We start from the raw sequence: 72089 nt of genomic DNA, 5'->3' as shown, positions 1-72089 counted from the left end.
GTGTCTCTCAAACCAGGCATTGGTTCTCTATGCAAACTGGGTTACCCACTGTCTTAATTGACCTTTGCAGAATAAGGAATAAATATTCATGTTCCATTCAGACTCCTAATAGGACTATGCGCTTTCTAAATAGTCTTGTTGTTGGCAGGAGGGGGACCAGTAGTCATACAACAGATGGCAGGGCAGGGTTAAATTGGGGAGGTGTGCCCCAACCTTTTTCTCTTCAAGATTTCTCTGTTCTGCCACTTGGTGGCACCCACATCCTCCCCATGTGTCTTTCCACTTCTCAGGCCCAGTCTGAAGTAAAAAGAGAAGCTTGTACATCCATAGGAAAAGGGGTATTTGCATGGAGCCAGCCCACACTTAAGACACACAAGGATGAATAAAAAGGGTGCCCAGTTATAGTGAGTCCACTGGACTCAGGAAGACAAATCTGGGTGTCTTCACCATGACTTGGGCTCCACTACTCTTCATCTTCCTTCATCATTTAACAGGTGGGGAGATTTAAGGTATCCTGGGAGAGTAACTGTTTGCTGTTGGGATCTTTAGCCCATAGTCTTCCCGGTGAATGAGGCTTTCTTTTCCTTACTATATTTTATTATCTTCTTTGTACAGGATCATGTGCTCAGGTTGTGCTAACTCAGCCAAACTCTGTGTCTGGGTCTCTTGGGAGCACAGTCAGCATCTCCTGCAAGCTCAGCGGTGGTAACATTGGAAGCTACTATGTGCACTGGTACCAGCAGCACGTTGGAAGTCCACCTACCAATGTGATCTATAAGGACAATCAAAGACCATCTGGGATTCCTGATCGGTTCTCTGGCTCCATTGACAGCTCCTCCAACTCAGCCTCGCTGACCATCACTGCTCTGCAGATTGAGGATGAGGCTGACTACTTCTGCCAGTGTTCTGGTAGTGACACAGTGCTGAGAATCATGGAGGAAGTAAGACAAGAACTCCCCAGAGCACCAGCTGTGAAATCATTTGTAAAAAGGAGTACTTTTAGTTCATGTCTCCTATAAAACTACTGCTATTGGGATTTCCAAGTCATAATTGCTTCTAGGTTCACTGCAAGATTCCAGTTTCTCCTCTCACATGTGGATGACTGCACTCTACACATTTAAGTTCAATCCATTGAGTAGAAATAGTTAAAAACAGGAATTCTGGAGGGCAATATTACTGACATTTTGTGTCAGAGACTTCATTACATATATAAGTAGTTTAACATAATCTCTGACCGTGTCACTTGCATATTTTCATGTTTCCCTCCATTATGACATCACCAACTCTCTGTATTGCCAAATTTATCTGTAATATGGGAAAGACACACTTGAGCAAGGCCAGTATTTCAAGAAGTCAAAGCCCCTAGCTTTGACTCTCTCTTAAGTCACCAAGGCATAAGGATGAAGTTTTACCTCCCCGAGATTCTGTCCCTAACTGCTAAGCAATACAATAGCACTGAATTTAAGAGATGATTATAATGAGGTCATATTCTAGTGAGGACAAAACCTGGGTTATCCAACTCTGTAGAAGACCTAACCAAGGTCTATACTATAATATTAAAGGAAAACATAGTTTACAAATGAATGTTGAAACCTATGCATAGTGGATATGCAAATGTAATACAGCTCTCCCATCTCACGAACTATCCTGTGTCTGTAAAGCTCTGAAGATCATGGTACTGAAATAATGAAAGCTGAAAAAGTATGCTCTGTGAAAGAACCAAGGAAAACCATAAATCTTGTATATCTATAATATCATGTAGAAGATCTAGGTTCTCATAAGAAAGTGATCAAAATTAAGTTACATCACATTTGTGCATGAATTGAGTGACATTGAGAAGGGAAACATATTTGGAAAGCAAAACTAAGCAAACTTTGCATATCCTCTCAATTATTTTACTTACAGAATAAAAACAACAACTGACTGGGACAGATAGATTACTCACTCACCCAAATTCTTTCTTATATTTTTTCAGTTTTATATAATTTTCCATTTTCTGGATTTTTTAAACATTATAACATGCATTTCCCATTTCAATATCTTTCCCATTTCTCTGCTATAGATCATTAACTCCTCATGGGAAGAGTGAGGAAAACACTAAGAATAAACTGAGGCAATAAGGAATGTAACTAGTTAAGCAAAACATGTAATTAATTATGTAAAATATGTCTTCTAATGTGATCATGACAGTGAAGAATAAGGAAAGAGATCAGTTTAGGGTCATCATGGAGGGGGCATAGGAAAACTTGGAGAAGAACTTTTATGCTAATAGAGGAAAGGGATGAAGCTAACGTGACTACACCGTTTGGTCAGGGACTTGAATCAGTTATCACAGGGCATCGTGCATGGGCACTGGAACACTGGTTTGGTTAATACTTTAGACCCAATTTGATGATTACATAAAACGTCAAAAATATTATGAGGACATTCCAAAAAATTGAAAATGTTAAAAAATATAAAACAATGTTTTGCTTTGTCCATGTTAGACGTGTAGATTGCAGACGTGTTTGTGGTATGCAGGATTGGCAGGTAGATGATATTCCTGGAATGCTGGAGTCTCAGGAGAATAAACGACACATTTTGGAATGCAGTTGTTTTCTCAGGTGAGCAACTGTGGAAGATATCCAGTAGAAGAGACAGTAGAGATATAGAGAAGGAGCTGGGAACGGAAGGGAACGTTGTGGAGAGAAGAAAAGAATTTAAAACTAAAACTGAGTGGTAGAAGACTTAGCTATGAGTGTGGAATGAGTCTAGCTGCAAAAAGCAGGAACTGAGGGAACTTAAGAAAGTACCTCCAGGCAGCAGTAGAATTTATTTTAGAGAGACAAAGGGCCTTCCCTGCATTTTCCAGTCTGATAAAAAGTGTGGCAAATAATGTATGCTAAGAAATGGTCTGCAGATTTTGGCTGGAGGGGGAGATTATTTTGAGTCAGCACTGTGAAGAGTTCTACGTAGTGGGAAACCTGTCTGAAGTGGGCCATTTCCACAGTCAGGCTTCCCACAAAGTACGGGAGAGTATGCTGTTGGTGTATGGTATATAGTGGAATGAAGGGCATAGCTGCAGCATCCTATACTACAAACCCAGAAAATGGAACTATACTTTGTGAAGTTCTGAGATACAGGAAGGCCAGAGGAAATAATAAGGACTTCCCCTGGTCCACAAACTACTTCCCCTGGTTTCAGGAACGCTACACAAGTATATACAGAAGAATCTAGATCACAGAAAAGCACTTCTTTTTGGGTTGTGTCAACCTAAATAAAAGAAGGAAAGGTCTAGTAGCATCCAGCAGAGTTCTATGTACCTGCTCACACAAATGAACGACTGGTGGCTGAAAAATAACATACTTTATTTGATACAATGCAAATTCAAAAAACCTTCTATACAGCTAGAGTAGGCATTTTGGACAAAATCTGTGGCATTTCATGATATATTTTACACTTTTAATTCCATATTTATTTTATATAGTTATCTACCACCCAAACCAAAATTTTCATTACCGAAAAGGACTAGAAAAACAATTAGCCTTCTGCCCTATTTCTTTATTTATTTTCACTCCTGCACTCAGTTCTCAATATCCCCTTATATTTAGCCTTTCCTTTTCTCTTTTCTTCATGTTATACTGTACCCACATCCATGCTTTCTTACACATATACATACATTATTGGCTAGATTCCATAAATGAGAAGAAGACGAGGTTGTATAAATTTACCAACTATTGTACATTCTAATTCCACATATTATCCTGCAAGATTTTAGACTTCATTTTTCTTTAGACCTAACTAATATATATTGTTTGCATGTTTGTGTGTGTATGTGTGTGTGTACCAGAGTCTTATTATCCATTCTGCTATTGATGAACAATTACATTGATTCCAAATGTTTTCTGTAGGGACTAAAACAGCATTAAGCACGAAATGTAAATATCTCCATGATAGATCATAGAGTTCTCTGGGTATTTGCTCAGGAGTGAAAGATATAGGTCATATTGTAGTTCTGCTTCTATTTATTTGTAGTTTTTTTTGAGAAATCTCCCAACTTATTTCTGAAATGTCTCAATTAATTTGTATACCCAACAGTGAATAAGGGTTCTTTTCTCCTAATATCCTCCCCAACATTCTTTGTCAGATTTGTTGATGGCATTCATCCTGACTGGATGAGGTGGTGTCTTAAGGCAGTTTTATATTTAATTTCCCAATGACTAAGAATATTGAACATTTTAAAAAATAGTTATTGGCCATTAGTGTTTCGGTGTCTCAATACTGTCCACCTACCTCCTTTGTGTGCTTGCTGATTGGCAGGTTGATCTCTTTGTAATTTAATGTCCACAAGTCTTTGCCCTTTGAATATTAGCTCACTGTCTAGGTTGTAGCTGGTAATGATTTCCCTCACATTACTCTGCTGACTGTTTTCCTTGTTGCACAGATATTTTTGTTTTTATGTGTTCATCTGATGATAATTGGGGTTAATTACTGTGCTGTTGATGTTTTATAGAAAAAGTTCTTGCAAACTCCAATATTTTGAAGAGAACCACCTATGTTTTCTCCTAAAATATTTTATCATTTAAATTTATGTTTTTGATTCATTTTGAATTGACTTTTTCACAAGGTGAAAGATATAAATCAAGTTTCATCTTTTACAAGTAGAAATCCAATTTTGTCAGCACCATTTGTTGAATAGGCCTTTTACGTTCCAAATGTGTTTTTGCTTTGTTTGTGAAAATTAAATGAGCATGTCTTTGCCATTTTATTTTTGGTTCCTCTATTCTTTCCCTTTAGTTCACCAATCTCTGTATAATGCCAGTACCAGGTTGTTTTATAATATAATTTGAGGCAATTCTCATACTGTTTTTTTCTTAACCCATGAAATAGAATATGAGAATTTTAGTAGTTATTGTATTAATTCTGTAAATTAATTTAGATACTGTAGTTATTTTTATAATCTTGTGTATGCCATTCCATGATTATGGGGTATTTTTCCATACTCTAGGATCTTCTTCCAGTATTGAGAAATTTTCATTGTAGAAGCTTTCTTTACATTTGTTAGATATTTTCCTAAATACTGAATTTTGAAGAAAGTTGGTTTTGATGGAATGTTTTTCTGAATTTATTCTCTGTGAATAGGCTGCTAATATAAACAAAAGCTGCTTTTTGTAGCATTTATTTTGTGTGGTCAATTTTAATGTATTTATTAAGCACATAAATTTTCTAGTAGAATCAATAAGGACTTTTAAGTAGATATCCATGTTGTTACAATGGAATAATATTCAACTGTATATATAAACTGCATTTTTCTTATCCATTCATCTACTTAATCACATTTAGGGCATTTCCATTTATGGCTATTGTAAATAGGACAGTAATGAACATCACTGAGCAAGTATCTGTGGAGTGGGATTTCCATTCTTTGGGGAATATATCTAGGAATGGTATAACTGAATCATAGGGCATATTTATTTTAGTTGTATATAGCTGGCAAAGATTCTCACTCTCTGGTTTTCCTCATTACTCAATTGATTATTTCCTCAGCTGTTTAGAAACGTTTTTAGTTTTAGAAGGTTTCAATTGTCAACAACTCCATTATCAGTCGGTTACTCCATACCAAGTGCTCAGCCCCAGAAACATATACATGCAGGCAACACTGGACAGACTAAACAGGCTGTTTTTATGCATTGATCACTTATATGTATTTGTAATTATGATGATTAAAAAAGGACAAGCTGTGAGTCTGGGAGCTAAAAGACATGGAAAATTAGGAGGGAGGGGGAAGAGAGTAGATTTAAAAAAAACCTCCCTGATGTATGGTAGAGGAGTAATTTGAAACAGGGCATAATTTAGCAGAATGATAATGGGCCTATGAGCTGTTAGCTCAAAGGTTCTTTTTTCCTTTTTTTAAATTGATTTTATTGAGCTATACATATACTCTCCTTCAGTCCACTCCCATGGTTCCTATGCTCCCAATTTACTCAGGAGATCTTGTCTTTTTCTACTTTCCATGTAGATTAGATCCATGTATGTCTCTCTTAGGGTCCTCATTGTTGTCTAGGTTCTCTGGGATTGTAAGTTGTAGGCAGATTTTCTTTGCTTTATGTTTAAAAAACCACTTATAAGTAAAGAGATATGATATTTGTCTTTCTGAGTCTGGGTTACGTCACTCAACATGATGTTTTCTCTAGCTCCATCCATTTTTCTGAAAATTTCAAGATGTCATTATTTTTTTCTGCTGTGTAGTACTCCATGGTGTAAATATACCACATTTTCCTTATGGTGCTACACACATTAATGGAGGTGGGTTGATAAGGATGTGAGAGTTGTCCAGTAGGAGGCTGGAGCTAATGGGCCAAGCAGTGTTTATTTGAATACAGTTTGTGTGTTTTTATTTCGGGGCATAAGCTAGCCAGGTGGCTGGGAGCTGGGTGGCAGGAACGCAGCCCGTAGCTCCCTACTACATGTAAATATTTTAGAAAGCTTCTACAGTATTAGGTTTCCATATGCCCTTTTTAAAAATGACTTTATTGCTATGCATCCCTCTTTCTATTCCCTTCTCTTTACTGCCTTTCTACTCCCAACACTAATTTAGCCATCCCTTTTTATTATTCTCCTTTAACCTTTTATACCACTGAGTTCCATCTTGTTTCCTTTGAAATTCTTTATTACAGCTCTTTACTAATTTCCAGACCTATATGAATTTTCTACATAAATATACATATCTGAAGCTTGGAAGCTAATGTTCACCTAGGAGAGAAGCATGTTTCTCGCTTGGTGTTTCTATTGCAGTTAATAGATATCAAGACCACAGCAACACTTATAAATGAAAACCATTTAATTGGGGTGGTTTACAATTTCAGAGCTTCAGTTCATTATCTTGGAGGAACATGGCAGCATACAGTCAAACACGGTGCTGGAGAAGGAGCTGAGAGTTCTACATCTTGATCTTCAGGCAACAGGATGTGAACTGAGACACTGGGCATAGCTTTACCATAGGAGACCTCAAAAGTCTGCCCCCTCAGTGAAACAATTTCTCTACCAAGACCACACCTACTCCAAGAAATCCATGCCTCCTAATACAGCCACACATATGAGTTTACTGGGGCAAATTATATTCAAACTATCACAACACACAATGTTTATCTAGCTGGCTCTGTTTTACCTCATTCAGAGTGATTGTTCTCAGAGTCCCACAAACTGCCCTTTCTATGCAATTAAGGATCTAAGAAATGAAGTGGGAAATATCTGTGGGGTTAATATCTTCCCAGATATCATATAGGGATACCGTGTCCCTGAATGTTCCTCAAGTTTCCTATTCAGTTAAATGCAGATCATTTTTCCAATAACATATAATCTATATTCTCTCTTCCTCTTGGATGTAATTGCCTCATTTTAGCAGCTTGTTTGGTGCATCTTTTGGAGGAGGTAGACTTTTTCAATTCCACCATCTTCAGATATTCTGCCTTCTAGTGCAGTGGGTTGAGAGTAGAGTTCATGTTCTTTCTGAGGCTTGCCATTCACAATAACAAAAGCAGATCCAGAATATTAGAAGGAGTAACTCTTGGTGCCTCTGGATAGATATTATGGTGTACTTCTATAGAAAGCACTGGGTTTTTGTGCTGAACCACCAGGGCTAGTGATTGTAAAAGTCAGAGGTATTTTCTTTTTATTGTTTTTACTTAATTTATTTATTAGATTTAAAAAAATAGTACCAATCCAAATTCCCACTCCCTTCTCTCCTCACATTCCAGCCACACACTCTCCCACCCCACTCCCATCTAATCCTAAGAGAGGGTAATGCATATTGTTTTGTGGAAGGTCTAAGGCCCTCCCTATTACATGTAGGCTGAGCAAGGTATATATCCAAAGAGAATAGGATCCAAAAAAAGCCAGTATATGCAATAGAGATATAAATCCCAGTGCTACTGCCAGTGTCCCTTCAGTCTGCTCCAGTCATACAACTGTCAACCACAGAGGGACTAGTTTGGTCCTATGCTTGTTCTTTCCCAGTCCAGCTGGAGTTGGTGAGCTCCCATTATCTCAGGTAAACTGTTTCAGTTGGTGTCCTCATCATGGTCTTGATCTCTTTGTTCATATTCTCATTCCTTCCAGTCTTCAACTGGACCTTGGGGGCTCAGTCCAGTGCTCTGATGTGGGTCTCTGCCTCTGTTTCCATCTGTTGTTGGACGAAGGTACTATGGCGATATTTAAGATAATCATCAGTCTGACTACAGCGCAAGGCCAGTTTGGGAATCCTGCCTTTATTGCTTAGGGTCTTAGCTGGGGTCATCATTGTGGATTCCTGTGAATTTCTCTATAACCAGGTTTCTTGCTAACCTCATAATGGCTCCCTCAATCAAGATATCTCTTTCCTTGCTCTCATCTCTGTCAGAGGTATTTTAAAGATGGCAGAAACCTTAAGCACTGGCAGCTGCCCTGAATCAATGTCTCATCCAGCCACCAGAGGGCATTACCAACACAGAGTTGCTTTGTTTTGCCAGGATCTCAGCTGATTTCTCCTTGCCCAGCAGCATTTTCTGTACATGAAAAAGTAAGTTTTCTCTAATTTTTTTTTTCTTAACTGGAGCCTAGGCTAATGTGGAAGGAGGAGCTTTCACAGCCTCCAGGACAGGAGATATTTGCATAGAGATCATCCCCTCTGAGGACAGTCACAGATAAGAAGTGACTGCCTCTCAATAGGTTGTGTCGATCCAGGAGAACTTTCAAGTGTCTCCACCATGACCTGGATTCCAGTTTTCCTCGCTTTCCTTGCTCACTGCACAGGTGGCTGTTTGCATGGAAATCTGGGAGTGTGAACAAGAGAATGATAGTCTCTTCCCAGATACCTAGGAATTGGCCTTGCCTGGTTCTCACTAATACTCTGTTTCACTCTACTCTTCTAGAATCTTGGGCTGAGGTTGTGTTCACCCAGCCCCAATCTGTGTCCGGATCCTTGGGGCAGAAGATCACCATCTCCTGCACCCGCAGCACTGGGAACATTGGAAGCAATTATGTATACTGGTACCAGCAGCATTCAGCAAGTGCACCCCGTCTGCTCATCTACAAGTATGATCAAAGACCCTCTGGGGTTCCAGATAGGTTCTCTGGATCCAAGGACAGCTCCTCCAACTCTGGCACCTTAACTATTTCTGGGTTACAAGCTGAGGATGAAGCTGACTACTACTGTCTGTCTGGCTATGACAGCTATTTCACACAGAGCCTCAGACTTACGGGGAACTGAGACAAAAACTCTCTAGAGCATCACTACCCTGCCTTACATTCAACCTTGGAAAATCGAGCTTTTCTGTCTTATTTTGTAAATTTTTGTTATAGTCTCTTTATTTCCTACAATGCAACTCATTATCTATCTATCTATCTATCTATCTATCTATCTATCTATCTATCTATCTATCTATATCTATCTATCTATCTATCTATCTAACTATCCATCAATCTTCTATTTATCTATTGTCTATCTGTCCATGCATCTGTCCATCCATCCTTTTATCTGTCCATAAATTCATCCATCCATCCATCCATCCATCCATCCATCCATCCATCCATCCATTTATCTTCTCTCTGTGTCTCTGTCTCTGTCTCTGTCTCTGTCTCTCTCTCTGTGTGTGTGTCTGTTTGTCTGTGTTGTTTTGCTGTTTCAGCTTTAAGAAGGGAGATCTTTAATATCTTTGGAATGAATTCCTTCCACTTGGGAGAATGCTAGGTCCTGTCTTTTATTAGTTAAATTTATTCTTGATATTTTTTATAGATGTATAGAATGTATTCTCATTATTCTTACATCCTATCTTGTCAGTCTGCCCCCACTACAAATATCATTCCCATAATTGTATATTTTTGTTTTATTTTGTGACCAACTGAGTTTAAACAGAACCTTTTGTGTGACGGGCAGTTGGAACCGTCCATTGGAGCTTAGTGGGCACACCAGTGGGCACACAACTGAAGACAATCACTGACCCTTCCCAGAGTCTTTCAGTAACAAATAGTTTGACTAGCAGAAATAGGGGTGGAGGCATGTCTACAGACATACTGACTGATGACAGGTTCAATCTTGTGAAGGTTTAGTTAAGTAAGTACAGCTGTTGTGAGTTCAAAAAATTGCAAAGATGGTGTTTCACCCAGAAGTGGCATTATGCAGCTCCTCTCCTAATTTTATAATCTCTCTACCCATCCTCCATAGTTCCCTAAGCTCAGAGAACAAACTTTTTTATTAAGGCTGACAGTAGGATTTGTAATTGGGTATCAATATAGATATTTAGAAGGAATTTTGGTGCTATGTCCATTTTACTAAACAATAGTATTGAGCTCTCCACTAGGGCCTATGACTTCCCCAAACTACACTTCTGACCAGGTTTATGGAACCATACATGCATTCTCTTCTGTGGAGCAGGAATCAAATGTAATCAGAGAGTAGATGGTTGCTCCCACAACAGTTTGTCACTGTAGCAAAAAGTACACATCTAGCCGAAGAGTTTCACAGCTAGGTAAGCCTACTGGAAACTTTCTCCTCTGGTAGCTTGTGTAGCATCTTCTGGCACTGTGAGAACTGGTCAGCATGGAAAAATATTTAAGCTTATTTTCTTTATATCTTCCAACCAAAATTGGTGATGTTTTCACTCGTATGTTCTTATCAACTAGTTCTGGACTGGGGGAACCAAAAGCTTGACAACTCTTCCTCTATAGCAAAGGTGGATTCATTCCTGTGATGGTTTCTATCATTCTGACACACCTTGAATTTATATTTCAATTTCAATTTTGTTGGCCAATTGAGTCAAATAGACCCCCAAGTTATTTCAGGCTGTTGCCAAATTCTCTGTTACCTTACAGAACTTTATGCTAATAACCCATTGCTTAAGACCTAACTTGAGGCATAAAACATAAAGAAATCAATCTGATAAATCATTTGGAAGCTTCATCATTACTAGATAGTGTTAATGGTGGTGGAAAGTCCTATCTACACTGCTAGAGGAGAAAGACAAGCTTCAACATGATCTGGGAAGCTATGTAACATATAGCAATGATATCCTGGTATGATTTGTAACTTGGTGCCAATTATTTTGTCATGAACATCATTGGAGTAACCAACCATTTTCTGTGTTTTTCTAAGGCCTGTTCCATGAGATGAATCTTCATTTGAAACTATTAAAGGGACAAAGAAACTGTGGAAAGATTGGTCACAGAGCAAACAATACAAGGGCATAAACAACTTCTAGTGACTTATTGCTTGTGATACTAAGGCTCAAACCTACGGCCATGTGCATAGACAAATGATATGCCACAGCTCTATGTCTATCTTTTTTAGATTACTTATTATGGAGGTTTGAATAGGAATGCCCCCCATAAACTCATGCGTTTGAAATGCTTGGCCCATAGGGAGTGGGACTATTAGGAATCATGGTTCTGTTGGAGTTGATGTGGTCTTGTTGGAGGAAGTGTGTTACTGTGGAGGCAAGCTTTGAGACATTACATGCTCAAGCTATACCCAGCGAGGCACAGAGTCGTGTGCTGTTGCCTGTGGATCAAGATGAAGAACTCTCAGCACTTTTTTCAGCCCCATGTCTGTCTGTATTCTGCCATGATGATAATAGATTAAACTTCTGAAGTGTAAACGAGCCTCAATTAAATGTTTTTCTTTGTAAGTGTTGTCATGGTCATGGTGTCTTTTCAAAGCAATTAAACCCCAAGGCACTTGTTGTAATTAATGTAATATAAATACCAGACAAACAGTTGCTCTAATGAGCTATTTAGTAAATAATGACAAAAGTCTGAGTGTATTCAGTTATACTGTAAGTGTGACTAATCAACCTATAAAGATCTCAGTAGTTAAAGCAGTGTTTCTCAATCTTCCTGATGTGCATTGTTATTCTTTATGGTATAAATATATAATATGTGTTGTTTTACTTGGTTAATGAATAAACTTTCTTTGGCCTAAGGCAGGGCTAGGTGGGAAAACCAAACTGAATGCAGGGAGAAAGAAGGTGAAGTCGAGAGATGCCAGCAGCCAATGGAGGAGTAAGATGCCAGAGCATTACTCCTAAACCACAGGCCAAATTGTGATATACGAATTAATAAAAATGAGTTAAATTGTATATAAAAACTTGTTAATAGTAAGCCTGAGCCATTAACCAAACAATTATAGTTAATATTAAGGCTCTGAGTGATTATTTTACAAGCACTAAAGGAACAGGCAAGATGCAGAAAAGCCTATGATTATATTTGGCACCCAAGGCGAGGCACAAATTTCCACATAACACCTAAGAAGTTTATAAAAAGGTTTTAGAACGCGTAAATGGAGCCCAAACAACTTCCTAATTGTGTCCTCATTTGGGGCCATGGTATAGATGCTACAGCATTCAGACTTGAACACAGCAAGTATGGTGAGTCCACAAGTAATATACAGTAAATGTGTAGCTCATAAAACAAATGACAGATCCACGGGAAGTGTATTTGTACATCCTTTCAAAATGGGACTCATTCTGGAAATGTGTCAGCAGTATAATTTCCTTTCCTCCTGCACATGTGATGGACTGACCTTCCCACATTCTAGAAAACAGGACACCATTCTCAAAAATGATGGTGGCTGAACTGAATGGCTACATGTAGAAAAAAACAAAACTGTTCCAGGTGATAAATATGATCATTTGCCTCAAAAGAGGGCCATATGCACTGGATAGGATAGATGAGAAAGTGGGGAATATATTTAAAGTCATTGGCAGAGGACAATATTTTCTGAACAGAACACCAGTCTCACTGGTGGCAAAAACAATTAATAAGTGAGACCTCATAAAACTGAAGAGCTTCTGTATAGCCAAGAACAGCATCATCTGGACAAAGTGACAGACTACAAAATATGAGAAGATTTTTATTAATTCCACATCTAGTGGATGACCAATAGTAAAAATATTTAAAGAACTCAAGGAACCGGACATCAGGCAAGCAAATAACCCAATTCAAAATGGGATACAGATGTAAAGAGTGAATTCTCAAAAGAGTAACTTGAATTTCTAGGAAACCTTTAAGTGTTTAACATTCATAACCTTCACAGAAATGAAAATCAAAACTACTTTGAGATTTCATCATACATATGTCAGATGGCTGAAATCAATGAAACAAATAATGGCTCATGCTGCTGAGAAACTGGGTGAGGAGAACACCTATTTTCTTTGTGAAGGCATGCTAACTTCTATGACCATTATGGAAATTGGTAAGGCAGTTCCTTATAAAGATGTACATAAAACTATCTCAAGAGCTGCCTAAACAACTTTTGGTCATAAACTTAGAAATTAACACTATATCTTACAACAGAGACACTTGGCCAACCATATTCATTGATGCTCTATTATGATTTTTTTTTGAGATAGGCTTTATCTGTAGCTGTTATAGCCTGTCCCGGAATTAGCTCCTTTAGACCAGACTGCCTTAAACCCATAGAAATCCCTCTGCCTCTGTCTCCCGAGTGCTGGGATTAAAGGTGTGCACCATCATCGCCTAGCAATGCTCTATTCTTAATAGACATAAATCAGAAGCAAATTACCAAGCAGTCAACAGAAGAAAAAAGAAAATGTAATACCTTTATACAATGGAATATGCCTTTAAAAAAGATATGTTGAAATTAACAGGTAAATGGATGAACTGGGAAAAATCATACTGTGAGGGGTAATTCAGACCCAGTAAGATAAAATTGTGATCTAATTACTTATATGTGGCTGGGTCATGGATGTTAATTCATGGATAAATAAGCTAAAATACATAAAATCAGAGATTAAGTATAGAGTAAGGAACATGAGGAGAAGGATCTTTCTAGGAAGGGAAAGTACAATGGATAGTCACAGATGGATGTAAGTGATGGGGGCTAGATTGAGACAATTAAGCAGGAAGAAAAGGGAAGAGTAGGCAGAGCAAGGGACTATGTATAAGGAGTAGCTAAAACCAAGGTATATTGGAGCAGTCCTATAGGAATCTAATGCAGTAATAGATACTCCCTAAGTTTTTTACATATGTGAAAGTGATTTAAATAAAATTGCCATAAATGTAGGAGACAAAACCCCAACTGGACAGCTCTATCAAATGTATTAAGAGATAATCAGTTTGATGAAAAATCAATGGTAGATTGCCTGCCCATACATCTACAGGCACAAGACAGAAGAAATCTAAATTTCTGGGTAGCACTGAACCATCTAGATATCTATTCACAAAGCAAAATCTCTAGAATTTTCTTTCTGGTTGACATTCCTTTGACAGGCCTTTGATAGCTATCTATAAGATTGTCTAGTTCATTCTATGTAACTGACAAAGAATTGAGTGCCTGAGAAAAACATATTCCTAGCCACAGAGAAAGAGAAATTAGCATCCCTGAACAGAAGAATAGAAACCTAAAGGTAGAAGTTAAACAGATGCTAACTTGGGTATTTGACAGGGAGGAATCTTTGAGTCAGGTTTTACCATCTGCAATGAGCTGGAGACTGAGAAGGGGAGTTTGAAATTTTGGGGAAGGATTACCCATTTCCTATCCTCACCCCTTAATTCCCTTTGATTAAGTCTGGATATTTAGTCTTCCAACAGGGAGCAGCTATTTCATTCTGGTCTGTGGTGGAAAAGGCAGTGTAACTATTGAAATTTCCATGCCTTAAGCATGGCTCAGACCTTTGTCATCTCCCCATTTCCTCCTTTACTATTTTATATATGGTCACATTGCTATCTTGTCCCTGGTTCAGAGATTCAGGTCGAGATTGTCCACAGCTCCATTCGTATTCCAAGATATTTATGATGCCACCAGTCCTCAAAGTGTTTGATTTACCATAAACAACACAAGGTGGGAGTGTTACTATAATTCCCATTTGCCGAATTTACTGAGCACAAGCAGTGCAAATACTGGGCCATTCCAAACTCATATGATTCCAAAACTAAGGTGGAGCTATTCCCCATTATCAGTAATTCATACAAGTTCATAGATATGGAGACAGAGAATGTTTCAGAAAGGAGTCAGGTAGGCTCCAGCACATTATCTTACTGTACAAATGGAAAATGGTACACCATTGAAGCCCAGAAGCAAATATCAGTATGCCTGATTCTGAAATCTATTTCAATTACCAATTCAGTAATAGTCTCTTGTAGAAACTTCAGAGAGTCAGTCACAATCACACACTTTCTAACCCAATGGGGAAGAACCAGGTCACAAATACATTCATTATAGCTAAGTCTTCAGTGCTGGTAATTCACTCATGCTTTTCTGGGCTCCAAAGTGCTGGGCACTTACATTTCTCTGACTACCCTCCACACCAGGCATTGTTTATCTCATTGGCTGTCTGCCTTCAGAGCCTGAAAGCTTAGCAGTTTCCTTTTCTCCTGCTCCACAGTAGTGAGTGGTTTCTGCTGCATTTAATGCAGCCCTGTCTACCTTTCCTGACAGCACTTCCTTTGTGGAAAACATTTGGAGGAAGTACTTAGTGAAATCAGAAATCTGCAACAGTTTCTTAAGATCCACCTAGAAAAAAGTGGTCCATCTTTTTCTCAGCACATGCCAGAATCTGCTCAAAGCAGTGGAGACTTGTTTAATTTAAGCAGAGTAAAGAAAAAAATTTCCTGTATTCCTTTAGAAAAGCCTGTGAATCTGAGCAATCCCAAATGGGTAAGGGCACTGTGTAGGGGAGTCTTGCTGCTACAGTCCCAGTGTGGACAGCATAAGATACACTGGACCATCTACAGATCTTTTTCTCTTCCTCTGCATTTTACCAGAGCATCCTCTGGACATTTCCCCCACATAGGGGTGAGTACCTGTTTTCTTTGTCACACTAGAAAGAAGTGGAGGCAGTCTTTTCTATTGACTTATATTGAAGTGAGAGATGACTCTTTAACACCCCATGGCCTTACTGAATTCCAAATCTTATCATGTCTATGTAAAATCTAAAGTTCAAAACAGTCTCAGAAGCCAATGATTCCCACAGCATATTAAAAAACAAAAGCAAGGCTGGCAGTGGTGGTGTATGTCTTTAAACCAGGCACTCAGGAAGCAGAAGCAGTAGGATCTGAGTTTGAGGCCAACTTGGCTTACAAGAGCTAGTTCCAGGCCAGGCTCAAAAGCTACATAAAAACCCTGTATCAAACAACCCTTCCCCCCAAAAAAACCTCAAAAATATAAAACAAAAGCAGAAATGCTTAGTGCTTAATGAGGTAGAAAAGGAATCAGTTCCTTGTGGGCCCTATTTACCATATCGGTTGACTAAAGAGTGGTAGCAAAAGCCTTTGCCCTGGGTCTCAAGGTTGAAATCACCTTCCAGCCTGCTCATTCAGAACCCAAATCCCTACTCTTCATATTTTCAGTGGAGGTGGGAGATGACTGAATTTCCCATCATGCAGTTGTGGATGACTATCATTTAGTGTTGAAAGGGGATTTTAGTACCACATGGCCATGGCTATTTACAAGTTTTTTTCTGAGATTTTCAGTCATGTAGAGGACCTATAGATGAGCTCATCTCTAATCCTAGTTGGAAGAACCTAAGGTATGTAACTGGTGTGCTGGTAGGTAATTGTTTAGGGAATTTCCAAGGCCATCTTCTGCCATGGACAAAGAATTAAATGGCTAGGAAAGACAGATGAAGTTGTAGAGAAGGGGACAGTGACAGCTTTAGGCATTTAGAATTAAAGAAGACTAAATGTCTGTTGAACAGATTCTGGCTTTGGTAATTTACAGGGCCCCTGAGTGTCCCAATTCTCAGACAGCCCCTCTGTTGATGCCTAACCCTGTGATTTCTAGCTGTTTTCCCCTTGTAGACTTTTCTAGGAAGAAGAAATGACAGTCTCAGGATGCCTGTTTTTACTTTTCTTGTCTAAGCATGTTCTTTTAACCTTACTTCAATACCTTCCCTGGAAAATGTAGTTTCATCCACAATAGTTTGCATGGGCATGTTTATGCCCATTAGAGGACAGTGGTGGGCTGATCTGGAGAGGACAGTGCCGTGGGCAAGACCAAGTCATTCCGAAATCACTGCTTCCCTCCCCACACTGGCACACATTGTCATACCGTTGAAGAATATTCCCCAAGAGCTCCTCTGTGGTTGACTTCCTGTTCTTTGTCCCATTCACTACATGAGTAGTGAAGTCATGACTCTATTTCTTATTTCCTCTTTTATCCTAGTGGAGTCATTGTCAGGAGAAATACATTTCTACCACAAAAATTTAATTATTTCATGGACAGTACATACTTAGTATAGCAAAAAGACTCTGAAACTAAATATTTTCAAGTCCAACAACGTAGTCTCAGGATATACAATTTTATATGTTGTTCTCTGTTGATAGATTGTTAAAATAGTGTAAATTTTCAACTGTTAGCTTAGGGATTCTCTTAGAATTCACATTGAAGATTTCAGCACCTATATATTTACTGTTTCATTGGACAAAATATGTGGACAGCAAATGGCAGTCAATCCTTTTATTGACCATGTATGAACTCTTGCTTGTCTGATAACAAGTGTGTCTGGGTATCTGAGTAGTCCAGGAACATCAGATTCCTTATTGCTGGAATTACAAGACAATGTGAGCTGTCTGACAAGGTTGCTAGGAATGAAATTACTTTCTCTACAGGAACAACAAACACACTTACAGAAGCATTGCTGAAATTCACACTTAATTCCAATACACTAATAAATTCTTACATAGAAATGACCATTATTACAATAACAAATGTTCTAAAAGAAAAGTGTGTCTCTCAAACCATTGATTCTCTATGTAAAATAAAGTGGATTACTCACTGCCTCAATTGACTCATACAGAATTATATTAATTGATAATTTACTTTCCACTCAGAGACTAGATAGGGATATGTGACTTCACTAATTATCTCACAGTTTGCAGGGGGAGGGGACCTAGAAGTCGCTCATCTGATGAAAAAACATGGTTGCATTAGGAGTGTATTTTTTCTAGTTTCTGATATTTTCCCCTCACTTTCAGGTTTTTCTATCATGCCACTTGGTGGAGCTCACGTCTTCTGCTTTGTCTTTCCACTTCTCTGTGACTCCCAATCTGAAGTAAAAGGAGGGGCCTTTACTTCAGAAGGAAGAGGGGTATTTGCATGGAAACAGCCTGCACATAGAATCACGGAGCCAGATAAAAAGGGGGCACCCAGTTCTAGTCAGACCACTGAACTCAGGAAAGGAATCTCGGAGTCATCACCATGACTTGGACTCCATTACTCCTCATCTTCCTTCATCATTTAGCAGGTCAGTGGACTTAAATAATTCTGGGAGAGTAAATGTTGCTTGGAATGTTTGACTTAAATTCTTCCTTGTGAATAAGATTTACTTGGCTTTCCTGATTTTTATTATCTTCCTTTTACAGGGTCATGTGCCCAGGTTGTGCTAACTCAACCAAACTCTGTGTCTGGGTCTCTTGGGAGCACAGTCACCATCTCCTGCAAGCGCAGCAGTGGTAACATTGGAAACAATTATGTGCACTGGTACCAGCAGCACATTGGAAGTCCACCCACCAATGTGATCTATGGTGACAATAAAAGACCATCTGGGATTCCTGATCGGTTCTCTGGCTCCATTGACAGCTCCTCCAACTCAGCCTCGCTGACCATCACTGCTCTGCAGATTGAGGATGAGGCTGACTATTACTGCCAGTCTTCTTATAGTGGCTATAGACACAGTGCTGAGAATCATGGGGAAGTAAGACAAAAACTCCATAGAGCACCAGCTGTGAAATCGCTTCTGAAAAAGACTATTGTTATTTCATGTCTCCTACAAAAGTATTGCTATTGGGATTGACACATCATAATTTCCTCCAGGTTCAGGGCAAGATTCTACTTTCTCTTCCCTCATATGGTTGGCTGAGCTCTTTACACATATAGGGTTGATCCATGTAGTATAGAAAGGTTGAAAAGAGGAATTCTTGAAGGCAATATTATTGACATTTTGTGTCATAGACTTCATACATGTGTGATGTGGTCAGCGTTATCTGTGACCATGAGTCGCTTAGGTATTTTCATTTTTTCCCTTCTTTATGACATCACTAACTCTGTAGTGCAAAATTTCACATGGGAAATGCCACACTTGGGTGAAGCCACCATTTCAAGAGGTTGTTTGGTTAAGTAGATCCCTGTTTTGACTCTTTCTTATTTTATTAAGGCATAAGAATGAAGATTTTATCTTCCTGAGATTTTGTCCACAATTGCTAAGCAAAATAACAGTACTGAATTCAAGTGACTATTCTGATAATAAGGTCATATGTTAATGATGACAAATCCTGTATTATATAACTCTGTAGAAGACTTAACCAAGGTCTATAATGTATTGTTAAGGGCAGACCTAGTGTACATGTAAATGCTAAAACTTTCATAAAGTAGACATGCAAGTGTAATAGAGTTTTTCCATTTCATGCTATCCATCTGTAAAGCTCTGAAGAGCATGGTATTGGAATAGTGAAAAGTGACAAAGCAATCTCAGTGAAGTGCCATATGAAACCTCAAACACTGTATTAATAATAGTTTTATCACTGGATAGTATGGCTCAAGCCTTTAATCCCAGTACTTGGGAGGCAGAGGGAGGTGGATTTTTCTGAATTTAAGGCTTGCGTGGTTTTCAGATTAGATTCCTATGCAGAGAAACCTTGTCAGAAATATTGAATAGATATAGCTTGTCTATGTTCAGGTCAGAATAACCAAGTATTGATTAAATACAATGTACAACACATTTGAGCATATATTGAATGACAGTGAGAAGGGAAACAGATGGGTCAAATAATTGAGTAAACGTTTACTCATCTTCTGATTTATTTTACTAACAGAATGAAAATAGTGATTACCACAGAGAGATGGATTACTCACTCACCCAATTTCTTCGTAACACTTATTCAGTTTAATGCAATTTTCTATTATCTGAGTTATAAACCATTATAGTATATATTTTCCCGTTTATGACATCTTTCCCCTTTCTGTGATAAAGATAATGAGTTCCTAATGGAAAGAGTGAGGAAAACATAAAGAGTAAACTGAGGCAATAATGTAAAGGTTGGAATTAGAAAGGTAAAACATGTAATTAATTATGTGCAAACATGTCTTCTGCTGAAACCATGGCAGTGAGGAAAAAGTAGACAGATCAGGTGAGGATCAGTATGGAGGGGAACAACTTGGAGAAAAACTGTTTGTGTTAAGAGAGAAAAGGACACACCGAAGATGGCTCCTGTGTCAGGGATTTCCATGAACTTTCACAGGGCAGCATGAATGGACAGTAGAATCCTTTTTCTTTCACAAATGTTTGTGCCCTTTCACGTAGTGTATAGATGTGCAGAATTGAGACAACATCTTAGTGGATTTTTTCTTTCATGATATGACCTATACTTTCCACATCCTTTGAATAACTTCAGTATGAAGACTATTTTGCTTGGTATTATGATAGCTATACCAGCTTTTTTCTTAGATCCATCTGATTGAAAAATCTTTATCCAACCCTTTGTGTTACATAACATCTGTCTTTGAGCTTGAGGTGTGTTTCTTTTTTTTAAAATGCAAGTAGAAAAAAGCTTTATTTAAGACAAAAGCCAGCAACAGCAAAGGTTTACAGTTTATCAAACAGCTGAGTATAATTTCTTTCCTTAATTTATGTCTGACACTTTTTTCTTTTTTTCCCAACCATTTATTTATTTATTTATTTATTTATTAAAGATTTCTGCCTCCTCCCCGCCACCGCCTCCCATTTCCCTCCCCCTCCCTCGATCAAGTCCCCCTGCCTCATCAGCTCGAAGAGCAATCAGGGTTCCCTGACCTGTGGGAAGTCCAAGAACCACCCACCTCCATCCAGGCCTAGTAAGGTGAGCATTCAAACTGCCTAGGTTCTCCCAAAGCCAGTATTGAAAACAGCTTGGTATTGGCATAAAAACAGAGAAGTCGACCAATGGAATCGTATAGAAGACCCGGATTTTAACCCACAAACCTATGAACACCTGATTTTTGATAAAGGAGCTAAAAGTATACAATGGAAAAAAGAGTGTATCTTCAACAAATTGTGCTGGCGTAACTGGATGCCAACCTGTAGAATAATGATAATAAATCCATATCTATCACCATGCACTAAACTCAAGTCCAAATGGATTAAAGACCTCAATATCAGTCTGAACACACTGAACGTGATAGAAGAGAAAGTGGGAAGTACTCTACAGCACATGGGCGCAGGAGACCACTTCCTACATATAACCCCAGCAGCACAGACATTGAGGTGTGTTTCTTGTACACAGCAGAATTGTGGATCCTCTTTCCATATACATTCTGTTAACCTGTGATTTTTTATTGGCAAATTGTGTCTATTGATATTGAGAACTATTAATGAACGGTAATTCTTAATTTTCTTGCTTTGTTACTGGTAGTAGTAGTGGTAGTAATGTGCGTGTGCGTGTGTTTGTCTGCCCCTTCGTTGAGTTTTGCTGGTATGAGATTATTTACTCTCTATGTGTTTTTTTTTTATGTTACTAACTTTTTTGGATTGAAGTTTCTCTTCTTTTTCCTTCTGTAGTGCTGTATTTGTGATTAGACTTTGTTTAAATTTGACTTTGTCATGAAATATCTTGCTTTCTCCATATGTTTTGATTGATAGACAGTTCTGTTAGGTACAGTAGCCTGGGCTAGCATCTGTGGTTTCTTAGAGAATGTAAGAAATCAATCCATGGCCTTCAGACTTTTGGGGTCTCTGATTTTCATATATCTGACTTTATATATTACTTAACTTTTTTCCATTGTAGTTTTTTAAATAGTTTTTTTTTCTTTCTGTGTGTTTAGTTTTGAACATTCATGTTAAATAGTGATTTTCCTTTCTGACCTAATCACTTTGGTGTTCTATAAATTTCTTGTACCTACATAGGCAGGTCCTTCTTTAAGTTAGAAATTTTTTCTTCTGTGAATTTGTTAGTATGTTTTATGAGTTTTTGAGCTGGGATTTTTCTTCATCTATTTCTATGATTCTTAGGTTTGCTCTTCTCATAGTCTCCCTGAATTTTTTTTTTGTGCTAGGAAGTTTTTTAGATTTTGCATTTTCATTTACTGATCATTCTCTTCTATTGTATCTTCAATGCCCGAAATTTTCTTTCCAACTCTCGAATTCTGTTGCTGGTGATTGCATCTGTTTGATTTTCTAGATATTTCATCCCTAGAATTTCCTCACTTTGTGTTTGTTTTTATTCCGTTTATTTCTATTTTCAGATCTTGAAGAGTTCTCTTAGCCTGTCAGTTTTTCTCTTTTTTGGGGGGGAGGGGTAATTCTTTAAGAGATTTATTGATTTCGTCCATTTGGTTGATTGTGGTTTTCTATACTGGTATCTATCTGCTACAAAGTGGTGTCTATGATGTCTATAAGAACTACACTTACCTGTGGATATAAGAACTAATATTTATGATAACGTTAGGGATAATTCTTGCTTAGTAAAGTATATTGCTAGGTTTTCCTTCAAGATCCATGACTTCTTTAGGCCTAGGTAGGTGGCTAGGTTTTCTCTGTCAGGAATGATTTCCAACTTATTTACTGCATACCTACAAAGTATGTATGCTACTACTGTGCCTCTAGAGTTATTGTGAAATGCTGGTCACTATTACCATTCATAAGTGTAATACTTATATAGAACTAATAATTGTTTCCATCCTTTGGAAGTTTGCAAGGTACCTTCCAGCAGCAAAAATGCTAATCTGCAAGGAGAAGGCTTTTACATCAGTTCCATCTTAGGGACTTCTGAACCCTGTCTGAGTTCATGGTTTCCTCAGCAATAAAGACTTACTTCCACCTCTGTTGGGCTACCAAGAGCAATAGCAATTTCCAATAATGTTTTGTGAGTCTCCTAGATGACTTTCACCAATGATTGTCTTTGTATCTTTGTGGCAGCATTGCCAGTTCAGTTATATTATACAAATATAACACAATTGTATAATTATTCACAAATTTAATTTTATTTGGGTATTTTTAGCAGATAGTAAATAGTTTAATTCATTAAACAAAGGACTAATCTCCAAAAAACATAAGAACTCAAGACACCAGTCATAAAAGTACCAACTAATCCAATGAATAGGTAGAATACAGATCTAAGGAGAGAATACTCAACAGAAGAATCTCAAATTGCTGAAAGACATGTGAGCAATCGTTCAACATCCTTAACCATCAGTGAAATTCAAATAAAGAAAAAGCTCTGAAATATCATCTTCCACCTGTCAAAATAGAGAAGAATAAAAACATAGACAACAGTTTATGCTTGAGAGGATATGGAGTAATTAGAACACTTCTCCATTGCTGGTGGGTGTACAAACTTGTAAACTATGGAAATCAGTATGCCAGTTTCTCAGAAAATTGGGACTCTTCTACCTCGAGGTCAAGCAGTACCAGTCGTGGGCATATACCGAAAGGAAGCACACTCATAACACAAGGACATTTGCTGAACTCTGTTCAAAATGGTATTATTTGTAAGAGTCAGAAACTGGAAACAACCTAAATGTCCCTCATCCAAAGAATGGATAAAGAAAATGTAGGATTATGGCACAACGGAATATTAAGTGGAAGTAAAAACAGTGACATCTTGAAATTTGCAGACAAGTAGATGTAACTTAAAAAAAGTAAACCATCTTGAGTGAGATAACCCTGACCTAGAAAGATATACATGGTATGTACTCACTCATGAGCAGATATTAGAGTAAAGCAAAGGATAAACAAATTGCAATCCACAGCCCCAGAAAAGCTATGTAAAAAGGAAGACACTAAGAGGAACACAAAATGAGGGCCTTAGGAAGGGAAATAGTCAAGATCTCATGGGTAAACGAGGCAGGGGTAGAAGGCAGGGGATGGGCGATGGGAACCGGAGAGATCAAAATGACCAAGTTGAGACCAAGAGAGGGAGAGGAATGAATGAGATATCATGAGCCATTACAGGTTTAGAGAGAAATCTGGTGCTAGGGAAACTCCAAAGGATTCACAAGGACGACTCCAGCCGACTCCTAGCAATAGTGGAAAGGAAGCCTTAACTGGCCTTTCCCTGTAATCGCATTAGTAACCACCCTAACTCCCATCATAGAATCTACATTAGCTAACTGATCGAAGAAGATGCAGTGATCCACAGCCAAGCACTGGGCTGAGCTCCTGGAGTTCAGGAGACCCACAGAGACAGCTGACCTGTGCTAGTGGTAGTTCACAGAATCTGGACTGACACCTGGGGAAACTGCATGGGACCAAACTAGGCCTTCTGAATTTGGCTTTGGTATCATGGCTTAATCTGTTGTGGGGGAAGGGGTGTCCTGTCAGTGGTACCAGAAATTACCCCAAGGTTCATTAACTGGCATTTTGGTGTCCATTCCCTATGTTGGGTTGTTTTCCCCATCGAGCATTATGCATTTAGAATTGGAGAAGACCAAATGTCTGTTGAACAGATTCTGCCTTTGGTAATTTATAGGGCCCCTGAATGTCCCTATTATCAGACTGCTTCTGTGTTGATGCCCAACCCTGTGATTTCTCACTGTTTCCCATTGAAGACTTTTCTAGGAAGAAGGCATGACAGTCTCAAAAAGCCTGCTTTTACTTTTCCATCTAAGCATGTTCTTTTAACATTACTTCAATACCTTCCCTGGAAAATGTAGTTTCATCCACAAATACTTCGCATAGATATGTTTATGCCCATTAGAGGACAGAGGTGGGCTGATTATGCCAGGACAGTGCTGTTGGCAAGACCAAGTCATTCAGAAACTACTACTTCCCTCCCCACACTTGCATACATAGTGATGCTATTGAAGAATATTCCCCAAGAGCTCCTCTGTGGTCTCATTCACTACCTAAGTAGTGAACTCATAACTCCATTTCATATTTCCTTTTTTATTCTATTGGAGTCATTGTCAGAAGAAATACATTTCTATCAACAAAAAATTTAATGATTTTATGGACAGAACATACTTAGTAAAGCAAAAAGAATCAGAAACTAAATATTTTCAAGTTCAACAACAAAGTCTCAGCATATACAATTTTATATGTTGTTCTCTGTTGATAGATTGTTAAAACAGTATAAATTTTCAACTGTTAGACTAGGGATTCTTTTAGAATTCACGTTGAAAATATCATCAGCTATTAATTCACTGTTTTATTGGACTTAATATGTGGACAGCAGATGGTAGTCAGTCGTTTTATTGACCATGTATGCACTCTTTCTTGTGTGATAACAAGTGTGTCTGGGTATCTGAGTAGGCCAGAAGTGTCTGATTCTTTAGTGTTGGAATTACAGGATGGTGTGAGTTGTCTGGCAAGGTTGCTAGGAATGAAATTTCTTTCTCTACAGGAACAACAAACACAGGAACAACAAGCACTGCTGAAATTCACTCTTAACTCCAATACACTAAAAAATTCTTATATAGAAATGACCAATATACAATAACAAGTGATCGGGAAAAAAAGGTGTGCCTCTCAAACCATTGATTCTCTATGCAAAATAAAGTGGTTTACTCACTTCCTCAGTTGACATATACAGGATAATATTAATGGATAATTTACTTTCCACTCGGAGTCCAGATAGGGATATATGATTAACCAAATTATCTCACAGTTTGCAGGGGTAAGGGACCTAGTAGTTGCTCACCTGATGGAGTGTTGTTTTTCTAGTTTCTGACATTTTCCCTTCACTTTTGGGTTCTTCTATCCTGCCACTTGGTGGAGCTCACGTCCTCTGCATGTGTAGTCTTTCCACTTCTCTGTGACACCCAATCTGAAGTAAAAGGAGGAGCCTGTACATCCCAAGGAAGAGGGGTATTTGCATGGAGCCAGGCTGCACATAGAATCACAGAGTCAGATAAAAGGGGCACCCAGCGTAAGTTAGAACAATGAACTCAGAAAGAAGAATCTGAGTGTCTTCACCATGACTTGGACTCCACTACTCCTCATTTTCCTTCATCAATTAACAGGTCAGTGGACTGTTAAATTCTGGGAGAGTAAATGTTGCTTGGAATGTTTGGCTTAGATTCTTCCTTGTGAATGAGATTTCCTTGATTTTATCGATTTTTATTATCTTTTTTTAACAGGGTCATGTGCCCAGTTTGTCCTAACTCAACCAAGCTCTGTGTCTGGGTCTCTTGGGAGCACAGTCACCATCACCTGCAAGCGCAGCAGTGGTAACATTGGAAGCAGCTATGTGCACTGGTACCAGCAGCACATTGGAAGTCCACCTACCAATGTGATCTATGGTGACAATAAAAGACCATCTGGGATTCCTGATCGGTTCTCTGGCTCCATTGACAGCTCCTCCAACTCAGCCTCGCTGACCATCACTGCTCTGCAGATTGAGGATGAGGCTGACTATTACTGCCAGTCTTCTTATAGTAGTGGCTATAGACACAGTGCTGAGAATCATGGGGAAGTAAGACAAGAACTCCATAGAGCACCAGCTGTGAAATCACGTGTAGAAAAACTATTGTTTCATGTGTCCTAAAAAGTAGTGCTATTGGAATTGCCACATCACATCATAATTTCCTCTAGGTTCAGTGCAAGATTCTACTTTCTCCTCCTCATATGGGTAGCTGAGCTCTTTACACATTTAGGGTTGATCCATGGAGTATGAAAGGTTGAAAACAGGAATTTTTGAGGGCAATATTACTGACATTTTGTGTCATAGACTTCCTACATGTTTGATGAGCTTAGCATCATCTGTGACCATGAGTCACTTATGTATTTTCCTGTTTTCCCTTCTTTATGACATCACTAACTCTCTGTAGTGCAAAATTTCACATGGGAAATGCCACAGTTGGCCACTGTTTCAAGAGGTTGTTCGGTTAAGTAGACCCTTGTTTTGATTCTTTCTTATTTCATTAAGGCATAAAAATGAGGATTTTATCACCCAGAGATTTTGTTCACAATTGCTAAACAAAATAACAGTACTGAATTCAAGTGACTATTCTGATAATAAGGTCATATGTTAATGATGACAAATCCTGTATTATATAACTTTGTAGAAGACTTAACCAAGAGCTATAATGTATTGCTAAGGGAAGACCTAGTGTACATGTAAATGCTAACACCTTCATATAGTAGACATGCAAGTGTAATGGAGTTCTTCCATTTCATGCTATCCATCTGTAAAGCTCTGAAGAGCATGGTATTGGAATAGTGAAAAGTGACAAAGCAATCTCAGTGAAGGGCCATATGAAACCTCAAACACTGTATTAATAATAGTTTTATCACTGGATAGTATGGCTCAAGCCTTTAATCCCAGCACTTTAGAGGCAGAGGGAGGTGGATTTCTCTGAATTCAAGTCTTGCGTTGTCTTCAGATTAAGGTCCTATGCAGAGATACCTTGTTAGAAAAACTGAATAGATATAGCTTGTCTATGTTCAGGTCAGAATAACCAAGTATTGATTAAATACAATGTGCACCACATTTGAGCATATATTGAATGACAGTGAGAAGGGAAACAGATGGGTCAAATAATTGAGTAAACTTTTACTCATCTTCTGATTTATTTTACTAACAGAATGAAAATAGTGATTACCACAGAGAGATGGATTACTCACTCACCCAATTTCTTCGTAACACTTTTTCAGTTTAATGCAATTTTCTATTTTCTGAATTATAAACCATTATAGTATATATTTTCCCGTTTCTGACATCTTTCCCCTTTCTGTGATAAAGATAATGAGTTCCTGATGGAAAGAGTGAGGAAAACATTAAGAGTAAACTGAGGCAATAATGTAAAGGTTGGAATTAGAAAAATAAAACATTTAATTAATAAAATGGGAGGAGACAGCTCTCAGTCTCATTCTGAGGCTTCCTGGAGGTAGGATCACCATTTATGAACTGAGGAGCAGATAAAAGCCAGAGGCTAGCTTCTTTGCTTTTCTGGTCTTCATGTTGAACCCCAATATCTGTCTCTGAGGTTTTATTAATTGTGCATCAGAGTTGAGAATGACAAAGGTCAAACAGGTGAAGCACAGCACGAAACCTCTGTAGATGAGAATATGATTCTTGAAAATGCTACAATTTACAGATAAGAAATTTGTTGAGCTGGGTGGTGGTGTTGCAGGCTTTAATCCCAGCACTCTGGAAGCAGAGGCAGGTAGATCTCTGTGAGTTCGAGGGCAGCCTGGTATTCCAAGATAGGCTCTAAAGCTACAGAAAAACCCTTTCTTGAAAAACACACAAAAAAATCTCTATTATTATAGGACCTGTTATTATAGGACTGGCAAAACTTGCAAACTCCAATGACAGCTCCAGATTTGACAGCTGTTTAGTCAAAAGTGTGCATTCCCTTCTGTGTGAGACATGGCCCCTAGATGCACAGATGTGTTCAGTTTATTTTGCCATTGTTTAAGAAAGCCTCTGCTTAGCCTGCAAATGACATGTTCTCTGCTGCAAAATTGTGATTTAAAGGCATGTGTCACATAACTTGTGCTCTATTCCCTCAGTGCTTTTGATGTTTGTGGCAACATAGGGATAATGTGCAGTGGTCTTGCCTTCTTGTGTGTACATCATTAAAATGGACACAGGATTCTATATCGTCTGTGAGCAGATTTTTTATTTGCTATGCAGAGATTAGAAGCCTTGCCCTCTCAGAATGTTTAACTGGAAGCTGTTAGGCTATGATAGGAGCATTTTTCATAACATAATGCTGTACCTCACCTGCCCAAGGTTTGACAGGCCTCCTGGAACAGGAAAGGCGATATCACTGAATAAATCATCCTTGGAACCAGAAACTGAAGCACAGGGCTGCCATTGAGATAGTGCCTATTCCTATGTGATTGCAGTGGATTTTATGGTTTTTTTCTTTAGGTCCCATGGAGCAAAGTGCAAACACATTGAGTGATTTTCTCTGGAACTTTTGGGACTGTATGTCTGTCTGTGTTTATAATCATTCATTTAGTTTTGCATAGAGCACACATCCTCAGATCTAATAAGATGAAAATTCTAAATTGAGGGAGAGTAACCTTATGGCAGACCACTGTAAACATGGATACCATGTTAAGCTGGCTGGTAGGAATTTCAGAGCAATTCAATTATTTTTTCTAATTGATGAGTTGTGTCCAAGTATGTTACTCTTCCCTTCCCTCCCTCCCTTCCTTTCTTTCTGTCTCTCTCAGTTTGTGTGTATGTGTGTGGGGTACTGTGTGTGCACATGCTTGTGTGTGTTCACCTGTGGATCAATTTCTTGTAGTTGCCTTTTAAATAATTCTATTGAATATTCATTCTTCTCTCATACAATGCATCCTGACCACATTTTCCCCTCCCCCCCACTTTTCTCCAGCTGTGGACCTCTGCCCATGACTTTCCCTCTGTCCCAGATCCATTTTCCCTCCATGTCTTTTTATGAAAAGAGTAGTCTTCCAAGAGTCAATTACCAAAAAGGACAAAGCGAGATACAATAAGATAAGGCAACGGCTTCCTATTGAGTCTGGACAAGGCATCCATGTAGGAGGAAGCGTCTCAAGAGCAGGCAAAAGAGTCATAGAAATACCTGATTCCATTGTTGGGGATCACATAAAAACACCAAAGAGCTGTACCATATAGGCAGAAGACTCAGTGAAGACCTGTGCAGGCTCCTTGCTTGCTGCTTCTGAGATCATGTAAGCAATGGTTAGTTGATTTGGTGCACCATGGTCTTCTGGTATCCTTCATTTCTCCTGATTCCTATAAATTTTCTTCCCCCTTTCTTGTCAAGTTCTTCATCTCTGAAGGGAGGGAATGATTGAAACCTCCAATTTATAATCTTTTGCCACTCTGGATCTCTGAACCCTCTCACAACTGTTTCCAGAGGAATCCTTTCTGATGATAACCAGACAAAGCACTGATCCATAAGTATAGCAGACTGTCATAAAAATAATTTAATTGATTTTTCAAGTTGTATTTGGTTCTACTCTAGGTGTCTTGGCTATCTAGTCTCATGTTTCTCAAAGTGTAGGGTCTGGGCTACCTTTTGTGGTGTGGGTCTCAAAATAAACCAAACATTACTTGGCTACTCCAATTTCTGCAAAAGATGGACAGTTCAGACTCTGAATCCCCCATGACCAGGAGTACAAAATAGGTCACACTCACAGAATCCAGCAAATTTCTATTGCACTAGGTTTCCACCCCTACAATGTTCCCCAATTCCAGCTGCTTTCCTCTGAATTGTCATTCTCCACAAACTACTGATTCTCTCCTGCTCATGTCTTCACCTTCCCTCAGTCCACTCACAAAATTTATTCTATTTGCCCTTCCCAGGGAGTTCCAAACAGCCCTCCTAGATCCTTCCTCTGTACCTAACCTTTCTGGGTATGACTTGTAACTTATCAATTACTTAACTGCTAGTATCCAATCACAAGTGAACATATATCGTATTTGTCTTTCCGAGTCTGGGCTACCTCGCTCAGGATGATGTTGTATAAAGTTCCATCCATTTGCCTGAGTATTTCATGATGTCACTTTTTAAAGTTTAGTAATGTTACTTTTTGTAAATGTACAACATTTTAATCCATTCTTCAGTTGAGGGTTGTGTCCAATTTCTGGCTCTTATGAAGACAGCCACAATGAACGTATTTATTCAAGTATCCTTGTGATAAGATTGAGCATACTTTGGATAGATGCTAAAAAATAGTATATATGGGACTTGAGATGGTTCTGTTTAAAATTTTCTGAGGAGACTCCATATTAATTTCTGTAGTGGCTGTACAAGTTTGCACACCCACTAGAAATGGAGGAATGTTCCTCTTGCTCCAATCCTCAGAAGCATGAGCTGCCACTGATCTTAGCCATGCTGACAGGCATAAGATATAATCTCAAAGTAGTTTTGATTTGTATTTACCTGCTGACTAACTATAATGAATATTTTAACTGTTTCTTGGCCATTTGTGATTCCTCTACTTACAATTTTTTCTTTACATCTCTACCCCATTTTCTTAATAAGATCATTTTGGTTTTTTACATCTAATTTCCTGAGTTCTTTATGTATTTTGGATATTAGATCTCTATCAGTCATGGGGTTAATAAAAAAAAATCTTTTCTTATCTCATATGCTGCCTCTTTATCCAATTGACAGTGTCCTATGCCTTACAGAACTTTTCAGTTTTTTGAGGTCTCATTTATTAATTGTTGATCTTAGAGCTATTGGTATTTGTCCTGAAATTATCTCCTATGCCAAAAGAGTTCAAGACTATTCCCCACTTTTTTTTCTCTCAGGTTCAGTGTGTTTGGTTTTATGTTGAGGTCTTTGTTCCACTTGGCCTATAGTTTTATGAAGCATGCTAAATATTTATCTATTTGCATTCTTCTACATGCAACCACTCAGTTTAATCAGCACCATTTTTCAAAGATGCTGTCTTGTTCCAGGCATGTATTTTTTGCTTCTTTATCAAAATTAAGGCATCCATAAGTGAATTTATGTCTGAGTCTTCAATTAAATTCTATTGATCAAATAGTCTGCTTTTATTCAAATATCATGTGTTTTTATCATTGTAGCTGGTAATACACCTTTAAATCAGCAATGGTAATATCTCCAGCAGTTCTCTTGTTGTTAAGTATAGTTTTAGGTATTTTTGATAGTTTTGTTTTTCTATATGAAGTTGAGAATTGTCGCTCCAATGTCTATAAAGGTTGTGTTGGAATTTTAATGGGGATTAAATTATGTTTCTACATTGATTTTTGTAGGGTGGCCATTTTTGTTAATTCTGCTCATCCATTAGCATAAGAGATCTTTCCTTCTCCTGATATCTTCTTCACTCTCTTTCTTCAATGAACTTATGAATGATCACAGGGAACACAGATACCACATATCTTATGATCTATTGGAGCCACAGTTCCTTTCTGGCTATTTGTTGACACCTTTCCAAGCATGTTCATTCTTTCTCTCTCTCCTCTGTCTCTTTGTCTATGTGTGTGTAGGTGTCTCTCTGTGTGTTTGTCTATCTGTGTGTGCAGTTGCAATTGTGTCTGTGTGTATATGTACATTCATTTGATGTATGAGCATGTGGAAGCACCAGAGAAATCTCCCTGCTTGTTACTCTGACATTCACCTTGATTTGGAAGAAAGACTCTCATGTATATCAAGGTCTCAGTGATTGAGCTACGCTATCTGACAGGACTTGAAACTCAAGAAGCAACATTTTCCACTTTGTCAGTGCTGGGCTTTCAAACATATGTCACCATAGGTGTTTCTTAAAAGAAGGGGAAATGGATGTAAAGAACTTGCAGACCCTTGCAAGCGCCTTGCATCTTTTCTTTGTTTTTTTGTTTCCATATTTCTACCAGTTTCTTGGATTCTTCCTGTGTCTCCCAGTTTTCTGAGACCACTGGACACCTAAACCAAGGATGTCTACACTGAGCTACCTCTTCTGGACTCTGCTTTTTTGTTGATCTGTAAATATTTTTCTCTCGGATTGGCAGCTGTGTATGCCTGGGGTGCTCCTTTTCAGTTGCCCTTCACAGAAAATGTCTAGTTTTATTCCCATCAATCAAAGCTCTGTGACTTTATGATCCTAAGACTATTATGCTTTTCTTAGCTTCTTCCTACACACTCATTAATTTGGTCAAGAAGCCAATTTCAAGATTTTACAACATGGGTGTCTATTAGAGTAGCTGGTTTGGTTATAAAAGTCATCAATAACCAATGGTTTGTGGATCACTGGCAGAAGTATGTTCTTGCCTGGTGATGTAATTAAGCTGCTGTAGCCTCAAACATCTTTGAATGCATGGAGTTGGCTTTGGCACAGAGCTTGTCAGACCATCACAGTGAAGATTTTTTTTTTTTTGTTTTTTGAGACAGGGTTTCTCTGTGGCTTTGGAGCCTGTCCTGGAACTAGCTCTTGTAGACCAGGCTGGTCTCGAACTCACAGAGATCTGCCTGCCTCTGCCTCCCGAGTGCTGGGATTAAAGGCGTGTGCCACCATCGCCCGTCTCAGGGAAGACCTTTGAAACACAGGGAAGACCTTTGCACCAGCAGTTCAAGCTGCCTCACAGAACAGAAGGGGAACTCTTATTAATGAACTAATGGGGGAAATTTTCACTCTGAACTGTGCTCTGTGCCAACCAGGTTCACTATCCTGAAATCCTGTTTGTGTTGCCTGTTTACTTATGACTAATCAGTTATCTAGAGAGGATGGGGGTCTCAAGGGAATGTCTGAGGTTGATGAAGTGCTTAGAAAATGTTTAGTGCAGTCCTCCTGTTCTGCATCTTAGGAACATGAAGTTGAGTGCTGAATTGTATGCCTTCCACCTTGTTCCTGTGTTTCCAGGTGAGGAACCAGCCCTGGATCTCCATCTACTTGCCTGGGAGGATACACTGAATTTCAAAGGGTTCCAACAGCCAAATAGAAAAGATGAAACCAATAGAATGATAGGTATAAGGAGCTGAGATCCCTCGTTACACACTCTGGTTCCCACCATTTGCTTATATACCACCTGAGTCATGACCACAAGAGCAGGGAAACCCTGTACATTTGAGCCTTAAAATGACCATTATGTCAGTGATGTGGGAGTGTCATATATCAATCTGTTGATTTCATTGGTTAAGTAATAAAGAAACTGCCTTGGCCCATCTGATAGGGGAGAATTTAGATAGGTGGAGTAAACAGAACAGAATGCTGGGAGAAAGAGGAAGTGCGCTAAGAGGCCATGCTCCTCTCTCCCGGGCAGATGCCATGAAGCAAGCTGCCAGGTCAGACATGCTGAATCTTTCCTGGTAAGACTGATGCTACACAGATTATTAGAGATGGGTTGATCGGGATATGAGAATTAGCCAGTAAGGGCTAGAGCTAATGGGCCAAGTAGTGTTTAAAAGAATACAATTTGTGTGTTGTTATTTTGGGTGTAAAGCTAGCTGTGCGGGAGCTGGGCAGGACGAAAAGCAAGCCTACAGCTCCTACTACATGTCAGGATTCCACTCTGTGTTCCAAGGCAGTCAGATGGTTCCATTTCTGCAAACCAAAAATCACCAGATGGAAGGTATGCAGGCCTCACCTGAGATGAAGTGGTTCTAGACCTGGGGCTGGGAAGGTAGGTAAGGAGTTGTCTGCCTTATTCTCTGAATACTAACCTGAGGATGTGATTGTCAAATACATTGAGACCAAAGCTGCCATATTCTCACTACAGCTGGGTTCAGGTCCAGAGATGTGGCAGGAGCAACTGATAACAAAGAAATGTCTGACCACCAAATGAGTTTCACACAACTGACCATCCCTGAATAGCTGGAGTCATCTTTATTTATACTTCAAAACAAGGATGTTTTTCTTTCTCTCCAGGATTAACATACAGCTAAGTCTTCAGTGTTGGTAATTCACTCATGCTTTTTAGGGCTCCACAGTGCTTGGGCACTTACATTTCTCTGACTACCCTAAACACCATGCATTGTTTATCTCATTGGCTGTCTGCCTTCAGAGCCTGAGAGCCTAGCAGTTTCCTTTTCTCCTGCTCCACAGTAGTGAGTGTTTTCTGCTGCATTTAATGCAGCCCTGTCTACCTTTCCTGACAGCACTTCCTTTGTGGAAAACATTAGGAGGAAGTGCTTAGTGAAATCAGAAATCTGCAACAGTTTCTTAAGATCCACCTAGAGAAAAGTGGTCCATCTTTTTCTAAGCACATGCCAGAATCTGCTCAAAGCAGTAGAGACTTGTTTAATTTAAGCACGGTTAAGAAAAAAAAATTTCCTGTATTCCTTTAGAAAGGCCTAGGAATCTGAGCAATCCTAATTGGGTAAGGGAGTGTAGTGAAGTCTTTCTGACTACAGTCCCATTGTGGACAGAAAAAGATACACTGGACCACGTCCAGAACTTTTTGTCTTCTACATTTTACCAGAGCATCCTCTGGACATTTTCCCCACATAGGGGTGAGTACCTGTTTTCTTTGTCACACTAGAAAGAAGTGGAGGCATTCTTTTCAATTGAATTTTATTGAAGTGCGAGGAGACTCTTTAACACCCCATGACCTTACTGAATTCCAAGTCTTATCATGTCTATGTAAAATCTAAAGTTCAAAACACTCTCAGAAGCCAATGATTCCCACAGCATATTAAAAAACAAAAGCAAGGCTGGCAGTGGCGGTGTATGTCTTTAAACCCAGCACTCAGGAAGCAGAAGCAGTAGGATCTCTGAGTTTGAGACTTGGTTTACAACTTGGTTTAAAAGAGTTAGTTCTAGGCCAGGCTCCAAAGCTACATAAAAACTCTGTATTAAACAGCCCTCCCCCCAGAAAACCTCAAAAATTTAAAAACAAAAGGAGAAATGCTTAGTGCTTAATGAGGTAGAAAAGGAATCAGTTCCTTGTGGGCCCTATTTACCATATCCGTTGGCTGAAGCGTGGTAGCACCAGCCTTTGCCCTGGGTCTCAAGGTTGAAATCACCTTCAATCCTGCTCAATCAGAGCCCAAATCCCTACTCTTCATATTTTCAGTGGAGGTGGGAGATGACTGAATTTCCCATCATGCAGTTGTGGATGACTATCATTTAGTGTTGAAAGGGGATTTTAGTACCACATGGTCATGGCTATTTACAAGTACTTTTCTGAGGATTTCAGTCATGTAGAGGACCTAGAGATGAGGTCATCTCCAATCCTGGTTGAGACAACCCAAGGCATATAACTAGTGTGCTGGTAGGTAATTGTTTAGAAAATTCCAAGGTCATCCTCTGGCATGGACAAAGAATTAAATGGCTAGGAAATAAAGATGAAGTTGTAGAGAAGGGAACAGTGACAGATTTATGCATTTAGAATTATAGAAGACTAAATGTCTGTTGAATAGATTCTGTCTTTGGTAATTTACTGGGCCCCTGAGTGTCTCTATTCTCAGACTGCTTCTGTGTTGATGTCCAACCCTGTGATTTCTAGCTGTTTCCCCTTGAAGACTTTTCTAGGATGAAGAAATGACAGTCTCAGGAAGCCTGCCTTTACTTTTCTTGTCTAAACATGTTCCTTTAACCTTACTTCAATACCTTCCCTGGAAAATGTAGTTTCATCCACACATACTTCGCAGGGACATGTTTATGCCCATTAGAGGACAGTGGTGGGCTGATCTGGAGAGGACAGTGCCGTGGGCAAGACCAAGTCATTCCGAAATCACTGCTTCCCTCCCCACACTGGCACACATTGTCATACCGTTGAAGAATATTCCCCAAGAGCTCCTCTGTGGTTGACTTCCTGTTCTTTGTCCCATTCACTACATGAGTTGTGAACTCATGACTCTATTTCTTATTTCCTCTGTTATCCTAGTGGAGTCATTGTCAGGAGAAATACATTTCTACCACAAAAATTTAATTATTTCATGGACAGTACATACTTAGATAGCAAAAAGACTCTGAAACTAAATATTTTCAAGTTCAACAACATAGTCTCAGGATATACAATTTTATATGTTGTTCTCTGTTGATAGATTGTTAAAACAGTATAAATTTTCAACTGTTAGACTAGGGATTCTCTTAGAATTCACGTTGAAGATTTCAGCACCTATATATTTACTGTTTCATTGGACCTAATATGTGGACAGCAGATGGCAGCGTATTGTTTTGTTGACCATGTATGCACTCTTGCTTGTATGGTAACAAGTGTGTCTGGTTACCTGGGAAGGCCAGAAGAAGCATCTGATCTCTTAGTGCTGGAATTACAGGAGGGTGTGAGCTGTCTGACATGGTTGCTAGAAATGAAATTACTTCTCTACAGGAACAACAAACACACAGCAAGCACTGCTGAACTCTACTCTTAACTCCAATACATTTATAAATTCTTACATAGAAATGACCATTATTAAATAACAACTTTTCTTTAAAAATGGATGTGCATACAAAATAAAGTGGTTTACTCATTGCCTCATTTGCCCTATACAGGATTATACTCATGAATAATTTACTTTCTACAGAATCCAGATAGGGATATGTGACTTCCCAAATTATCTCACAGTTTGCAGGGGTAAGGGACCTCGAAGGGGCTCACCTGATGGAGTGTTGTTTTTCTAGTTACTGACATTTTTCCTTCACTTTCAGGTTCTTCTATCCTGCCACTTGGTGGAGCTCATGTTCTCTGCATGTGTAGTCTTTCCACTTCCCTATCTCACTCAATCTGAAATCAAAGGAGGGGCCTGTACATCTCAAAGAAAAGGGGTTTTTGCATGGAGCCAGCCTGCACTTAGAATCACAGAACCAGATAAAAAGGGGCATTGAGCTTTAGTCAGTCCATTGAACTCAGGAAGAAGATTCTGGGTGTCTTCACAATGACTTGGACTCCACTACTCCTCATTTTCCTTCATCAATTAACAGGTCAGTGGACTTAAATAATTCTGGGAGAGTAACTGTTGCTTTGAATGTTTGGCTTATATTCTTCCTTGTGAATGAGCTTTCCTTGCCCTTACTGATTTTTATTATCTTTCTTTTATAGGATCATGTGCCCAGTTTGTGCTAACTCAGCCAAACTCTGTGTCTGGGTCTCTTGGGAGCACAGTCACCATCACCTGCAAGCGCAGCAGTGGTAACATTGGAAGCTACTATGTGCACTGGTACCAGCAGCACATTGGAAGTCCACCCACCAATGTGATCTATTATAACAATCAAAGACCATCTGGGATTCCTGATCGGTTCTCTGGCTCCATTGACAGCTCCTCCAACTCAGCCTCGCTGACCATCACTGCTCTGCAGATTGAGGATGAGGCTGATTACTACTGCCAGTCTTATGATAATAGCTATCCTCACAGTGGTGAGAATCATGGGGAAGTAAGACAAAATCTCCATAGAGGACCACCTGTGAAATTACTTGTAAAAAAGACTATTGTTATTTTATGTCTCCTACAAATGTACTGCTATTGGAATTGCCAAATTATAATTTCCTCTAGGTTCAGTGCAAGATTCTACTTTCTCCTCCCTCATATGGATGCCTGAGCTCTTTACACATTTAGGGTTGAACCATAGAGTAGGAATGATTGAAAACAGGAATTCTGGAGGGCAATACTACTGACATTTTGTGACAGAGACTTCTTTACATGTGTGATGTGTTTAGCACCATCTGTGACCATGAGTCATTTGCAGGTTCTCATGTTTTTCCTCAATTATGACATCACTCACTCTGTGTAATGCCTAATGTATCTGTAGCATGAGTAATGCCACACTGAGTGAAGCCAGTATTTTAAGAAGTTTTTCTAATCTGTTAAGAAATCCCTACCTTTGACTTTCCCTTATTTCACTAATGCATAAGGATGAAGTTTTATCTTCGAATTTCTGCCCTTAATTACTAAGCAAAATAACAGTACTGTACTCAAGTGACTGTTCTGATGATATGGTCATATTTTAATGAGGACAATGCCTGGGATATTCAACTATATAGAAAACCATACCAAGATATATAATACATTGTTAAGGAAAGACCTATTGTTCAAGTAAATGTTAAACCTTCATACAATGGACTTCCTGAGCTTCCTGCTGGGCCTATACTCCCAGCATACTGACTCTCTCTTCCTATCCCACCCAGCTTGCATCCAGAACCCTCCCCATTTCTGCCTCCCTTCCCTCGTGGGGCGCTGGGGCCGAATCCCAATGGCAACCTAGTGGACGGGAGCTCCTTTCTTTCAATAGCCTACCTGCAGCAAGCAAGGTAGGCACTATGTTTACAAGCTAACCAACCAGCAAGGAGATCTGATCTCAGCACCAGGAAAGACATCACTCGAGCAACAGGAGAGCCATCACTGGGGAGTGCCATCACTGGGAAGGTACATCAGTAGACAAGGAAACCTGATCCTGTAAAAGAAAATCCACAAGGAAGCATTCAGAGGAAGAGATGGGCAGGTGCCAATGCAAGAATTCACCCAAAAATCTGAAAATCAACATGAAACCACCAGAACCCAGCGACCTCACAACAGGAAGACATGAACACCTTAATCTAGAAGAAGTAGAAAAAATTGACTTTATGAAAGTGATTGATGCCCTTAAACAGCATGTAAAAAATGCCCTTATAGAAATGGATGAGAAGTATAACAGAAAGTTTGAAGAATTGAATAAATCAGTGATTGATACCCTAAGAAACCAAGAAAAAACAATCAAACAGATAATGGAAACAGTTCAAGACTTGAAAACTGAAATGGAGGCAAAGAATAAAACACAAACAAGGGCCAGCTGGACATGAAAAATCTAGGTAAATTAATAGAGACTACAGAAACAAGCATAATCAGCAGAATGCAAGAGATAGAAGAAAGAATCTCCGATTATGAAGATAACATAGAGAAAATAAACACTATGATCAAAGAAAACAGCAAGTCCAACAAATTCTCATCACAAAACATTCAGGAAATCTGGGACACAATAAAAAGACCAAACCTAAGAATAATAGGAGTAGAAGAAGGAGAAGTGCAGCTCAATGGTCCAGAAAATATATTTAATAAAATTATAGAAGAAAACTTTCCAAACCTGAAGAAAGATGTACCTATGAAGGTTCAAGAAGCATACAGAACACCAAATAGGCTGGATCAAAAAAAAATCCCCTCGCCATATAATAATCAAAACATAAAGCATACAGAATAAAGAAAGAATATTAAGAGCTGCAAAGGAAAAAGGCCAAGTTACTTATAAAGGTAAACCTATCAGACTTACACCTGACTTCTCTATGGAAACCATGAAAGCCAGACGATTCTGGATAGATCTACTGCAGAAACTAAGAGATCATTGATGCAAACCCAGACTACTATACCCAGCCAAGCTTTCGTTCACTATAAATGGAGAAATCAAAATTTTCCAGGATAAAAACAAATTTAAACAATACACAGCCACAAATCCAGCCTTACAGAAAGTAATAGAAAGAAAATCACTAACCAAGGAGTCCAACAATGACCACAATATCTCAGACATCTAGAGACCCTTCACCAGCACAACTCAAAGATGGGAAACACACAAACTCTACTACTAAAAAAATGACCGGAGTTAACAACCACTGGTCATTAATATCACTTAATGTCAATGGACTCAACTCACCTATAAAAAGGCACAGGCTAAGAGATTGGATACGAAAACAGGATCCAACATTCTGCTGTCTACAAGAAACACACCTCAACCACAAAGACAGGCACCTACTCAGAGTAAAGGTCTGGGAAAAGGCTTATCAAGCAAATGGACCTAAGAAACAAGCAGGTGTGGCCATACTGATTTCTAACAAAGTTGACTTCAAACTTAAATCAATCAGAAGAGATGGAGAGGGACATTTTATACTCATAACAGGAACAATTCATCAGGATGAAGTCTCAATCCTGAATATCTATGCCCCTAATATAAAAGCACCCACTTACATAAAAGAAACATTACTGAAACACAAGGCAGCCATCAAACCGCACACACTAATAGTAGGAGACTTCAACACTCCTCTCTCACCAATGGATAGGTCAATCAGATAGAAACCTAACAGAGAAATTAGAGAATTAATGGAGGTAATGAATCAATTGGACTTAACAGACATCTATAGAATATTCCACCCAAATAGGAAAGAATATACCTTCTTCTCTGCAGCCCATGGAACCTTCTCGAAAATTGACCACATACTGGGTAACAAAGCAAGCTTCCACAGTTACAAAAAAATATTAGTAACCACCAGTGTCTTATCAGATCACCATGGATTAAAGTTAGAATTCAACAGCAATGCTACCCCCAGAAAGCCTACGAACTCATAGAAACTGAACAGTCAACTACTGAACCATACATGGATTAAGGAAGAAATAAAGAAATAAATTCAAGTCTTCCTTGAATTCAATGAAAATAAAGAAACAACATACTCAAACTTATGGGACACTATGAAATCAGTCCTAAGAGGAAAGTTCATAGCACTAAGTGTCCACTTACAGAAAACAGAAAAATCGTTCTTTGCAGATGATATGATAGTGTACATAAGCGACCCCCAAAACTCCACCAAAGAACTTTTACAGCTGATAAGCAGCTTTAGTAATGTGGAAGGATACAAGATCAAGCCCAAAAAATCAGTTGCCCTCTTATACACTAATGATATGGAAGCAGAGAGGGAAATCAGAGAAGCTTCACCTTTCACGATAGCCACAAACAGCATAAAATATCTTGGGGTAAATCTAACCAAGGAAGTGAAAGATTTATTTGACAAGAACTTTAAGGCATTGAAGAAAGAAATTGAAGAGGATACCAAAAAATGGATGGACCTCCCTTGCTCTTGGATTGGGAGGATCAACATAGTAAAAATGGCAATTCTACCAAAGGCAATTTATAGATTCAATGCAATCCCCATCAAGATCCCATCAAAATTCTTCACAGATCTGGAGAGGACAATAATCAACTTTATATGGAAAAACAAAAAACCCAGGATAGCCAAAACAATCCTATACAATAAAGGATCTTCTGGAGGCATTACCATCCCTGACTTCAAACTCTATTACAGAGCTACAGTAATGAAAACAGGGTGGTACTGGCATAAAAACAGAGAAGTCGACCAATGGAATCGTATAGAAGACCCGAATTTTAACCCACAAACCTATGAACACCTCATTTTCGATAAAAGAGCTAAAAGTATACAATGGAAGAAAGAAAGCATCTTCAACAAATGGTTCTGGCAAAACTGGTTGTCAACCTGTAGAAGAATTAAAATAGACCCATATCTATCATCATGCACAAAACTCAAGTCCAAATGGATTAAAGACCTCAATATCAGTCCGAACACATTGAACCTGATAGAAGAGAAGTGGGAAGTATCCTACAACTGATGCACATAGGAGATCGCTTTCTATGTATAACCCCAACAACAGAGACATTAAGAGCAACATTGAAAAAATGGGACCTACCAAAACGGAGAAGCCTTTTTAAAGCAAAGGACACTCTCACTAAGATAAAAAGGCAACCCACTGACTGGGAGAAGATCATCACCAACCCTAAAACAGACAAAGGTCTGGTCTCCAAAATATATAGAGAACTTAAGGTACTAGAGTTTAAAATGCTAATTAACCCAATTAAAAAATGGGGCACTGAACTGATCTATTACAAATAATGAACTGGCTATTATAAACAATGCTGCCATGAATGTCGTTGAACAAATGCTTTTGTAGTATGATTGGCCATCTCTTGTATATATTCCAAAGAGTGGTATTGCTGCATCCAGAGGTAGGTTGCTTCCCAATTTCCTGAGAAACCACCACACTGATTTCCAAAGTGGTTGCACAAGTTTGCATTCCCACCAGCAATGGATGAGTGTTCCCCTTACTGCACATCTTCTGAAGCATAGGCTATCATTGGTGATTTTGATTTTAACCATTCTGACAGGTGTGATATGGTATCTCAAAGTTGTTTTGATTTGCATTTCACTGATTGCTAAGGAAGTTGAACATGTCCTTAAGTATCTTTTGGCCATTTGAAATTCTTCTGAAAACTCTGTTCAGTTCAGTACCCCATTTTTAATTGGGTCATTTAGAACTTTTGTCTAGTTTCTTGAGTTCTTTATATATCATGGAGACCATCTTTTTTCTGATGTGGGACTGGTGAAGCTCTTCTGCCATTCAGTAGGTTAGCTTTATATCTTAATGACTGTGTCCGTTGCTTTACAGATGCTTCTCAGTTTCAGGAGCTCCCACTTATTCATTGTTTCTCTTATTGTCTGTGCTACTGGGGTTATACATAGGAAGTGGTCTTCTGTGTCCATGTATTACAGGCTACTTCCAGCTTTCTCTTCTATCAGGTTTGGTGTGGTCGAATTTATTTTGAGGTCTTTAATCCATTTGGACTTGAGTTTTGTGCATGGTGATAGATATGGATCTATTTTCATTCTTCTACAGGTTGACATTCAGTTATGTCAGCACCATTTGTTAAAGATGCTTTCTTTCTTCCATTGAATAATTTTTGCTTCTTTGTAAATAATTAGGTATTCATAGGTTTGTGAATTAATATCAGGGTCTTCGATTCAATTTCATTGGTCAACATCTCTGTTTTTATTGCAATATCAAGCTGTTTTCATTACTGTGGCTCTGTAATAGAGTTTGAAGTCAGGGATGGTAATGCCTCCAGGAGTACTTTTATTGTATATCATTGTTTTGGCTATCCTGAGTTTTTCATTTTTCTATATAAGGTAGATTATTGTTCTCTCAAGGTATGTGAAGAAATTTGTTGGGATTTTGATGAAGATTGCATTGAATCTATAGATTGCCTTTGGTAGAATTGCCATTTTTACTATGTTGATACTACCCATCCAATAGCATGGGAGCTCCTTCCATTTTCTGATATCCTCTTCAATTTATTTCTTCAAAGACTTAAAGTTCTTGTCAAAAAGATCTTTTACTTCCTTGGTTAGAGTTCCCCCAAGATATTTTATATTATTTGTGGCTATCATGAAAGGTGATGTTTCTCTGATTTCCCTCTCTGCTTCTCTATCCTTTGTGTATATAAGGGCTACTGATATTTTTGAGTTGATTTTGTATCCTGCCACATTACTGAAGATATTTATCAGCTGTAGGAGTTATTTGGCAGAGTTTTTGGGGTCACTTATATACACTATCATATCATATGCAAATAATGAAAATTTGACTTCTACCTTTTCAGTTTGAATCCCCTTTATCTCCTTATGTTGTCTTATTGGTATTGCTAAAACTTCAAGCACTATATTGAAGAGACATGGAAAGAGAGGACAGCCTTGTCTTGTTCCTGATTTTAGTGGAATCAGTTTGAGTTTCTTTCCATTTAACTTGATGTTAGCTGTTGGCTTGCTGTACATTGCTTTTATTATATTTATATATGATCCTTGTATCCCTAATCTCAGCAAGATTTTCATCATAAACGGGTGTTGAATTTTGTCAAATGCTTTTTCAGGATCTAACGAAATGATCATATGGTTTTTTCTTTCAGTTTATTTATATGATAGATTACATTGATAGATTTTTTTTATGTGTTGAACCAGCCCTGCATCTCTGGGATAAAGCCTATTTGATCGTAATCGATGATTTTTTTGATGTGTTCTTGGATTCCATTTGCCAGTATTTTATTGAGAATTTTTGCATCGATTTTCATGAGTAGATTCTCTTTCTTTGTTGAGTCTTTGTGTGGTTTTGTTATCAGGGTAACTGTAGCTTCATAAAAAGAGTTTACAATGACTCTTCTGTTTCTATTATGTGGAACACATTAAGGAGTATAGGTATTCGCTCTTCTTGGAAGTTCTGGTAGAGCTCTGCACTAAAATCATCAGTCCTGGGCTTTTTTGTTTGGGAGGTTTTTGATGACAGCTTCTATTACCTTGTGATTTATAGGTCTATTTGAATTGTTCACCTGATCTTGGTATTATGTTGGTAGATTGTAATTATCTAAAAGTGTCCATCACTTTTACATTATCCAATTTTTGTGGCATACAACCTCTTGTAGTAAGACCTAATGATTCTCTGAATTTCCTCAGTGTATGTTGTTATGTCCCCCTTTGTATTTCTGATCTTGTTAATTTGTGTATTCTCTCTCTGCCTTTTGATTAGTTTGGATAGGAGTTTTCAAATCCTCTTGATTTTCTCAAAGAACAAGCTCTTTATTTCTTTAATTCTTTGGATTGTTTCTGTGTTTCTATTTTGTTGATTTCAGCCCTCAGTTTGATTATTTCCAGTCTTCTACTCTTCCTGGGTGATTCTGCCTTTTTTTCTACGGCTTTCAGGTATGCTGCTAAGTTGCTAATGTGAGATTTCTCTATTTTCTTTATGTTGGCATTTAGTGCTACAAACTTTCCTGTTAGCACTGCTTTCATAGTGTCCCATAGGTTTGGGTATGCTGTGTCTTCATTTTTGTTGAATTCAAAGAAGACTTTAATTTCTTTCTTTATTTCTTCCTTGACACAGGGGTGGTTTAATCATTGACTGTTCAGTTTCCATGATTTTATAGGCTTTCTGGGTGTGGAATTGTTCTTGAATTCTAACTTTTACTCCACGGTGATCTGATAAGACACAGGTGGTTACTCCAATATTTTTGTATCTGTGGATGTTTGCTTGGTTACTGAGTATATGATCAATTTTTGAGAAGGTTCAATGAGATGCTGAGAAGAAGGTATACTCTTTCCTGTTTGGGTGGAATGTTCTGTAGATGTCTGTTAAGTCCATTTGTTTTATTACATCTGTTAGTTCTCTCTTTTCTCTGTTAAATTTCTGTCTGGTTGACCTGTCCATTGGTGAGAGAGGAGTATTGAAATCTCCTACTATTACTGTGTGAGGTTTGATGTGTGATTTGAGTTTTAGTAATGTTTCTTTTACATTTATGGGTGCTTTTATATTAGGGGCATAGATATTCAGAATTGAGACTTCATCTTGATAAATTTTTCCTGTTATGAATATAAAGTGTCCATCTCCATCTCTTCTGATTGATTTTAGTTTGAAATCAATTTTGTCAGTTATTAGGATAGCCACACCTGCTTGTTTCTTAGATTGGAAAACCTTTTCCCAACCCATTTCTCTGAGGTAGTGTCTGCTTTTGAGGTTGAGGTGTATTTCTTGTAAACAGCAGAATGTTGGATACTGTTTTTGTATCCATTCTCTTAACCTTTGACTTTTTATAGGTGAATTGAGCCCACTGATATTAATGGTCAGTGGTTATTAATTCCTGTTATTTTTGGAAGGTATTATTAGTGTGTTTTTCTTCTTTGAGTTGTGTTTGTGGAGGGTTGTCAGATGTCTGTTCTATTGTGGGTGTTGTTAGCTTCCTTGGGTTGAGATTTTCCTTCTAGTACTTTCTGTAAGGCTAGGTTTGTGGTATGTATTGTTTAAATCTGATTTTGTCATAGAATATCTTGTTTTCTCCACCGATGGTGAAAGAAAGCTTTGCTGGGTACAGTAGTCTGGGTTTGCATCCATAGTCTCTTAGTATCTGCAGCACATCAATCCAAGACCTTCTGGCTTCCATTGAGAAGTCAATTGTAATTTTGATAGGTTTACCTTTATATGTTACTTGACCATTTTTCCTTTGTAGCTCTTAATATTCTTTCTTTATCATCTATGTTTTGTGTTTTGATTATTATATGGTTAGGGGATTTTTTTTGTTCCAGTTTATTTGGAGTCCTGTCAGCCTCTTGTACCTTCATAGGAATATCCTTCTTTAAGTTGGGAAAATTTTCTTCTATAATTTTTTGAATATGTTTTCTGGGCCTTTGAGCTGGTATTCTTCTCCTTCTATGCCTATTATTCTTAGGTTTGGACTTTTCATGGTGTCCTATATTTCCTGCATGTTTTGTGTTAAGAATATGTTGGATTTGCTGTTTTCTTTGATCAATGGGTCTATTTCCTCTATAGTATCTTTAGTGCCTGAGATTCTTTCTTCTATAATTTGTATTCTGTTGGTTATACTTGTCTCTGTAGTTCCTGTTCATTTACCCAGATTTTCTTCATCCAGCCATCCCTTCGTTTGTGTTTTCTTTATTACCTCCATTTTGGTCTTCAAGTCTTGAACTCTTTCCTTTACCTGTTTGATTTCTTTATCTTGGCTTTCTTGGGTATCTTTGAGGGATTTATTAATTTCTTCTAACTTTTTGTTTGTTTTCTCTTCCATTTCTTTAAGGGAGTTTTTCACTTCCTGTTTAAGGATCTCCATCATTTTCATAAGGTTACATTTAAAGTTGATTTCTTCTACTTCTTCTGGGTTAGGATATTCAAGTCTTCCTGTTGCATATTCACTGAATTCTGGTGTTATCATATTGCTTTCCAGGGTGCTGGAGGAATTCTTGCATTGGTGCCTGCCCATCTCTTCCTCTCCAGATCCCCCCAGCACTGGAGCAGGGTTTCTTGCTGGGTTCCACGGACCTTGTAAACAAAAAGCTTGTGTTGGGATTTAAAGGGCAATTGCATTGAATCTGTAGATTTCTTTTGGCAAGGTTTTACTATGTTAAGCCTGCTGATCAATGAGTATGGGGGAGTCTTTCCATTTTCTGATTACTTCTTCAATTTTTTTCTTCAAAGACTGAAGTTCTTGTCAAAGAGGTCTTTCACTTGCTTTGTTAGTGTTACACCAAGATATTTTATCATATTTTTAGCAACTGTAAAAGTTGTTTCTCTAATTTTTTCTTAGCCTGTTTATCATTTGTATAATGAGGTCTACTGAGATTTTTGAGTTAATCTTGTGACTAACCACTTCAGTAATATTGTTTATTATCTGTATGAGTTCCTTGGTAGAATTTTGGGGTCATTTATGTATACTATCATATCATTTGCAGATAATGGTATTTTGATTCTTCCTGTCCAAATATCCTCTTGATGTCCTTTATTTGTCATATTGCACTAGCTAGAACTTAGAGCACTATATTGAATAGATATGGATTGTGTCAAAAGCCTTGTCTTGTTCCTAATTTTAGTAAAAGCATTTTGAGTTTCTCTCCATTTAATTTGATGTTGGCTGTCAGGTTGCTAAATATGCCTTTCATTATATTTGAGAATTTTGCTTGTATACCTGATCTCTCCAATACTTTTGTCATGAAGAGGTGTTGGATTTTGTCAAAGGCTGCTTTATCATCTAATGAGATGATCTTGTGGTTTTTTTACTTTCCATTTGATACATGGTTGAGTGCATTGATAGATTTTCATATGTTGAAATTCCTGCATCTCTCAGATGAAGCCTACTTATTCAGGATGGATAATCTTTCTTATGTGTACTTGTATTCAGTTTGTGAATATTTTGTTATGTATTTTGCATCAACATTCATGTGGGTAATTTGTCTGTAACTCTCTTTCTTTGCTGATTCTTTGTGTGGTTTTGGTATCAAGGTGATGATGGCATCATATGTAGAAAAATTTGAGTAGAATTGCTATTAGCTCTTCTTAGAATGTCTGGAAGAATTCTGTGCTAAATTCATCTGACCATAAGCTTTTTTTTTTCACTGAGAGACTTTCAATTGCTGGTTAAATTTCCTTAGGGCTTAGAGGTCTATTCAAATTCTTCATCTGATCTTGATTAAATTTTTTTATGTGGTATCTAGCAATAACTTTGTTCTTTACTTTTGATTTTCCAATTTTATGGAGTACAGGTCTTTGATATATGACCTAATTCTTTAGATTTCTTTAGTGTATGTTATATCCCCATCTTTATTTATGATTTTGTTAATCTGGATATTCTCTCTCTGCCTTTTAATTAATTTGGATAATGATTTGTCTAGCTTGTTGATTTTCTTAAAAAACCAACTTTCTTTTGTTGATTCTATTCTCTTTGATTATTTTTCATTGATTTCAGTTCTCAATTTGATTATTTCCTGCCTTCTGCTCCTCTTGTGAGTTTGCTGTATTGTATTCCAGAGGTCTGAACTCAGTTGTTAAGTTATTGATATGAGAGTTCTCCAATTTCTTTTATGCAGGTACTTAGTGCTTTGAACTTTCTTGATAGCACTTTTCATAAGTTTGGGTGTGTTATGTATTCATCTTTATTGAAATCTAAGAAGTGTTTTGTCATGGCATTTCACTTGTAGTCTATTAAATAAAGCTTGCCTGAGGACCAGAGTATAAAACAACCCCACTATTCAGTCTGAAACCAGGCTGTGGGAGAAAACATATTTATCCCAAGTCATATTGGCGGACATAGAAACCAGTAGGTGTATGTCTTTAATCCCAGTGGTGCATGCTTTTAATCCCAGTCCAAGAGAGTATTATAAAATGGGAGAAAACAGATCTCAGGTGTAATTTCATTCTGAGATTCCTGGATGTAGGATAGCCATTTCAGACTAAGGTCAAGGTAAGAGTGAGTAGCCGGCTGTTATGGTTTATGGATCTTCAGGTTGAACCCTAATTTCTCTCTGAGATTTTACTAACTGTGCTTCCATCTTTAATTTCTTCCTTTCTCTCTTTCTCTCCCTCCCTACTGTCTTTTCTCAATCCCTCTTTCCTTCTTTCTTTTTTTCTTTATTTCTTGCTTGCTTTCTTTCATTCTTCTTTTTTTGACCCTGGGGTAATTCATTTGCCAGTTGTTCAGTTTCCATGAGTTGGTAGGTCTTCTGCAGTATCTGTTGCTGTTAGAAACTAGTTTTAATCCATGTTGCTCTGATAAGATACAGGGAGTTATTTCAATTTTTTTTCTTTAACTGTTGATACATGCCTTGTGACCAAGTATGTTTTCAGTTTTGGAGAAGGTTCCATGAGGTACTGAGAAGAAGGTATATTCTTTGTATTGGGGTGAAATTTTCTTTAGATATCTTTTAGGTCTATTTGAGTCATAGTGTCTGTTAGTTCCAGTATTTCTGTGATTAGTTTCTGTCAGGATGACATGTCCATTAGTGAGTGTGGTATTGCAATCTCCCACTATGAAAGTGTTGGATTCAAAGTGTGATTTAAGCTTTAGTTAAGCTAATGTTTCTTTCACAAAAGTGGGTGCTCTTTCATTTAGTGAATAGATATTAAAAATTGAGACATCATCTTGGTGGATTTCTCCTTTGATGAGTATAAAATATTCTTTCTGTATCCTTTGAACAATTTGGTTTGAAGAATATTTTGTTAAATATTATTATAACTATAACAGATTTCCTCTTAGGACCACTTGGTTGAAAAATCTTTATTAATTCTTTTCTCTGAGGTAATGTCTGTCTTCTTTCTTTTTTTATAGTTTTTTTTTTTTTGATTTTTCAAGACAGGGTTTCTCCATAGCTTTTTTTGGTTCCTGTCCTGGAACTAGCTCTTGTAGACCAGGCTGGCCACGAACTCACAGAAATCCGCCTGCCTCTGCCCCCTGAGTGGTGATATTAAAGGCGTGCGCCACCACCACCCAGCTTTTTTTTTTTATAGATTTTTTATTGAGCTACTTTTGTCTGGTCTCCTCTCTTCCTCTACCCTCCCCTTTTTCCCTCTTCCATGGTCCCCATGCTCCCAATTTACTCAGGAGATCTTGTCTTTTTCAGACTTCCCACCAACATTAAATCTATGCATACCTCTCTTAGGGTCTTCTTTGTTATCTAGGTTCTCTGGAATTGTGAACTTTAGACTTTTTTTTCTTTATGTCTAAAAGCCTTGTATGAGTGAGGACATATGGTTTTGGTCCTTCTGGGTCTGGATTACCTCACTCAATATGATGTTTTCTAGATCCAATCATTTGCCTGCAAATTTCAAGATGTCATTATTTTGTACTACTCTATTGTGTAAATGTACCACATTTTCCTTAACTATTCTTCAGTTGAGAAGCATTTAGGTTGTTTTCAGGTTCTAGCTGTGACAAACAGTGCTGCTATGAACATAGTTGAGCACATGTCCTTGTGGTATGATTGAGCATCCTTTGGATATAAACTCAAAAATGGTGTTCCTGGGTCTTGAGTTAGGTTGTTTCCTAATTTTCTTAGAAATTACCATATTGAAATCCAAAGGGGCTAAAACAATTTGCATTGCCATCAACAATGGAGGAGTCTTCCCTTTACCCCACATCCTCTCCAGCATGAGTGTTTTTGATCTTCACCATTCTTACAAGTGTAAGATGGAATCTCAACATTGCTTTGATTTACATTTCTCTGGTTGAGCATTTCCTTAGGTGTCTTTCAATCATTTTAAAATCCTCTGTTGAGAGTTCTCTGTTTAGGTCTGTACCCCATATCTTATTGGATTGTTTGTTCTTTTGATGACAAAATTGTTGAATTTTTACATATTTTGAAGATCAGCCCTCTGTCTGATGTTGGGATGGTGAACATCTTTTTCCATTCCGTAGACTGCCATTTGGTCTTGTTGACCATATCCTTTTCTGTACAGAAGCTTCTCAGTTTCAGGAAGTTCCATTTATTAATTGCTTCTCTCAGTGTCTGTGCTGCTGGTGTTATATTTATGAGATGGTCTTCTGTGTCAATTTATTCAGTGTACATCCCACTTCCTCTTCCATGAGGTTCAGTGTGGTTGGTTTTATCTTGAGGTCTCTTATACATTTGGACTACAGTTTTATACAAGATGATAGATATGGATCTGTTTTCATTCTTCTACATGTTGATATCCAGTTATGCCAGCACCATTTCTTGAATATGTTTCCTTTTTCCATTTTGTATTTTTTTGCCTCTTTGTCAAAAAGCAGGTGTTCATAGGTGTATGGATTTATATCTGGGTCTTTGATTTGGTTCCTTTGATCCTGATGTCTGTTTTTATGCAAATACTAGGCTGTATTCAGTAGTGTAGCTCTGGAGTAGTGTTTGAAGTCAGGGATTGTGATACCTCCAGAAGTTCCTTTATTGTACAGAATTGTTTTTTTTTTACTATACTGGGTTTTTGCTTTTCCATATGAAGTTGAGTAGTAATTTTGCTTGGATTTTGATAGGCATTGAAGTGAAACTGTAGATTGCTTTTCCTAAAATTGTCAATTTAACAATGTTAATTCTACCTATGCAAGATCATGGGAGATCTTCCTACTTTTTGGTGTCTTCTTTGTTTTCTTTCTTTAAAGGTTTAAAGGTCTTGTCATACAGGTCTTCCTCTTGTATGGTTAGAGTTACTCCAACATATCTTATACCATTTGTAGCTATTGTGAAGGGGGATGCTTCTCTAATTTCATTCTTATCCCATGTATCATCTGTGTAAAGGAGGGCTACTGATTTTTTTGAATTAATCTTGTATTCTTCTACATTACTGTAGGTGTTTAGGTGTAGTGGAAGCTCCTTGGTAGATTTTTTTTGGGTCACTTGTGTAAACTATCATATCATCTACAAATAGTGAGAGTTTGGCTTTCTGTTTTCCAAATTTTATCCCCTTGATCTTTTTTTGTTGTCTTATTGCTCTACCTAGAACTTCAAGTACTATGTTGACTAGATCTGGAGAGAGTTGACAGCCTAATCTTGTTCCTTATTTCAATGGAATCACTCTGAGTTCCTCTCCATTTAGTTTGATTTTGGCTGTTGGTTTACTTTATATTGCATTTATTATGTTTAGGAATGTTCCTTGTATCCTTGCTCTCTGCAAGGTCTTTATCATGAAGGTATGTTGTATTTTGTCAAAGGCTTTTTCAGCATCTAATTAGATAACAAGGATAGGCAAACCTTTCATTTAGAAACTAATTTAAACTTTATAACCGTATTTGGGAAATGTGGAAGTAAATACCCATGACCAAAGAAGGTCAAGCTGTTAGAAATATCTACTTTATCAAAGTTTAAACTGAGACCCAGGCTAGACTTATTATGATCACCTGTTTGGTAGTTTGTAATACCTTTTGGTATCTTTAGAGTCACCTAACCACAAAGCCCTGTGAAACTTTGTGAGATGAAATGTCTCAGAGAGTCTGCTGAGTGGGAGGATATTGAAGTCAGATTTTACAAACTGTAATGAGATTGGGATTGAGAATGGGAGTTTGAAATCTTGGGAAAAGGTTTACCATTTTATATCCTCACTCCTTAATCCCCCTTGGCTATATCTGGATATTTAGTTTTTCAACCGGTGTTGCAAGGAGACCCCTTGTTTGTTTACTGGCTGCCTGGCAGTTCAGACCCAAAATAATCACACAGAAACTACATTGTTTAAAACACTGCTTGGCCCATTAGCTCTAGTTTCTTATTGGCTAACACTTACATCTTAATTTAACCCATCTCCATTAATCTGTGTATCACCATGAGGTTGTGGCCTACTAGCAAAATTTCAGTGAGTGTCTCTCTGGAAGCAGCTCCATGGCTTCTCTGTGAATCAGCCTCCTTTCTCCCTCATGCTGTTTAGTTTCACCTGCCTATCTAACTTCTGTCCTGTTAACAGGCAAAGGCAGTTTCTTTATTCACCAATGGTATTCACAACATACAGAGGGAGAATCCCACATCAAGCATGAAACAACAATTTCAGTCTGGTCTGTCATGGAAAAGACTAAGTAATGTGATTTCCATTCTTTAGGCTTGGTCAGACCCATGGCATCTCCCTATTTCCTCCTTTAGTATTTAATATATGGTCATATTTCTAACCTGTTCCTGGTTCAGAGACTCAGGCCCAGATTACACACAGTTGTTTGAATTCCAAGATATTTATGATGCCACAAGTACTCAAAATACTTTATTTACCACAAACCACAGAAGGTTGGAGAGGTAGAAGTACCATTTGCCAAGTTTACACAGCACTTGTACTGTGGATACTGCTCCATTCCAACCTCACATGATTTCAAAACTAAGGTATTTCCAATTATCAGTAAACACAAGTTCATAGAGATGGGGACAGAACTTGTTTTGGAAAGTAGTCAAGTAGGTTCCAGCCCATTAGCTTACTGTACAAAGGGTCAATTGTATACCATTAGAAGCTCAAAAGCAAAGAAATGCCTGATTCTGGTTACCATCCTCATACCAATTCAGAAATTGTCTCTTGTAGAAATTCCAGAGAGGCCATTAGAACCACCAACTTTCTAACCCAATGGGAAAGAACCAGGGCAAACCCACAATCATTATAGCTTAGTGTTCAGTGTTTGGAATTCACTCATGCTCTTCTGGGCTCCAAAGTGTTTGGGCATCTCCATTTCTCTGGCTTCACCATCCTCACCATGCATTGTTTATCTCAGGTTCAGTCTGACTTCAGAGCTTGAGAACTCAGTGCCTTCTTTTTCTCCTGCTCCACAGTAGTGAATGGTTTCTCCTGCATCTAATGCACCCTGTTTCCTTGACCTGACAGCACTTCCTTTGTGGAAGTGCTTATGAAAAGCAGAAATCTGCAACAAATTCTTAAGCTCAACCTAGCAAAAAGGGGTCCATCTTTTTCTCAGAATCTGCTCACAGCAGTGAAGACTTATTTAACTTACGCAGGGTAAAGAAAACATATCCCGTATTCCTTTAGTAAGGTCCATGAATCTGAGAGATCCCAAACAGTTAAGGACACAGTGTAGTGGAAACTGACTGTTCCATTTGTAGACTATGGTCCCACTTGTAGACAAAAGAAGATATACTGGAACATCTCTAGGTCTTTTTTTCTCTTCCGTATTTTTCCAGAGCATCCTCTGGGCATTTTACCAAGACAAAATGAATAAGTATATACTCTTTTGCACTAGAAAAAAGTGGGGGCATTCTTTTCTGATTATTACTGTTTTGAGTGAGAGGTGACTTTTTAATACTCCATGACATTACTGATTTTCTATTCTTAACATGTCTATGTAAAATCCAATGTTCAAAAAAATCTTGGGATATAATGTTTCCCACGACGCATTAAAATCAAAAACAAAAATACTTAGTGTTTAAAGAGGTAGAAAAAGAGGCAAAAAGGAGAGAAAAGTGAATTTCAGACTTGGAGATGATGGATGGAAACTGCAGGTAGAAAGGGCTACCCAGCATAGTCCTCATCTCCGGGCTTCTACCTGACTATGGCACTGTGAGGAATGGAATCCAGGTTCTAGTGTGCATTTCCTTTTAGTGCTGAGCCCCACCCTCAGCTCTGAAACCAGGCTATTGCCATTTTCTTTCCTGCTCCCAGTCAGGTGTCTCTATTTAGCTTTTCACAGTTCAAGGATCCAAGGCCCTGTGTGAAGTGAGCAAGCTATTAGAGGAAGAGAAAGCTTTACTATGGATGCTTCCCCGGTGCACTGAGTGTGAAATATTTCCTGTCCCACTTTCACCACAAGCTTATCCATGTGGGCCCTATTTCCCATATCTTTTGACTGAAGACTGGCAGCACAAGCCTTTGCCCTGGGTCTCAATGTTTTTTTATATTTTTTTTATTATTTTTTTATTATTGAGAAAAAAATATTTCGGCCTCCTCCCTCCACTCCTCCTCCCTCTACTCTTCTCCCCCTCCCCCCACTCCTCTCCCCCTCCCTCTCAAGTCTGAAGAGCAGTCAGGGTTCCCTGCCCTGTGGAAAGTCCAAAGTCCTCCCCCCTCCATCCTGGTCTAGGAAGGAGAACATTCAAACTGGCTAGGCTGCCACAAAGCCAGGACATGAAGTAGGATCAAAACCCAGTGCCATTGCCCTTGGCTTCTCAGCAACCCTCATTGTCCGCCATATTCGGAGAGTCCGGTTTTATCCCCTGCTTTTTCAGTCACAGTCCAACTGGCCTTGGTGAGCTCCAATAGATCAGCCCCACTGTCTCCGTGGGTGGGTGCACCCCTTGTGGTCCTGACTTCTTTGTTCGTGTTCTCCCTCCTTCTGTTCCTCATTGGGACTTTGGGAGCTCAGTCCAGTGCTCCAGTGTGGGTCTCTGTCTCTATCTCCATCCATATAGCTATCCTCCTGGGTATGGGAAGTAGACAAGATTGCCAGGCAAAAATCGGGATCTTAAGGGTGGGGTGGGAGGGGGGTAAGGGGAGATGGGGAGAGAAAAGTGAGAAGGGTAGGATGGGGAGAACTTGGGGCAACGGGATGATTGGGATAAAGGAAGGTTGGATAGGGGAGCAGGGAAGCACATATCTTAATTAAGGGAGCCATCTTAGGGTTGGCAAGAGACTTGGACCTAGAGGGGCTTCCAGGTGCCCAAGGCGAGGTTAGTTCCTGGGGCAGCTGAGGATAGGGAACCTGAAATGATCCTATACTATAGCCATACTGATGAATATTTTGCATATCACCATAGAACCTTCATCTGGCGATGGATGGAGATAGAGACAGAGACCTGGTTCTCAATGTTGAAATCACCTTCCAGTCTGATCAATCTGAGCCCAAGCCCCTACTCTCCACATTTTCAGTGGAGGTGTGAGATGACTGAATTTCCCTCCATGCAGTTGTTGATAACTGTTCTTTAGTTTTGTAAAGACTTTTTAGAGCCACATATGTCATGACTATTTACAAGTCCATTTCTGAGATTTTCAGTCATGTAAAGGACCTTGAGAAGAGGTCATCCCAAATCCTAGGTAAGAGACCACAAGGCATGTAACTGGGGTGCTGGGATTTGTTTAGAGAGTTGCCAATGTCATCCTTTGGCATGGACAAAGAATTCAATGATGAGGAAAAGCAGACAATATTGTGGAAAAGGGGGCAGTGGCAACATCATGCAATTTGGAATTAGGAGAAGACTAAAAATCTATTAAACAGATTCTTACTTGGGTAATTTACATAGCCCCTGAGTGTCCCTTTTCCCAGACTGCTTTTGTGTTGATGACCAACCCTGTGAATTCTAGCTGTTTCCCCTTGAAGATAATTTTTTTGAGGAAAAAGAAGAAGAAGAAGAAGAAGAAGAAGAGGAGGAGGAGGAGGAGGAGGAGGAGGAGGAGGAGGAGGAGGAGACAGTCTAACCAAGCCTGCCTTTGCTTTTCTTGCCTACTCATGTTTCTTTAATGTTACTTTAATTCCTTCCCCAGAAGATGTAGTTCCATCTCCACATACCTCTCATGGACATGTTCATCCCCATTAGAGGACAGTGAAAAGCTGATCTTGAGAAGACAGTGCTGTTGTCAAGACCAAGTCAAGAGCTACCTATACGTTGATACCATTGGCTCCAGGAGTAGTTAACGGGTAACTTTATTTCATATCCTTTTTTTAAATCCCTGATGGAGTGATTGTCCAGGATAAATATTTCTACCAACAAAAGAATTCAATGATTTCATGAATAGTACCTACATAGCATAGAAACAAAAAGACTCAGAAAATAAACATTTTCAAGTCTGACAACTCTGTCTAAACATACACAATTTGATACGTTGTTCTCTGATGATAGATTTTTAAAACCCTGTAATTTTTCAACCATTGGACTAGGAATTCTTTTAACATTCATGTTGAATATATCACTATTTTCACTGTTTCATTGGACCAATATGTGGACAGCATATGGTAGTCAATTTATATAGTGTGCACTCATGATTGTGTGGTAACAGGTATTTCTGGGTACCTGAAGAGGCCAGAAGAGGGCATCTGATCCCTTAGTGCTAGAATTACAGGAGGTTGTGAGATGCCTGAAATGGTTGCTAGAAATGAAAATTACTTCCCCTACAGAAACAACAAGCACACTTAATAGCAGGCATTGCTGAAATCCACTCTAAACAAAAATACACTAATAAATTCTTACATAGAAATATCCAACATTGCAATCACAAGTGTTCTAGAGTTAACTAAAAAAGGTGTGCCTCTCAAACCATTGATTCTCTACGCAAAATAAAGTAGGTTACTACTGTCTCAATTGACATATACAGAATTATATTAATGCATAATTTACTTTACAATCATAGTCCAAATAGGAATATGTGGCTTCCCAATGGTCTCACTGTTGGCAGGGGGAGGGGACGTAGAGTCGAACAACATGGTTGCATTGGGGAGTGATGTTTATCTAGTTTCTGATGTTTTTACTTCATTTTCAAGTTTTTCTATCCTGTCACTTGGTGGAGCTCACGTACTCTGACCTCACTTCCCTATCACACCCAATCTGAAGTAAAAGGAGGGGCCTTTACATCCCAAGGAAGAGGGATATTTGCATGGAGCCAGCCTGCTCTTAGAATCACAGAGCCAGATAAAAAGAGGCACCCAGCTCTATTCAGTCCATTGAATTCAGGGAGCAGAATCTGGGTGTCTTCACCATGACTTGGACTCCACTACTCCTCATCTTCCTTCATCATTTAACAGGTCAATGTTCTTAAATAAATCTGAGAGAGTATCTGTTGCTTGGAATGTTTAGCTTATATTATTTTTGTGAATGAGATGTGCTTACCCTTCCTGATTTATGTTATTGTCCTTTCACAGGGTCATGTGCCCAGTTTGTCCTAACTCAACCAAACTCCGTGTCTGGGTCTCTTGGGACCACAGTCACCATCTCCTGCAAGCGCAGCAGTGGTAACATTGGAAGCAGCTATGTGTACTGGTTTCAGCAGCACTTTGGAAGTCCACCTACCAATGTGATGTATGACTACAATAAAAGACCATCTGGGATTCCTGATCGGTTCTCTGGCTCCATTGACAGCTCCTCCAACTCAGCCTCGCTGACCATCACTGATCTGCAAATTGAGGATGAGGCTGACTATTACTGCCAGTCTTATGATAGTGATTATAAACACAGTCATGAGAATCATGGGGAAGTAAGACAAAAACTCTGTAGAGCACCAGCTGTGAAATCACTTGTGAAAAAGACTATTATTATTTCATGTTTCCTGCAAAAGTACTGCTATTGGGATTGCCAAATGATAATTTCCACTAGGTTCAGTGTAAGATTGTACTTTCTCCTCCCTTATATAAATGGCTGAGCTCTTTACACATATAGGGTTGATCCATGGTGTAGGAATAGTTGAAAACAGGAATTCTGGAGGGCAATAATACTGACATTTTGTTTCAAAGGCTTCCTTACATATGCGATGTGTATAGCACCATCTGAAACCATGAGACACTTGCATATTTTCATGTTTTTCCTCCATTATGACATCACTAACTCTCTGTAGTGCCAAATTCCACATAGGAAATGCAACACTTGTGTGAAGCCATTGTTTCAAGAAATTGTTCTGCTAAGGAGCCCCATGCTTTCACTCTTTCTTATTTCATTAAGGCATAAGAATGAGGTTTTTTCTTCCAGAGTTTCTGTCCCTATTCTGATAAGTGACTGTTCTGATAATAAGGTCATATTCTAATGAAGACAAATCCTGGATGATACAACTCTATAGAAGACTTATCCAAGATCTATAATGTATTGTTAAGGAAAGATCTAGTGCTCATGTAAATGTTAAAACCTTCATATAGTAGACATATAGAGTTCTTCAGATTCATGCTATCCATCTGTGAAGCTTTGAATAGCTTGGTATTGGAATAGGGAAAGGTGACAAATCAATCTTAGTGACGATACAAAATAAGACAACAAATACTGTATTAATAATAGTTTTATCACTGGGTAGTATGGCTTAAGCCTTTAATCCCAGTACCGGGGAGGCAGAGGAAGATGAATTTCATTGAGTTTGAGGCTTCATAAGTTCCTATGCAGAGAAACCTTGTCTCAAAAAACTGAATAGATATAGATTGTCTAAGTTCAGGTAAAAAAACTGAGTGGTGATTAAATATTAAATACAGCATGCATCACATTTGAGCATATATTGGATGGCACTGAGAAGGGAAACAGATGTGTCAAATAATTGAGTAAACTTTTACTTATCTTCTGAAAAAGCATGGGATGAAACCGGACTCTCTGAATACAGTGGACAATGAGGACTGTTGAGAAGCCAAGGACAATGGCACTGGGTTTTGATCCTACTGCATGTACTGGCTTTGTGGGAGCCTAGCCTGTTTGGATGCTCACCTTTCTAGACCTGGATGGAGGAAGAGAACCTTGGACTTCCCAGAGGGTAGGGAACCCTGACTGCTCCTTGGTCTGGAGAGGAAGGGAGAGGGGAGTGGGATGTGGGGGAGGGGGAGGGAAAAGGGAGGAGGAGAGAAGGCGGAAAGTTTTAATAATAAAAAAAAGTTTAAAAAAAAGAAATTAAAAAAAAGAAAATGAAAGGTATATTCGAAGCAAAGGGAAGGAAAACATGGCAGAGGGCCAACAAGCAGATAAAGTTTAAAGTAAAGATCTCAAATGGAAAGTCCTATCAGAGCCCAATGCAAATCGACTTGGTCATATTTGGGCATAGAGACCATGGTGAAATGGGAGGATCTGGTTGATAAGGAGGGAACATTTATAACAATTAAAATGCCACAGTGCTGATAGAAAGTGACTGATGAAAACTTAGGGAGATATTAAGATTGCTTAGTGGAGGATACAAGCAGGTAGCTTGGTCCTGAGAATAGAATCCTATTATAAGATGGAAAATGAATGAAGATTATGAGGAGGCAAATACATCTAAAGAATTCTGCATCCATGTTGATTATAGTGGGGTGGAAATGGAAAGATGAAGATTATTGCATAGTGTGCCATTCAACTTGCTGATATGCTTTGTGGATCTTGTTGACTCAGAGTGGCATGGTCTCCCAGGAAGTTACGAAGATGCAACCAGTAGAATATGGTTCTGCTCAAGTGGCTGAAATTCAAGCACTAATTTTAGACCTTCTATTGTTCAAGGATGAGTCACTTATGCTTCAAAGCCTTTAGAAACTTCCCCTTATGTAGCTCCCATGTCTACTGTGCAACATCTTTTGTTATATTAGCATGAAAAATTCATATAAAAACTTAAGGATCAAATCACTGTCTCCAAGAATTTGCTATTTGAGAGTACCAAAGAGATTAAAAACAGATAATGGTCCTGCATATGTTAGTATAACCCACAAGGTCAAGCCATTAGCATTAGATTTCAAAAATAAAAGAGGGGGAATTTACAGGACCAACCACTAAAATATCCTATACTCTTTTTATATTGGATTTTTTGACGGTGGATGATCAAGGTCAGTCAGCTATGAGTAGGCACTGGTGCCATCGGCCCTTTGTGACTGGGAAAGTTTGCTGAAAAAATTTGGCAACAGGAAGATAGATGGACCCTGCTCTAGTCCTGTTCAGGTTCGGGAGAAGGGCTGTTTTGTGTTTTCCCTCCAGATGCAGATGCTCCTCTCTGGATTCCGGACAGATGCATCCAGCCTGTGGATGACCATGAGCATATGATGCTGCTGCTGCTGAGGCTATGCTGAGTCAAGAGAGGGGAGCAGTATGGAGCCTGGTGAGAAATCCCTCTGTGTTGATGCCAGTGGAAATATATAGTCCATTTTGGCCTTCTGTGTATACCACCAATTATATCACGGGTAGGGTATCCACTCATGTAAGGATTGAGCAGGCTACCTTTACCCTAATCGATACCCTGTGTTTTCGTGTGTCCCAATTTGGACCAACTCAGGTGGGGATAGTCCCTGTGTTTACAAAAATGTATCTCCGTGGACCATATGCCTGTATGGATGCTGTTCCCCTCATCCTTAAGGAGGGGTTTGCATTTAATCTAACTTCCAATTATGGTCACCCTTTCTTTTTGTGACATGGAGTGGGCCGGGATCTAACAAGGAGGGGAGTCTTAATTGTTCTTACAGAAGACAACACCATCCTTGTAAGAATTCCTGCTGCCATGCCTACACCAGTTAAGGATGAAGGGGATGTCCCTGTTGTTCTGCATTGGCAGAGGAGAGATTTTGGATTTACCACAGCTGTGTTTGCCGCTATTTCTATATCTGCCAACACAGATACTGCTGCCAGAATTGCTCTCCCCCAGACTGTGCAGATGGCTGAGACTGTCAACCAGCTAGCTGAAAGAGTCAGCAATGCTTTGGACATTCAAAATAATCTTAATGGACATATATTGACCTTAAACCAACAAGTGGCTCTGGTTCAGGAGCAAGTGGACTATCTTTGAACTTTTCAATGGTTAACATATTCTAGTTTATTATGTTATGTGCATTACTCATGGCACTGTATTGCATGCTTCTGCTACTGTTATGAACTCAACCATCACATAAGAGGGTTTGGAATATTACCTTTGTTAATTTTACCACCCAGTTAGTGCATACTATTCAGGCTGTAAACTTCACCCGTGTTAAGCCTGTCCAAGCCCATGATTAATGGGCTTGGATAGCTAAGTAGAGGGACGGTTGCAGTGGTGGTCCGGCTCATTGGTGCTGTCAGTCCTGGGAACACTTGGTTTAGGGCTATGTGTCTAGATCCTCTGTCGATTCTGCTCTGCCAGTGTCAGACTCAGATGAGTGTCACCCGACAGGCTGCACAGCCCGAATCTGTGTAAGTTTGGCTGCAGATGCTGGATAAGCAGTAGCCATGGACAGGCAATACCTTCGGGACAGGATGCCACAGAAGACAGGGAATATTAGAGGGCTATTTCCTATGACAGGCAAGGTATTTTACCCAAAGTAACCTAAGACAGGCACCATTTATTTTACTCAATAAAAGAGAGGAGTTGTGATCTGGCTGCCCTCACTCCTTCTGACTGACAGCAAAGCTTCCTTGTAATCAACAAGGATGTTTGTGTTCCCTCTGGCGGTGGTTTTCTGTAGAAGCATTCCCAGTACAGGATGCCCTGATCTTGACCTCTGGATGTTCAGCATGTCTCTGGCCAGCTGCCTAAAGGTATAAAAAGCTCTAGCTCTGGAAAACTAAAGGTTGCTGTTCTTCCACCTGAAAAGAAGCCTCCATGTCTCAATTGCAGCACCCTCCCACCAGTCTTGGCATCCCAGCTGTGCTGGCATGGCAGGAGGAGAGGCCCCTCGTCATCTGGCCTTGATATCATTTAGGCATAAGCCTCAAGCAAGTTTCATTCAGGGTCAATTTGCTAAACGCAGGGCGTAGACTACTTCTGCATACCCCCTCCCTCCTGAAACAGCTTCTTCTGCTCCTGAGCATGTTCCCCACCCTCCCCCAGCTGTTATTTCTGCTTCTGTCTAGACCACAAGGTTGAGTGTCAACAGGTGGCTAGCTGCTAGGAACATTTCATAGTTTGTACTTTTTCAAAGGTTCATGTTTTTAACTAACTCTTGATGTTGCAAAGTTTCTTGAACCCGGTGTCTTAACCAGCTCCTGATCAAGCAAAGTTTTTTAAAAATCTTCCTTTTCTTTACCTTATGAGGCATGATAAGATTAATGGTCACAAAGCCTAGCTGTGATATCTTTTGCAAGTTTGTACATCTGTCACAGCAGTTGTTTTACTTGGAAGATAGTGCTGTAATAACAGTTATCAAGTAAAATTTACAGAAAACACAAGGCAGTCTTTATACCATAAATAGAGTGAGTGATCTACCATGTCAGTCATTTGGATATGAATAAACATAAGTAGAAGATACACAAAAAGCCTGTGCTCCTCCATAAACTGAATGTAGTGGTTCACACAGAACACATGACTTGCTGTTGATTCCAGTGAATATTGGCTAGACCCAAAGAACTTGCTCTTCTTATACCTAGTACAAATTTGTTCAATGGGTTCAAGTTGTGTATTGGGAAAAGTAATAAGCAAACTTTCCATTAAGAAATTAATCTTTATAATTGTATTTGGGGAGTGATAGTAAACACCAATGAGAGAAGAAGATCAAGTCATTAGAATTATCTAATTTGTCAATTTCTAACCTGAGACCCTGGATAGATTTCTGAAGACCAACTGTTAATAGTTTGTAATGTCTTTTGGTAACTTTAGACTCACCTAACCAGAAAGCACTGTGAACCTTTGTGAGTCAAGTGTTTGAGAAGTCTACTGAGCAGAGGGATCTTGGAGTCTGTTTTACCATCTACAATGAGATTGAGATTGAGAAGTGGAGTTTGAAATCTAGGGGAAGGATGGCCCATTTCTTATCCTCACTTCATAATTTCCTTTGATTAATTCTGGTTATTTAGTCTTTCAACAGGGAGCAGCTAGCTCAGTCTGGTATGTCATGGAAAAGGCAGTGCAAATACCAGAATTTTCATGCCATAAGCATGGCTCAGACACTTGACATCTCCCTATTTCCTCCATTACCATTTCATATATGGTCATATTGCTATCTTGTCCCTGGTTCAGAGATTCAGGCCCAGATTGTCCTCAGCTCCATTCGTATTCCAAGATATTTATGATGCCACCAGTCCTCAAGCGTTTGATTTAGCACAAACCACACAAGCTTGGAGTGGTATTAGTATCCCATTAGCTGAATTTACTGAGCACACACAATGTGGATACCTCTCCATTCCAGACTCACATGTTTCCAAAACTAAGGTGGAGATGTTTCCAGTTATCAGTAAGATGGAGACAAAGCATGTTTCAGAAAGGAGTCAGGTAGGCTCCAGCGCATTATCTTAATGTACAAATGGCCATTGGAAGCCCAGAAGCAAACATTAGTATGCCTGATTCTGAGAACTATTTCAATTACCAATTCAGTAATAGCTTCTTGCAGAAACTTCAGAGGGGCAGTCACAATCACACACTTTCTAACCCAATAGGGAAGAACCAGGTCACAAATACATTCATTATAGCTACGTCTTCAGTGTTTGGATTCACCCATGTTTGTCTCAGCTCCATAGTATTTGGGCATCTACATTTCTCTGACTCCACCCTCCACACCAGGTATTGTTTATCTCATTGGCTGTCTGACTTCAGAGCCTTAAAGCTTAGTGGCTTCTTTTTCTCCTGCTTCACAGTAGTGAGTGGTTTCTGCTGTATCGAATGCACCCCTGCCTACCTGTCCTGACAGCACTTCCTTTATAGAAAACATTTGGAGGAAGGACTTAGCGAAATCAGAAATGTGTGACCTCAACCTAGAAAAAAAGTGATCCATCTTTTTCTCAGCACATGCTAGAATCTGCTCTCAGCTGTGGAGATTTTTTAATTTAAGTAGGATTAAAAAAAGAAAAATATCCTATATTCCCTTTTTAATTACTTTATAAATAATACCAATCAAAATTTCCACTTCCTGCTCTCCTCCCACTTCCCTCCTGCTTCCCCACTCACCCTTTACCCTCCCCACCAGTCCTAAGAGAAGGTAAGACACCCTGCCCCATGGGAAGGCCAAGGCTCCCCTCTCCATCCAGGCTTAGGAAGATATGCATCCAAATTGAATAGGATCCCCAAAATCCAGTACATGCAGTAGAGACAAAGCCCAGTACCATTATCACTGGCTTCTCAGTCTACCCTAATTGTCAGCCACATTCAGAGGGTCCAGTTTGATCCCATGTTCCTTCAGTCCCAGACCATCTGGCTTTGGTGAGCTCCCATTAGATTAGGCACACTGTCTTAGTGGGTGGACTAACCCCTTATGCTCTTGACTTCCTTGCTCATATTCTCCCTCATTCTGCTCTACAACTGGACCTTGGGAACTCAGTCCAGTGCTCTGATGTGGGTCTCTGTCCATGTATTCCTTTAGAAAGGCCTATGAATCTGAGAGATCCCAAATGGGTAAGGACACTGTATAGTGGATACTTGGCTGACTACTGTCCCATTTATAGACAGAAGAATATACATTGGAACATCTCCAGATCTTTCTATTTCACTCTGCATTTTACCAGAGCATCATCTGGGCAATTTACTCACATAGGCGTTAGTAACTGCATCCTCCTTCCCACTAGAAAGACATGGAGGCATTCTTTTCTATTGACTCTTATTGAAGTGAGAGGTGACTCCCATGGCCTTACTGAATTACAAATATTATCATGTCTGTGTAAAATCTAAAGTTCAAAACCCTCTCAAAAATTAATGTTTCCCACAGTATATTAAAAAACAAAAGCAAAGCATGCAGTGGTGATGCATGCCTTTAAACCAGCACTCAGGAAGCAGACACAGTCAGATCTCTGTGAGTTCAAGGCCAACCTAGTCTACAAGAGCTAATTCCAGGCCAGGCTCCAAAGCTATATATACACCCTGTATTGAAAACTGAAAAAAAAAAACCCGAAAATTTAAAAACAAAAAGCAGAAATTCTTAGTGCTTAATGAGGTAGAAAAGGAATCAGTTCCTTGTGAACCTTATTTACCTTATTATTTGACTGAAGAGTGGCTGCACAAGCCTTTGCCCAGGTTCTCAAGGTTGAAATCATGTTCCAGACTGCTCAATCAGAGCACAAGCCCCTACTCTCCACACTTTCAGCAGAGATGACTGAATTTCCCATCATAGAGTTGTGAATGACTATCATTTAGTGTTGAAAGGACATTTTAGTACCACGTGGGTCATGGCTATTTACAAGCCCTTTTCTGAGATTTCAGTCATGTAGAGAACCTATAGATGAGGTCATCTCCAATTCTAGTTGAGAGAACACAAGGCAGGTAACTAGTGTGCTGGTAATTGTTTAGGGAATTTCCAAGGTCATCCTCTGGCACGGAAAAGAAATGAATGACTAGGATAAAGAGATGAAGTTGTAGAGAAGGGGACAGTGACAGCTTTATGCGTTTAGAATTAAAGAAGACTAAATGTCTGTTAAACAGATTCTAGCTTTGGTAATGTACAGGGCCTCTGAATGTCCCTTTTCCCAGACTGCTTCTGTGTTGATGGCCAACCCTGTGATTTCTAGCTGTTTTCTTTTGAAGACTTTTCAAGGAAGAAGACATGACAGTTGTAGGAAGCCTGCTTTTCCTTTCTTGTCTAACCATGTTCTTTTAACCTTACTTCAATACCTTTCCTTGAAGAAATAGTTTTATCCACAAATACTTTGCATGGACATGTTTTTGCCCATTAGAGGACAGTGATGGGGTAGTCTTCAGAAGACAGTGCTGTTGGCAGGAAAAAGTCACTCAGAAATCACTACTGTCCTCCATACACTTGCACATGTAGTGATACCATTGGAAAATATTTCCCAAGAGCTCCTCTGTGGTTTACTTCCTATTCTTTGATTCCATTCAATACATAAGTAGTCAACTCATAACTCTATTTCATATTTCCTCTTTTATCCTGATGCAGTCATTGTCAGGAGAAATATATTTCTATGAACAAAATATTTAATGATTTCATGGACATTACCTACTTAGTATAGAAAAGAAAGATTCAGAAACTAAATATTTTCAAGTTTGGCAACTTAATCTCAGCTTACAAAATTTGATGTTGTTCTTTGTTGTAAGATTGTTAAAACTCCACAAATTTTCAACTGTTAGACTAGGGATTCTCTTACAATTTATGTTGAAGATTTCAACAGCTATTATTCACTGTTTCATTGGACCTAATATGTGAACAGCAGATTGTAGGCTATTTATAAATCGACTGTGTGTGCATTCATGTGTATGGATCCGTGTGTGTGGTAACAAGTGTGTCTGGGTACCTGAGGAGGCCAGAAGAGGCATCTGATCCCTTACTACCTTAATTGTACGAGAATGTGAGCTGTCTGACATCATTGCTAGGAATTAAAATCACTTCCTCTATAGGAACAACAAGCACACTAACAGCAGGCATTGCTGAAATCCACTCTAAAAGACAATACAATAATAAATTTGTATGGAGAAATTAAAAAAAAAACAGAAAAAGTTGTGCCTCTCAAGGCATTGATTCTCTATGCAAAATAAAGTAGTTTATACACTGTCTCAATTGACACATACAGAATTACATTAGTGAATAATTTATTTTCCACTCAGAATCCAGATAGAGATATGTGGCTTCCAAAATTGTCTCACAATTGGAAGGAGGGGATCTAGCAGATATTCACCTGGTGGAAGAACATGGTTGCTTTGGGGAGAGTTGTTTCCTTGGTCTGATGTTTTTTCTTCACTTTAAGGTTTTTCTATTCTGCCACTTGGTGGAGCCCAAGTCCTCTACATGTGTAGTCTCTCAACTTCTCTCTGACTCCCAATCTGAAGTAAAAGGAGGAGCCTGTACATCCCAAGGAAGAGGGGTATTTGCATGGAGCCAGCTTGCACTTAGAATCACAGAGCCATATAAAAAGGGGCACCCAGTTCTAGTCAGTTCATTGAACTCAGGAAGAAGAATCTGGGTGTCTTCACCATGGCTTGGACTCCACTACTCCTCATCTTCCTTCATCATTTAACAGGTCAGTGGACTTAAACAATTCTGGGAGAGTAGACGTTGCTTGGAATGTTCTTCTTTGTGAATGAGATGTGCTTGTCCTTACTGATTTTTATTATCTTCCTTTTACAGGGTCATGTGCCCAGTTTGTGCTAACTCAGCCAAACTCTGTGTCTGGGTCTCTTGGCAGCACAGTCACCATCACCTGCAAGCGCAGCAGTGGTAACATTGGAAGCAACTATGTGTCCTGGTACCAGCAGCACATTGGAAGTCCACCCACCAATGTGATCTATGGTGACAATAAAAGACCATCTGGGATTCCTGATCGGTTCTCTGGCTCCATTGACAGCTCCTCCAACTCAGCCTCGCTGACCATCACTGCTCTGCAGATTGAGGATGAGGCTGACTATTACTGCCAGTCTTATAGTAGTGGCTATAGACACAGTGATGAGAATCATGGGGAAGTAAGACAAAAACTCCGTAGAGCACCAGCTGTGAAATCACTTGTGAAAAAGACTATTGTTATTTCATGTCTCCTACAAAATATTGGTTTTGGGATTTCCAAATCATAATTTTCTCTTGGTTCAGAGTAACTTTCTACTTTCGCCTCCCTAGATTGCTCTTTATACATATATGCTTGATCCATGGGATAGAAATGTTTGAAATTAGGAATTCTTGATGGAAATACTACTGACATTTTGTGTCTGAGACTTCCTTTCATGTTTGATGTGTTCAGCACCATCTTTAAACTTGCATATTTTAAAATTTTCCCGCGGGCTGGAGAGATGGCTCAGCCGTTAAAGGCTAGGCTCACAATCAAAATAAAAATTTCCCTCCATTACAACATCACTAACTCTCTGTATTGCTAATTGTATCTGTAACATGGAAAATGCCACATTTGGTTGTAGCCCATCTTTCAAGAAGTTGTTCTAATCTTTTAAGAAACCCCTAGTTTTGACACTTATTTCATCAAGGCATAACAATGAGATTTTATCTCCCTGAATTTCTGTCCCCAATTGCTAAACAAAATAACAGTACTGAATTCAAGATACTTTCCTAATGATATGGTCATATTCTAATGAAGACAAAGTCTGTTTTATTCACCTTTATTGACGACTCAACCAAGATCTATAATGTATTGTTAAGGAAGACCTAGTGTACATTTAAATGTTAAATCATTCATAGAGTGGACATTCAAGTGTAATAGTGCTCTTTCATTTCATGAACTATCCTTCATCTCAAAAGCTCTGAAAAGCATGATATTAAAAAGTTAAAGGTGACAAAACAAGCTCAATGAAGAGTCAAAGAAACCAAAACATACTGCATTAATAATAGTTATATCACTGGATAGCATGGGTCAAGCCTTTATTCACAGTACCTGGGAGGAAGAAGGAGGTGGATCTTTGTGAGTTAGAGGCCAGCCTGTTCTTTAGAGTATGTTACAGGACAGCAAGTGCTTAACAGAAACACCTTGTCTCAGTCAAATATATATATTCTAAGTTCACATTAGAAAGCTATGTTGTGATCAAACCCAACATGCATCTATCTCATTTGAGCATTTATTGGGCGGCAGTGAGAAGGGAAACAGATGGGTCAAAAATTGAGTAAGCCTTTACTTGTATTCTGTTTTATTTTACTAACAGAATGAAAACCATGACTATCTCAGAGAGATGGATTAATTATTTACCCAATTTCTTCAAAATTTTATAGTTTTGTGCAATTTTCTACTTGGGGTATTATAAAACATTATAGCATATATTTCCCTGTTTCTGGCAACTTACCCGTATTTCTGATACAGAATATGGGTTCCTCATGAGAAGAATGAAGAAAACACTAAGAATAAATTGAGGCAATAATGTAAATAGAAAAATTAGAAAGGTAAAACATAATTAATTATGTGCAATAGGTCTTCTGCTGAAACTGTGACAGTGGAGAAAAACTAAACAGATCAGTTGAGGATCAGCATAGAGGGTGAAAACTTGGAGAACTGTTCATGTTAACAGAGCAAGAGACACAGCTAAGACAGTTGCTGGTCAGGGATTTGAATGAACTCCCACAGGGTATTATGCCTGGACAGTAGAACCTTTTTTGGTATGTACTTGAGACTGACTTTGATGATTATATATAAAAAGTAAAAAGTATTATTGTATATACAATTCTTGGAAATAGATAATGTACAATTATTTTTAAAAGTTATTTTTGACATGCAGATTGTTGACAAGGTGTTTGTGGTATTTAGGACTGTAGGGCAGATGATATTGGAGGCTCTGGGAGAATAAGTTTGGCATGGACAGTTTGGAATGGACCCTTCTGAAATGGGCAACTGCGGAAGGTATCACAATTTCAGTACAAGAGATAGCATAATTGTAGAGAAGAAAAGAGAAAAGAGGAGCAGAGAAAGGAAAAGAGTAGTGAATCTAGAAATTGAATGGGAGGGAACTTATCTCTGACTGTGGAATGAGTCTAGCTGTAGACAGCAGAAGCTAAGGTTAAAGACAGGGAACTTAAGAAAATATGCACTGTACTTCCAATCAATGGTAGAAATCATTTTAGAAAAACAACACTACAGAGACAAAGCCCCTTACCTGCAACACCCACACTGATAAATGCTAATGTGTGGTGGATATATGCTAAGAGATGGTCTGCAAAATTCTTTTGGCTTGAGGGAGAAAATTATTTTGATTCTTCACTATGAAGGGCTTTATGCAGTAGGAAAACAATGTCAGAAGGGGAGACATTTCCTCAGTCAGGTTATCCACAGAGGAGGAGGGAATTTGCTGTTGTTTTATAGAGGAATGAAAGAACACAGCAGCAGTGACCTGCAATGAGCCCAGAAAAGAGAAGTGGCTGCTGGCTGCTTAGGGAAGATGCACTCATTCTATCTAGTTCTGGAATATAGAAAGGCCAGAAGTTCCTCTGGTCCACAAACTACATACCCTGGTTGTTAGGAAAGCATCCAAATGAAGGCATAAGTCACAAACAATACCACACCAGTTTGGAATTATGATTAATAGGATGGTTATTTATTTAAGGGGGAAAAACTTACAGATCACCAGCCCAGACGACAGCCCTCTGCACAATCAGGTAGGGAGCCTAGTCGCTGGACGCAGAGCCAGAAGCCAGAGAGAGTGAGCTGAGGGCAGTGGCTGCTTTTTTAAAGAGAGAGAGACCATGCCCCAATGGGCTGGTATCTCAGAGGCTATTGGCGGAAGGAGCAGAAGGAGCTCCCACAACATCCAAATATCTATAGAAGAAGCTTGATCACACTTTATTACTTTATTTCAATCATATTTGGTTCTATCCTAGTGTCTACATCATCCAGACCCTCAGTGCTTTCACTCCAAGTAGTTAGTATCAGGGTTAGAATTACTCTCATGCATGGGTATCAGACTGGACCAATCACTAAACCCACAAACTCTGTGACAGACTTAACCTGTCACATGCCATAGGCAGGACAAACTATAAGTCAAACGTTATGTGGTTGCATTGATCACTCAGTCCTTCTGCCTGAAGTCCTGCTGGTCACAGGTATAGCCAGTTCATACTACATAATTGCTATTACTAGGAGTCTTAGCTGGGGTCATATCTGTATATATACATATATATATATGTAAATTCCATATATTTATATATATGTAAATTTCCAACTCCTCCCCTCCTCCCACTTCCCTTCCCTCCCCTAACCCCTCCCTTTCCCTCTCCAGTCCAAGGAGCAGTCAGGGTTCCCTACTCTATGGGAAGTCCAAGGTCCTCCCTGCTCCCCCCCAGGTTCAGGAAGGTGAGCATCCAAACAGACTAGGCTCCCACAAAGCCAGTCCATGCAGTAGAATCAAAACCCAGCACCATTGTCCTTGGCTTCTCTGTCAGCCTCCACCATCAGCCACATTCAGAGAGTCCAGTTTGATCACATGCTCCATCAGTTCCAGTCCAACTGACCTTGGTGATTTCTCATTAGATCAGTCCCACCGCCTCAGTGGGTGGACGCACCCTTCCCAGTCCTGATTTCCTTGCTCATGTTCTTCCTCCTGCTCTTCATATGGACCTTGGGAGCTCAGTCCAATTCTCCAATGTGGGTCTCTGTCTCTATCTCCATCCATCACCAGGTGAAGGTTCTATGCTGATATGCAAGATATTCATCACTGTGGCTATAGGATAAGGCCAGTTCAGGCACCCTCTCCTCTGATGCTGAGGAACAAGCTGGGGACATCTCCTTGGACACCTGGGAACCCCCAGAGTCAAGTCTCTTGCCAACCCTAAAATGGGTTAACTAATTAAGATATCTACTTCCCTGCTTCCACATTCACCCCTCCTCCATCCCAACCATCACATTCTCTCAAACTCTTCCCATCCTCCCTTTTCCCTTCTCTCTCCCCATCTTCCCCTATCCCCTCCCCACCCCTACCCCTATGCTCCCAACCCCTGTCAAGAAATCTTGTCCACTTCCAATATCCAGGAGGATAACTATATGTTATTCTTTGGGTTCACCTTCTTATTTAGCTTCTCTAGAATCACAAATTATAGGATCAATGTCCTTTATTTATTGCTAGAATCCACTTATGGGTGAGTACATACCATATTCATCTTTTTGGGTCTGGGTTACCTCACTCAGGATAGTGTTTTCTATTCCCATCCATTTGCATGCAAAATTCAAGATGTCATTGTTTTTTACCGCTGAGTAGAACTCTAAAGTGTATATGTGTCACACATTCTTCATCCATTCTTCCATTGAAGGGCACCTAGGTTGTTTCCAGGTTATGACTATTACAAATAGTGCTGCTATGAACATAGTTGAACAAATGCTTTTGTAGTATGATTGGGCATCTCTTGGGTATATTCCCAAGAGTGGAATTGCTGGGTCCTGAGGTAGGTTGACTCCCAGTTTCCTGAGAAACTGCCACACTGATTTCCATAGTGCTTCCACAAGTTTGCATTCCCACCAATGGATGAGTGTTCCCATTACTCCACATCCTCTCCAGCATAAGCTATCATTGGTGTTTTTTATTTTAGCCATTCTGACAGGTGTAAGATGGTATCTCAGAGTTGTTT

At 39.0% G+C, this 72089-nt stretch overlaps 3 gene segments (V, D, J or C); all 3 read left to right on the top strand.

The window, feature by feature from the left end:
* The first annotated feature begins 18140 nt into the window (after nt 1-18140).
* LOC142844550 (immunoglobulin lambda variable 6-57-like) lies at nt 18141-26427 on the top strand. The segment is given in 2 exon segments: nt 18141-18215; nt 26021-26427. Coding segments are annotated over 2 exon segments (453 nt in total).
* A 10666-nt stretch (nt 26428-37093) lies between these two features.
* LOC142844499 (immunoglobulin lambda variable 6-57-like) lies at nt 37094-43739 on the top strand. The segment is given in 3 exon segments: nt 37094-37199; nt 37318-37649; nt 43725-43739. Coding segments are annotated over 3 exon segments (393 nt in total).
* Nucleotides 43740-66978: 23239 nt separating this feature from the next.
* Nucleotides 66979-69322, top strand: LOC142844441 (immunoglobulin lambda variable 6-57-like). The segment is given in 3 exon segments: nt 66979-67068; nt 67176-67507; nt 69254-69322. Coding segments are annotated over 3 exon segments (447 nt in total).
* The last annotated feature ends 2767 nt before the right edge of the window (nt 69323-72089 follow it).

Source organism: Microtus pennsylvanicus, chromosome 1 (assembly GCF_037038515.1).
Source record: "Microtus pennsylvanicus isolate mMicPen1 chromosome 1, mMicPen1.hap1, whole genome shotgun sequence".
NCBI lineage: Eukaryota > Metazoa > Chordata > Mammalia > Rodentia > Cricetidae > Microtus > Microtus pennsylvanicus.
The sequence above is the reverse complement of the archived record's forward strand: the minus strand, read 5'-3'. Positions and strand labels throughout refer to the sequence as shown.